The 72,089-nt window shown below is 36.6% G+C and overlaps 5 protein-coding genes across 5 annotated transcripts in view; 2 read left to right on the plus strand and 3 right to left on the minus strand.

Moving 5' to 3' along the window:
* The first annotated feature begins 13,108 nt into the window (after positions 1-13,108).
* LOC127806886 (uncharacterized) lies at positions 13,109-14,078 on the plus strand. Its single transcript, XM_052344453.1, has one exon. It carries the CDS (start codon positions 13,331-13,333, stop codon positions 13,715-13,717), a length of 387 nt encoding a protein of 128 aa, XP_052200413.1. The 5' UTR covers positions 13,109-13,330; the 3' UTR covers positions 13,718-14,078.
* A 16,447-nt stretch (positions 14,079-30,525) lies between these two features.
* On the minus strand, positions 30,526-34,201 carry LOC127805648 (uncharacterized). Its single transcript, XM_052342399.1, has 5 exons — positions 34,020-34,201; positions 33,283-33,820; positions 32,992-33,234; positions 31,979-32,589; positions 30,526-30,727 (listed from the first exon to the last, which is right to left on the minus strand). Exons 1-5 carry the CDS (start codon positions 34,199-34,201, stop codon positions 30,526-30,528), a joined length of 1,776 nt encoding a protein of 591 aa, XP_052198359.1.
* A 9,853-nt stretch (positions 34,202-44,054) lies between these two features.
* On the plus strand, positions 44,055-48,796 carry LOC127806887 (4-coumarate--CoA ligase 2-like). The gene is made up of 6 exons (XM_052344455.1): positions 44,055-44,670; positions 45,073-45,564; positions 45,967-46,165; positions 47,829-48,042; positions 48,134-48,236; positions 48,344-48,796. Exons 1-6 carry the CDS (start codon positions 44,167-44,169, stop codon positions 48,464-48,466), a joined length of 1,635 nt encoding a protein of 544 aa, XP_052200415.1. The 5' UTR covers positions 44,055-44,166; the 3' UTR covers positions 48,467-48,796.
* Positions 48,797-60,841: 12,045 nt separating this feature from the next.
* LOC127806888 (zinc finger protein 2) lies at positions 60,842-61,788 on the minus strand. Its single transcript, XM_052344456.1, has one exon. The coding sequence runs from the start codon at positions 61,467-61,469 to the stop codon at positions 60,957-60,959; it is 513 nt and encodes a 170-aa protein (XP_052200416.1). The 5' UTR covers positions 61,470-61,788; the 3' UTR covers positions 60,842-60,956.
* An 8,782-nt stretch (positions 61,789-70,570) lies between these two features.
* The window catches only part of LOC127806889 (xyloglucan endotransglucosylase protein 8), a 1,579-nt gene continuing 60 nt past the window's right edge, over positions 70,571-72,089 (minus strand). Inside the window, exons 1-2 of the mRNA XM_052344457.1 lie at positions 71,678-72,089; positions 70,571-71,347 (exon numbers count right to left, since the gene is read on the minus strand). The exon at positions 71,678-72,089 is cut by the window's right edge and continues 60 nt beyond it. Coding sequence (XP_052200417.1) covers positions 70,757-71,347; positions 71,678-71,953 — 867 coding nt within the window. The 5' untranslated portion in view covers positions 71,954-72,089 and the 3' untranslated portion in view covers positions 70,571-70,756. The remainder of the gene's footprint in view (positions 71,348-71,677) is intronic.

Genomic DNA, 72,089 nt, shown 5'->3' on the forward strand with positions numbered 1-72,089 from the left:
ATGCCGGCATTACTTATACGGCGAGACCTGCGAGGTGTTCACGGATCATAAAAGCCTCAAGTACATTTTTGACCAGCGGGACCTGAATTTGAGACAGCGTAGGTGGATGGAACTCCTTAAGAACTATGATATCCATATTTTGTATCACCCAGGAAAGGCTAACGTAGTAGCAGATGCCTTGAGTAGAAAGTCTATGGGTAGCCTTGCTCATATTTCTAGTTGGAGGAGACCGTTAGTGGAGCAGTTACATAGTTTAGAGCGGAGTGGTGCACGTTTAGAGATATCTGAATCTCGGGGATTTTTGGAGCACATCGAGCTTAGGTCTGCTTTGATGGAGGAGATTAAGGCGGTTCAAGTTAAGGACCCTAGTCTAGCCAAGATCATTAAAGATGTCGGAGAAGGTAAGGCGTTGGATTTTTCTGTTGACTCTTCTGGAGTGTTGAGATTCAGGACTCGGCTCTGTGTCCCCGAGGTGGACGAGTTGAGGAGTAGGATCCTTACGGAGGCTCATCACTCTCGATTTGCCATTCACCTAGGGACTACTAAGATGTACCAGGACCTAAAACAGTTGTTTTGGTGGTCGCGCCTTAAGGAAGATGTTGCTCGTACGTGTCTAACTTGCCAAGTCCGTCAGCAAGTGAAGGCAGAGCATAAGAGGCCAGGAGGTTTGTTGGAGAGCATCCCAATTCCAGAATGGAAATGGGAGCATATTACCATGGATATGGTTACAGGATTGCCGAGGTCTCTTGCGGGACATGATTCAGTATGGGTAGTGGTAGATCGCCTAACGAAGACAGCTCATTTTATTGCTGTACGTACGTCATTTACTGCTTCTCAGTTAGCTCAGAAGTTTATTCATGAGATTGTACGGTATCACGTAGTATCCATTTCTATTATTTCTGATCGAGAGTCCATATTTACCTCTCGGTATTGGGGCTCATTTCATGAGGCTTTGGGTACGTAGTTAGCATTGAGTACTGCGTTTCACCCCCAGACGGATGGCCAGTCAAAGAGGACTATCCAAATACTTGAGGACATGCCTAGAGCGTGTGCCCTTGATTTCAAGGGTAGTTGGGAGAAGAATTTGCCGTATGTCGAATTTGCATATAACAATAGCTATCAATCCAGCATTCAAATGGCACCTTACGAGGCGCTATATGGTCGACCATGTAGGTCACCCTTAGGTTGGTTTGAGGTTGGTGAGAGACGACTTATTGGCCCGGACCTGGTTGGTTAAAGCATGGAGATCGTCCAAGTAGTTCGTGATAGGCTTTTGACAGCTCAGAGTCGTCAGAAGTCATATGCAGATCATAGGCGTCGACCCTTAGAGTTTGCAGTTGATGATTTAGTGTACCTTAGAGTATCGCCTATGAAGGGGGTAGTGAGGTTTGGGAGGAGAGGTAAGCTCAGTCCCTGGTATGTTGGACCTTTTCGAGTCCTTAGGCAGATTGGGAAGGTAGCTTATGAGTTGGCACTACCTCCGTCGATGGTTGGAGTGCACCCCGTATTTCATGTGTCGATGCTACGCAGGGTTATTGGAGACCCTTCTCATGTTTTGCCCCCGACAGCACCCACTATGATCCAACCAAGCTTGCAATATGAAGAGCAACCTGTTAAGATCTTAGATAGACAGGTCAGAAAGCTTAGATCTAAAGAAATAGCTTCCGTTAAAGTTCAGTGGAGCCACCATAGCCAGGGTAAGGCCACTTGGGAGATGGAAGATGCTATGAAAGAGAAATATCCTTATTTGTTTTCGTGAAATTCGAGGACGAATTTTTATAAGGGGGGGAGAATGTAAAGATAAAAAAAAAAAAAAACTAAATGAATTAATTTAATTAAATTATATATATAATAATTAATTAAATAAAAAAATGAAAAATATAAAAAGAAAAGGGGGAGGCGCTCGGCAGCCCCCCCCAAACAGAATCAACTTTCTCTTTCTCTCTTTTATTTTCTCTCTTCCTCTCTCTCGGATTTTCTTCGATTCCAAGCGATCGAACCGTTCGATCTTCGATTCGACTTCATTTTTACTGTTAAAGCGCCCCCGATCTACAAAGAGGTAAGTGTTTTGGCTCGATCTTGTCGATTTTTGTTGCTGTTTTTGCAAGATGAATGTATGGGCGCGATGTGGGTTTTTTGGCCGGTTGTTTAAGGTCAGATCTACGAAGATCCGACCGTTGGATTTCTTTGATTTTTGGATATGATGGTTGGTTTGCTTGAGGGAGTTGGGTGGCGGTCTTGGATCGCCGGAAATCATCGGCCACGGTGGCCGGCGATGTTGGCAGTGTTTTGTCCCATTTTGGCCGAGAGTTTGACTTTAGATCTACGAAGATCTAGGGTCCGATCTTTCTCATTTTTGGGTATGTTGCTCTCCTTGGTGCTGCGCACCTCGGGGTAGCCTCTAATCGTTGGAAAAATGGTCGGCGGCCAGCGAACGACAATGGCCAGATTTCGCCCCTATTTTAGCCGAAAATTAATTCTCAGATCTATTAAGATCTGACCGTCCGATGGGTTTCATTTTAAGGTATGTTGTTATTCATGGCGAGGGCTTCGTATCGGTATATTGATCAGCCGTTTTTGGCCGGCCAGCGGTGGCAGTTTGCTGGGAAGGAAAAGAAAGAAAAGAAAAGAAAAGAAAAGAAAAAGAAAGAAAAAGAAAAGAAAAGAAAAATAAAGAAAAGAAAAGAAAAAAAGGAATAAAAGGAAAGAAAATAAAAATATAAGGAAAAAAGAAATGAGGGCTTTTAGGGTTGGGCATGTCGGGTTAGGTTTTGGCCTAGGATGGCGGGGCCCGATTGGGTTTTAGGATGACCCAATGTGTTGGGCATGACTGACCCAGTTGTGACAGCCCTAGGGCTAGCCCACTCGGCTTGTTCTCCCTTGTCGCTTGTCCGTGGACCTAGGATGATTTGGTTAGGTTGGTCTTACTCAGGATATCGAGGTTGGTTTAATTTGGGTTCTTTTTAGGTCTCATAGAATTGGCGATATGATTGGCGAGTCATTTTGTTGATCGGAGTCCTAAGGACGAAGCCCTATTAGATGACTCGAGACCGAGTAAGACTGACCCCGAATGCGTTCTAGGCTAGCCTATGATGACGACATGGGTTTATTTCGAATCCTGATTTCTGGTGGATTCCTTTTATTTTGAGGCTAGGATATTGCAATTTAATCCTTTTAAACCATTTATTAAATTATTAATTAATTATTAAGTTTTTAAGAAAATTTATCAGTTTAGTTATAAATATAAATATATGTATGTATTTTTGATAAAGGAGGAATTTAGATAAAAAAATATATTATCTATATTAAAAGAAAACTAGTTTATGGGTAAATATATATATATATATTATGATATTGCAGCCTATAAGTGGGTATGTAGTTCCACTATACACTTACGCGTAGCATGTAAGGCGAGGCATGATGACGTAGTCGATGGCTTAGCTCGACGAATTTCATGACCCCAGATTTGAATATTGCGCGGGCCAAGGTATAAAATAATCAATTCAGGGTGTTAAGTAATGGTTAGGGTTTTCGGTAATTTCATTTCATCGTTACTCTTATTACCTAAATGTGACCACCCCATTCTATTTATTGTAGGCTCAGATTCTCAGGATTTTGTTCGATCTTCTCCCCAGACTTGGAATTGAGTCATCGTTTCTCAGGCGAGTAGACATGATATGTTATGTTTACCATATTTTTATGCACGTATATAAATTGTTCTATGCATAACTTGTAAATGATTTCTATATGCGAATCATAGAAAATATTATCTTTTAAATGTTCCTAAATTGCATGAAATATTTTCATCCTACTAGGAGAGACATAAACAGAAAGATACCCTAACTGATTTCTTGTCTTGAAAATGTGAAATGTTGAATGATATGGTGTATTTTAGGCATCACATGAAATGATAAATGATTATAACTTATGCATAAATTAGGGTATCATTTGCATTATTATTAGAGGACTATCTAGTAGATTCCCTGGTGACTCACAGCAGGAAAAGATCATGGTACTGTGAGGCTTGGCATGCCAAGGCCATGAGAGACACAGATAGTATGTTTCAGCACTGCTATCACGTGGGCCTTTATGATGATATTGTGTGATGATGATGTATGTGCCGATATATATACTTGTGTGCATGTGTATATAGGCGTTAGGCCAGTTTCTACTAGTGTGTCCTCAGAATCAGTGCATGCATCTCATACAAAAGTATAGGGGACTTAGGTGGTTAGGGAACAACTTATGGGGGTTGTCTTTAGGCACCTATTTTTCCTACACTATGTTTTCCTTTGAAACCTCAAATTATTTAAACTTATGGTTCATATTTCCGCTGTTTATACTGTTATTACGTTATTATACTCATGATGATCATTCTAGCATTTTATTGTATACTCTTCTAGTGGGCATGACATACCTTATACTCGCGAGTCCATAAAACTCACCTCGTTTTATTAAAAATATTTTCAGGGAATTCTCCTTTTGATTATTGGTTCAGCAGATCTTCTGGTATGATATCATATCCTCTTTTTGATTCCGGATGTATTATAGGATGCTCTGTGAAGACATACACGTGTTGTAGAGTCTGATGTTTTGTCTTTTATTTTTGTTGGCACATAATTGTGTCAAGGGCCCGAGGTACGGGAACAGATATGTATTTATGACAGTAGTGTGATAGATATTTTGTACAACTGTTGTATATGGAATATTGAGATATTATGTTAGAAGGTGAATTTGTATTTTATTCATGTTCTGTATGTTGTCAGTAGTATTGTCATATTCAAATCAAGCTAGAGAAGATGCTTACTAGTCCATTGTGAGGCCGCTGAGCCTAGAAATTAGTACCAATCATGACATATCAGATTTCGAGTCGTGACATAACTCCACATGGAAGGTTAATTCAATAAATACAAGAAAAGCTCAAATGCTTCAAATTTTGTCCACTAATGCATACATTTCCCCAACTCGAATTCCAATACCGTGCTTTAGTATGGCACAAAACGAGGTACGGACATTTCGAACTCAATCCTTATGGCCACAAATTTAAATTATCATCATCATTAAATTAAAACAAAATACATTATAACATAGTTATGTATCCAATATTGTTAAGAGTTCTAAAATCATAATTTTATGTAACAAGTTCCATCCAATAAAACATCGATCCAAAATTAGAAAACCATCAAATAGCTCAATTCATCTATCTAAAGTATAACCACTTAACAAATCTTTAGTTTTATCTAATTGAGGACCTATTTACACGTTTATATTTTTTAAATTAAGTTTTCAATTATCAGGCTATCGTTCAAGTTGAAATACCAAAGAATTTGATCCCTTGAAAAACCGAAATCAACTATGTTACTAACTTTAATCATATAGCATATTTACATCCATATATTCACTATTTTTTGTCCATCTATTTCCTATTACTTATTAGTTTCAGACATATATTAGACAACACGTAATGCTTAATTGCACATAAAAAATAATAATATCATAATAAACTTGCACATGGTATGGTATGGGATCTATATCTATTTCATACTTAATCCTAATACTTCAAGTATTTTTGGACAATGATGTGGCAATACCTAAAATTACAAGGATATTCTTACACGGTATTAGTCTCGCCCATTATGTGAATTGTCCGAGAGCTTGACACGTAGCAAGCCAACAATCCAGAGAGGGGTCCGAAAAATCCGGGCCAGACCGCGAGACCTGCTCCAACTTGACCGGGGTTCTCGGGAGTCGCGCTCGCCCATCTCGAGTTTTATCTTGGGTACCTCATAACGAGTCCGCCTATATAAAGTAGAAGTCCTCACCAGGTATGACCAATCTCTCTAGCTCTTACATTCATTATTAATATTACCTACATTTACTCTACTAATTTAAGTATCGGAGTCCACCCGGGGGATCCTAGTCCCGTCACTCTATTGTCTTGCAGGTTCTATCATCGAGGTCCGACATTGCTAAGTCTGAGATACTATTCCCGAGATTCATTCGCAGAGATAACACGTGATGGTCAATCTCAAAAATCATCATCAAACAATAAATTCATCGTAACAAAAACAAGAAGAAAGGTATTTTACCACACATTGTTTGGGTACACGGCCAAATCTAGTGACAAACTTTTGTTAAAATCTAAAAGAATGAGTTTTTTGATTTTTTATTAATATTTTAATTAAATATATTTGATATATCCCAAACTCACAAAGTTAATGCGTGCATATCTTAATTGGGCCACGCTCAACTTTGACCCATCATACAAGCCACCCAAGCAACCCTCAACCTCAACATATTTCAAACCATCCTCGATTTTAGTACCTTACCTAAACTTAGCTCGGTCTAAAAAAGGGTATTTAACAAACTCAATTCCATTAAGGTTCTCTTATAGAATTAAGAGATACGACTGATCACATTTTGGGATTATTAATTTTCTATAATTTATCAATTAGTCAAAATCTCAATAAATTTAAAATAAATATTTTCTCCTAAAATTTAGAAAGGTGGTATTTGAAGATAAGTAAAATCTCTAGATAGATTTGGCTAGGATTACCATTCTTAATCTTGAGCAAAGAATTATCTGTAAATTATTATAAATGAAGAATGATATTTTCTTCCAAGTAAACATTCTTAAATATAGTTTGCAATTACGCTATGTTCTATATGTACTAGTTTACATCTAACTTAGGTATTAAAGTACCTTTCTCGAAATATTCAAATTAGTCATAATTCTTTCTTTTTCTTTTTTTTTTATCATAATTCAAGTTAGTCATAATTCAACTCAAAGTCTCAAAACTAGTTATGGTTTTAATATTTTTAAAATGGAAATGTGACGAGGAAAATGTCATCGGGCTCATAATTACCCCAATACCCCTACAAATCAGCCAATGATAACAAAAACACGTGTTCACTAGAGAACCAAACCAAAATCGCCATTTAGCTCAAATCCGGAATAGACACGTGGCAGACCCGTCTCAATAGATCGACAGGCAATCCTAACCTTTGCTCAATGAAGACTTCCCAACATCTTCGGCCTTAATCATCATTCCGAAGTTCATGGGGGCGGGGATTATCTCGAGCCTCTCGAAAATCGATCACCATATCCATTCCACTGAAGACCATGGCTCTGCAATGAACGGAATCCTTATGTTGAAAGTTCAAAAGGCAGTTTTTCAGTTCGCCAATAGAGGAAAGTTTAGCTAGAATTCCTTTGACGCATCGAGAATATCTCTAATTCAAAAGGAGATGTCTTATCTTAACAATGGGGAAATCACCTTATAAATTCAAGCAACTAGGATAGGTAAAGGGATTTTTTTTGTTTGGCTTCTACTAAATACTCTAGTTTTCATAACCTTGTGAACTGATTTGAGCATTGAAGTGATCATGAGGGAGCAAGTCCCTGTCCCTTTTTATAGGTACTTGGTTTGAGATAGAAGAGGGTGATAGACTTTATAGCATCAAAATGCTAATTTGAATATATAATTTTTATATTTTATTTTACATTTATTGGCTTTCAGAATTAGCCGACTGTGATTCTTAAATGAGGTATTGAGTGCAAATGTAAGGAGGATGAACATAATAGAACGTATGCGGGGAGTTTTTACGTGGTTCGGCCATAACAATGCCTACTCCACAACTGCTATCTGATTATTCCGACAGAGTAACAGTATGTTATTATGGTTATTCTCCCTTTTACAATGGTATTTTGACCCCTATTTATAGTGAGGGGTGTTTACAATTGTATAAGATCCAAAAGTAGAAGAATGACATCATGGAGACAAGATGTCTTTATCAATTCCATAAAATCAGGAGTGAGGCTTCGTATTACCAGGGATTTTGTTTACTTTAGGTAAAGTAGATGTGTCCCGGCCTCTGATTGTTTCACAATTTTATTGTTATCCGAGCTGAATAGTTTGACCAATGAGCTAAACAGTTAGGCCAGCGAGCTAAAAGCATTGCTTGGAGTTCGTTGGGTATATTGCTGAGAGCTCGCAGGAAACATTGCTGGGAGTTTGCTTGGTTCCACAATCTGAACTCGGGTTTCAACGATATGCGAGCTTGCTCTGACAAGCTTGGCTTGGATCTACTGGGTTTAAAGTAATTAGACGACGCATTAGGTCGAGTCCAACCTATAAGAAGTAACTTGAAAAATCCCCCATAACAACATTCAATAACTCATAATAGAGTTATATATTACGGGTATAATTTTGATCATCATTAATGCGTTATTACATTATCCCTAATTTGAGTAAACCTTGATAGGGTGTTAAAATTGTGTGTCTAAATAATTTTTTTAATCTTAAAAATACTTTTATATATAATTTATTTTTAATATTTAATCTTTTTGTACTTTATAACAGAGGCCGATCCATGAATTTGTGTTAGAGAAGGCTGAAATTTTAAAAAATTAATATAATAAAATTCTTATATAATCAAAAAATTAATAAAATACATTTTTATTAAATTTGTGCTATTTGAAACAAAAAATTCACTAGATTGAAACCATCATTCAGGGATGGATCGAAGAAATTGCACAGTTACAATTGATGTAGATTCACTAGATTGATTTTGTCCATTAACAATTAAAGTATTTTTACTAGTTTGATAATTCTCTATTTTTTTTTTGGAAAAAGATAATAATATTTTTCTTTTTTTTGCATAAGGTTGTTGTAATTTAAAACATTAAGTAGGCATCCTATGTCCAATTCCAATTGACAAAAAATAAAATAAAGAAATTTCATAACCTATTAAAACACAATTTTCATAGGATTACCAAAACTTCACAAATATTGAAATATATACAAAATTAATTAATAATTTTAAAAAATACAAGAAAAACAAAAAGTCTATTTTAAAAAAATAATAATAATAGAGAGATCACAAATATTGAAATATATATATAAAATTAATTAATAATTTAAGAATAAATAAAGAAGATAAAAAATTATCATTCATTAATTATTCATTCATACATAAAATTAAAAAAAAAAATGTATGAAAATAATGTGAATCGTAGCTCATAAGTGATATAAGGGGAGTTGGAGGAAAATGAGATTGCTGACAAGAAGGTGAGTAATGGTCAAATCGATTGGGTGGAGGAAAAAGAATATGACAATAAAAATAGTTAGGAAATTAGGGAGGAGGAAGACGTAGGAGTCACATCCAATAACGTCATAGGGATAGATAATTGAAGGGATAGATAATTGAACAATAATAGATGTAAATTATTTTTGTATATTTTGAATTACATAAGAGGTATTATGACTAAAATATTTTTCATTTTACATGTACCTCATGTGTTTTTATGCGTCTCATGATGACTTTTTTATCATTAGTACACCTTTATATAGTTTAAGACATAACTCAAGATGTACCAATAACATAATTCGAGTTTAATTTTTATATAATAATATATTAATTGGCAGTTTCATTTTCCCAATTTCAATTCCAATCATTCCTTTTATCAATATTTAATCCAGACGCAATGATGCGCTCAGCAGGAGCTCGGGGGGATGCTTTAATTGGTTGAAAAGTCAAAGTCAATTGAAAAAGCAAAATTGAAGAGAGGTTAGGGCTACGCGCAATTCAAACTTCAAACTAAGTAAGAGAGCAACTATTGAACTTATTATTTGGATTTATTTAAAATTAATAATAAAATTTAAGTAAATTTGGTCTTGAATTTATAATTTTTTACTTGTAAATAGATTATGATTTAAAGTGAAAAGTTACACATCATAAATTTTAAGATGGGCAATAAATTTTGTTTTAAACTGGATTATTATTAAAAAAGATTTACATTGAAAAATTAAATTTCTTGAGCTTTAGCCTAGAAGAGGTCACACATGAATCCACCCAATAAAAAAAACATTTAACACTCTTGAGGTTCTAAAAATAGCAATTACTTCCTTTGATATTACAAATATTGTTGCACAAAATACCTTAATATTACTTTAACCCCAATTAAAAATTCACAAACTACCTTCTCTCTCATTGCCTCATCACTCATCCCTTTGGACTAGGCGTTTCACTAATTAACATCTTCCTTCCCCCATGAGTGCTATGACAAGTAGGGGTGTACAATTGGTTATAATCGAATCGAACCGTCTGAAAATTACGAATTGAACCGAATCGACCAGCATATAATAACCGAACCGACTAACCCCACTAACCGAACTAACCAAACCCAAACTAATCGAAACCTAAATCATGATAACCGAACTGAACCGAAAACCGAACCAATCTAGAACACTAAAGAGACCGAGCATCTGTTACCGCCGGCCACCTGGCCGACTGGTGATTCCAATGATCGGAACCGATCATTGGATTCCCCTAACCATGGTGATTCATATATCAAAAATGACTTTGATCGGACGGTTGATTTTTTGTAGATCTAAAAATTAATTCCATAGTTAACAAACTCAAACAAGTTTATGGAAAAATAGAAGTTGCCAAAAACCTACTGAAGGGCGAGCACAGTGGTGGAAATCGGATGAGAGAGAGATGCACTCGTCATAGGCGTTGAAGTCGGCGTTGCTGTGTGACTGTGTCAGAGGTCCAAGTCGGCGTCAGAGGTAGAGAAGAAGCATCGCATCGGCGTTGACGACGGCATCAGAGGGGGCGATGGTGCTACCGTGCAGGAGAGTCGGAGACGATGGGGGCGAGCAAATGGAAAGACCAAGGATCAGTTCAGTCATTCCGCTTTCTGGGTCTTCTCTTCTCTCTGAGCTACGAAATACGAAGCCTCGAATAGCAAGAGCCTTCGTTTTCGTCTTCGTCTTCTTCATCGGCGACGACGACGTCTTCTCCAGAGGCTAGATCTGGGATGAAATGAAATGAAATGGCGAGGGAGAAGGAGGGGAGGAGGAAGAGAGAGAGTGACGAAGAGAAAATGAAATGGCAGTGAGACATGGGGTGCTGCGCCTGCATGGGGGGAGGGGTCACGGTTCGGTTCCCGCAGGGGGGGTCACGATTTATTCCAGGGTTCGATTCGATTTTGGACTATTTTTATCAAAATAACCTAACCGAACCAAAAAATTGATTTTTTTTTAAAATAAATAACTGAAACCGAACCATGTATTATGGCTAACCGAACCGAACCGACTGATTCGGTCGGTTCGATTCGGTTAAATTGGTTTATTCGATTTTTTGCACACCCCTAATAGCAAGAAGTGTGGTGCTCGGTGGTGGCGCGCGGGCCACCATTGATATTTTTTAATTTATGTTGAAATAAGCAAGGAATTAACATAGAGGGGAGAAGAAAAGCGTAGTTTAGTCTTTCTTCTATTTTTAACATTAAAAAAAGATCATTATTATTTTTAAACCATAAGATATGTCCCTGCAATTAAAACAAATTTCAATAATCGTTATTACACCAACAACCAGCACCAGCCCGGCCAGATCATCAACTACAAGCTGCAGGCAGCAGCAGCATCCTGCATTAATTAATAATAGACTCCCAAGGCAAGTGCCAACAGCAATTAACAACCAGCTATAAAACCTTGGGCCATATTTCATACCAAATAGTACTTATGTTTCTCCTAGATTTTTTTTTTTTTTTTTGTATAAAGAGTGTTAAGATTTATTAAGGAAAAACAGCCACTGCACAGTGCCAGAAATAGCCCAAGGGACAGAGACTTCCTTGGGCTGTAATGAAAACGAACAAGCAATCAACAGTCTTGGTTAAGGATACTTAGCAACTATGCCCATGCATGCCAATAGTAACACATTCTTATTTTCATTTTGGCATCATCAATCGACTCGTGTAATTACCCCACATAATTCTTAGCCGTAATGCCAGGAGAATTATACAAGTTTTTTGAGGCGGCCAACCAAATCGACCGACGTACGTCCTTGTCCATCAAGCAATTCAGTTGCATTTTTCACCTTTGGAATCGAAGTGACATATTGTTAGAATATCTTGAAAATATTACCATAATGTTATAATAATAGCATTTTATATATTTTTTTACAATATTTTCATTGTTGCTTATTACCTTTTTTAAGTCAGTCAATTAAAGACGCTGCTGCCTATACCCATTATATACCTCTATATATGGTCATTATAATAAGAGAGACTACAATATTTTCTTTTATCATACTTGACTAAGTAGATGTACCCAATACATTTAATCTTCTTGCTTTAGATTGACGTTTGGATATATATGTGAAAGAATTTGGTGTATCTGTCACCTTCACTTATCCACTTTACCATATATATATATATATATATATATAGCTATGTCTCCAATACGACTCCCTTAATTAGTCTCCAATACAAATTGGCTTTCACAATTTGTTTGTTTAATCTTTTTGACGACGAACTAGTGTCCCCAAAATCAAGACAATTAATATACCGAATTATTTTAAATTCATCTTTTGAAGACTTCTGTCACAAAAAGAACTCTTTAACAAAAGTTTTAACCTATTTTCACACCAAAGTTTCATTTTCTAGATAAAGGTTTGTCAAACGAAATTAAGCTTGTCCTTACACAAAAGAATCTAATTTCTATTGCTAAGGTTAGTGAAATTCCCTTTGCAAACTGAAATGAATATAAAAACAGATTCCTTTCGGTCCTTACAAAGTGATAAATATTATATATTGATTGAGGTTTTTTTTTTTTGGGGGGGGGGGGGGGGGCGGGGGCGGGGGAGCTTTTAATCTCCTTGCAGGGCATGAATTACAGCCAAAAAGAGTTGGAATCATTCATGACGGACGTGACGTCATAAAAGTAAAACAATACTGGTCAATTAATTCTCCAACGCTTTTAATTAATCAAACTTGGATGCCAAGCCATAGCCAACCAAGCCTTCTTGGATGCAGGGAATTAACCCAACAACTGGATTAACCATGTGATATTCGGCAAAGTTGAACTGTTAATGGTCAATTAGAATTAAGCTCCTGGGCCTGGCGGTTTGACATAATCAAAAAGCATTGAAAAGTTATGCATAAACGAAGCTACTGTTTTCCAAACCCTTCAGAGGCTAAAAAAGAAAGACTTTTTTAATGCTTAGCAGACAAGGAAGAGGGCATAAATCTCGACGAGCTTTCTTTTTGACTATTTCTCAGCATCTTCGCCGTGTTGATATCGTCACCAATCTTACTCGGTTGTTCTCTTCACCACGCCTTATGAATCCTCAACCTGCCGAGCAACTTCCATAATTCATCAAACCAAAAGAATTCTCTCTCTCTCTCTTAACTACTTGGAATAAAGAGATCAGGACATCTCTCTCCCCTATATATATGTGTGTGTGTGTATAAATATATATTATAACTCAGAACGACAGCAACAAAGGCATTTATTTTCGATCAACTTTGAAGCTTCCAAACATGGGCAAACACAACTGGCAATTGCTGGGCCGCCTAAGGAGCGCCGTGCAGAAGATTACCTTCCTACTGAACTTCAACGTCAATCGCTGGCGCCTCGCTTCGATCATCGGCGCTTCATCGGGCAATCGCCGGCTGAGCTTCAACGACCGCCCGGGCTTGAGGGCCGCCTGCGCCGATGATCTCGACAGTGATCGTTCCCCGGGCTCTTCCCGTGCTGGCCGTGCACTTTCAAGAACCAGCAGTTGTCCGTCGCCGGAGATTGATATTGACAAGAGAGCCGAGATGTTCATAGCCAACTTCTACAAGCAGCTTAAGATGGAAAGGCAGGTTTCGTTGCAGCTCCGGTACTGCAGGGGCAACAGCTTCGATTCCGTGACGTCTCCATGACGATCGTTTAGATTATTTGGATCTTGCTTTTGTGATGGAATCTGGGTTTTATGAAAGGATCTCCATTGCAAATCTGCAATCTTTTTTGAGGTACTGATCGATGATGCTCTTGATGATCGATGGTCAATGTGGCTGTGATTTTCTTGGCGACCAAACGAAGGAAGACTTTTGTTTTTCTGGAGTGGTTAATTTCCTCCTTGATTTGGGTATATTTGGGTGTGAGAAACCTTTGGTGAGATTTTGAAGTTTTTTTCCCTATGATTTTTGTTCCCAATTCTTGTGTTGTTATATCTATTTGTACAGACAAAATCAGCAACAAGCATGAATAAAACTTAAAAGGAGTACTTTGAATTAAATGTAATCAATACTCATATGCACATATATATATATATATATATATAGCATCGTCTGTGTTGTTCCTTGTGATTGATCTTTTGCTCTGATTGTTGGATTTGCTTTCTATATGGACCCACCCATGGCCCTCATATTGTTTATTTCATTGAGCCGAGCCCATATTTCTTGTGGTTGGTTTTGTTTTTTATTGAAGAAGAATTCATATAAATTTAGTATTTGGAATCATTTGACATAAATTGCCATCCAATTCTCGTTAATCCGATTCAACCCGCCATTAAGATCTCATTAGTTTGCTTGCTATTTTTTGCATATGCCAAAAAAATTAATGTAATTAGATGATTAGAGTTCACTTAAACCTCTCACTATAAAGTCGTAATAGCTATTATAAATATAAGATGATATTATTGAAGTATTTTAAATATATAATTAATTTGTTGCTCTCTTCATTTTCACCTCATATAAATTATAGTTTTCTAATTCTTGATATATATATAGTTGTCAAATTGTGGATAGAGATAATGGGCCCATCATTTGTTATTTAGGTTTTGAAGTTTCAAATCAATTATTTGGTATATAATTATTGAAGCATTTGAATTTGGGTTTAAATTCATAATTGATTTGAACAAAACAATAAAATTATTTTAAATGATATTATTTAAAATTCTTATATCTAAACACAATTTTATAAATTTCATTTAAAAAATTGGGCTATTAATTATCAATTAAGGTAGTGTTTGTTAAAATGAATAAAATAAGATTGTATAATGACAATATTGGAATGAACCAAAATATGGAATGATTAAGATAAGGATGATAATCATTTTAAGATTTTTATTAGATTATTTGTTAATTTTTTTAGAATCTATTGAAGGGCATATGAGTCATTTTATTTTCTTCATAGATTTCAAGATAAATCTATTTAGAAAATTTCAGATAAAAAGTGACAAAACTTTTTTTCAAGTATTACTAAATAAATTTAATAAATATAATAAAAAATACTTTTATTGAAAATATTTTATATTTTTTACTTTTTTTACCCTATATATTAATTAATAAATATAACGTAAAGTGATCAGTTCAAGTACTAAGGCTGCGTTCTCTTTACTTTTTAATTTTCAGTTTTCTGTTTTGATAATCTGTTTTTAGAAAATTGAAAACGCGTTCTCTTTGTCATTTTGAAAAATTATTTTTCAAAACAGAAAATTAGAAAACGCGTTCTTTTTGAAATTTTAAATTTTTTTTAATGATATTTTATTCAATAAATTTGATTATTAAGTAAATTATAAATATTTAATGTTAATATATTATTAAAAAAATATATACATTTTAAAGTTAATGAATTTTTTAATATTTTTTTCCATTACAATAATAAAATAGAAATAAATAAATAAATAGATGTATTTTGAGTTTAGAGTTTGTTTTGGATGAAAACACTCAAAACAACTTTTTGTTGTTTTGAGTTTTCTTTACAATTTTTTTTTTTTGTTTTCAAAAATGTATTTTTAAAAACAGTAAAGAGAACACGTTTTCATTATTTTAGAAAACTGAAAACTAAAAATAACTTGAAAACAGCAAAAAGAACGCGACCTAATTTTCTCAAAATTTATCTTCCAAGTTCTCTGCAAAATATGTCATTGATCATGAGCCCCTCACATGGGGGCTTAGGTTTTAGATCAGTAAGGAAAGATTAACAAACGGCATCCATCACATTTTTGTAAATTCATCACCTAATAAAATTATTTAGAAGTTTAAAATAAGATATCATAAATATATTCTATTTAAAAATAAGATAAATTTATTACCCTTCAAGAAATGCTAATATTACCCATAAACGAATGAGAACTAAATTTTTATAGTAAAATGTACAAATAAAAATAGAATTTATCGATCTGTTGTGTATATATATTTATAATAGTAAACATAATAATAAATAATTGGCTTAATACATAAGATATCTCTTAACTATTAAAAAATATGGTCTTTAATCTTTTAAAAAAAAATTTGACATATTTTTTTTTTAACCACCATTAAGTCCTTGGTATTAGTTTCCATTAAAATGTGAATTACACATATGTTAAAAGTATGTGAGGGGGACAAAAGATAGATAGCTAAGTAAATTTTAGAGGCTTAATACATAAGCGGTCCTTGGGTTATTAATAAATGTGCCCTAACTCCTCAACTAAAATTTTTGATATATTTCATCTTTTAACTCTTTTTTTCATTATATTAAATCCCTCAATTAACTGAAAGTGAACGACTCAATTAATAGTGATAAGTAAAATTAAATTTCTCTAACACATTAAATTAATATATCCATATCAAACTAAATCTTTACAAATCATCTTTTATAATAATTACAAAAATAAAAAAACTCAAATTTCTCAAATTTTTAACCCTTTTTCTCTCTTCGAGTTTATTTTTATTCTTTCTTCTCTAAGACGTGCACCACCGCCGCCATATTTATCCTTTTTTTTTTTTCTTTTTCTAACCACAACCACTGTCCCAACCACTTCTCTTTCCCTTGAGAACTGCCACCACAAAACTTTTTTTTTTTTTTCGTGTTCCCATTTTTCTTTCTTCCTTGTATCATCGCCACCATTTTCATATTCTTTTCCCTTTATTGTCCACCACCATCACCATCACCGTCACCAATTCACTTTTCTTTTCAAAATATATATATATATATATATATGAAAAAAAAATTCTTCATCTTATAACACAAACCCATTATCTCCTCTACCGTTATCAGCCATCGACCATCACTGTAACGCCCGTAAATAGCTATTAATTTAATTTTGGGATAATTGAATTTAAATGGAATGTCAAAATAATTGGTTGTGATTAAATAAAATTAAATTAGGTGATTTTAAGGAAATAAGAAATTAAGATAATTAATTTTGTTATTTAGGAATTTATGAAAAAAAGAAAAAAATTAAAATAAATCAAGTTGTGGGATTTTTAGAAGTTCTGAGCGTTTCTGTAATTATTATAGTGGGTGTTAGTGTAATTAATAGAAAGTTAGGGGTGCTGGCGTGAATCGCAGAAGAGGGAAAAAGTTATAATAAATATAAGTTAAAACATATATAGGTTGAATGAGGCGTGTGGCGCGAGTGGTCGCAGGCACGAGTGCGAATCCCGGGGGGGGTGCGCGCGAGGGCTGATTTTTAATCAGCCAAGCACCCCAAAACGACGTCGTTTTGGGGTGAAGGTTGTGGCCGCCCTAGCGCTGCCATGTGGTCGTGTGCTGGCCACTCCTTTCGGCCAATTTAAGGCTGAATTTTGCTCGATTTCGGGCGTGATTTTGGTGCTGCGAACAGTAAGAAATTTACAGAAAAGTAGTAGCAGCTTGCGGGAGAAATTGAGAATTTTGAGCTTCAAAAATTCAAATTAAACTTCGTTTAATCCCTGATTTAATTATCCAGGTATGTAATTAAACTAGTAATTAATATTCTCTGCGGTTGAAATTTTATTTAGAGTCCAATTTTATTAATTTTGTCAATAATTGGAATATTGCAATTTGTATAACTTTGACCGCGTTTAGTCAAATTGAGCTTAAGGCTATATTCGGAAAGACAAGTTCTTTATACCCTCATTGTCGATTCTTTCGATGTCAATTTATTTGACCTCCCTTCGTTGGATTTGCCTGTTAATAAATTATGGAATTTAAACGGTGCGTTTAATAATTTAATTTATTAACTTGGTTTCGAGGGTATTAATCGTTGGTTGCCGACGGGGGTTTGTATCACCCCCAATCTTATGGGAATGATGCCGTACTCACTCGGGGCTAGATTCTTAGCTGTCGGGTATTATTATGGATTTTTGGTTATTTATTGGCTAGAGCGGTTGGGCAGTGGGGGCAAGGGTTAGCTGTACGGTGACGGTGTGACTGTTATACGGTCTATTTTAGGCCATTAGATGGTCTCTCCTGGTCACCGACCACTGACCGATGTCAGACACTGCTGACTAGCTCTGCCGTTATGTGATTATAGCATGCCTGGTTATATTTTATTTTATTTTTGTCGCATGGTTTGGTATGTACATGGGTACGGGCAGCATGATGGGATTATCATGATTTGGTTATGCTTGATCACGGACATTTTAGATTGGTCAGGTTGCATCCAGCACGGGCATATGCATTGCGTGTGATTTACTACGTGGGCGGAGCATGGCCTGATGCCTGAATGTATGGGCGCCTTGTATCACGTTGATGCTCATTACGCCTTGCATTTTATATGCATTGCATGGTTATTGGTAGTATTTAGTTCTCGGATGGGAGTACCGTTTCGAGGGAGCCTTTGGCTCGGCTGTCGGGAGTACCGGCAGGGATACGGGTGACGGGAGTACCGACCCGGGACAGTGCGCACAGGTTTGTGGAGATTTATGTTGCCTTTCAGGGCAGCGACAGGTTGGTATGGGACTTGGGTGCCAAGTGTTTTATGTGGGTCCCAAGGACCGATATATGTTTTATTATGCAGCACTGTTGCGTTGTTGCGTCACATGGCTTGTGTGTACATGTGAGTTTATTTTTAGATGATCTCTTCTTCTGTTTCATTTACAGCCTTCCTTTTCATATAAACTTGCTGAGTCTTGCGACTCACCTTGCTTTCCATCATTCCAGGTAAGGGTAAAGCTAAAGTCGAGGGTGAGGACCGCGTCACCTAATAGCCATCCGTGTTGGTAGGGTGTACAGTTTGCTGCCCCCGTCTTCTCTGATGTTTTGTTAGGAGTCCTGACTCTTATTTTAGACTGTGCCGGGTTGTCCCTCGTTTTTCCTACTTATTGGCACAGGGTTTGTATATATTTTTTATATACTCCGTGACCGCTGTTCCAGCGGGGTACTTGTCGACGTGCATGTATATTGTTTTGCTTATGTTGTTGTATTTTTATATGTATGCATGTCAGGATATTTTGTCTTATGTCTATTTCTCTCTCCTCTACGTAAGTGCTTTCGTTCGGATAGACCGAATGGTTGGGATATCCGGACATGGGTGCTTACAATCACTAAAATAAAAACCACCCAATCGCTTCAGCCACCAATTCACTTAGACCTCTCCACCACCAATTACTTCTACAAAACCAAAAACCACCAATCAAAAACTCCACCTACCACTCCATCACACCAAAACCCATTTACTAGAAAATCAAAGACTAAATAAATTTTGGATACAAAACAATTGCAATTAAAAAGAAAATTGAAAAAAAAAATAAAAAAATTATAGAAATTGAGAATTACATATTTTGCTTAATTTTCTTGAGAACCAAATAAAAAGATAACAAAGACCGAACCTTATTCATCAACAACTACTTCAGCAAGTACAAGAACTATGATCTAAAAAAAAAAAAAAAATAGAATTGGTCCTCATAAAAGAACATGAGAAATCCAAAATAAAGAACAAAAATTGAATTAGGAGCTTGACTTGTGCAAGAATCTTGACTCATCCACCGCACATAATCCCATCACCATTGCTTAGAGAGAGAAAGAGAGATAGGGACTGATTGTGGTGGTGGTTATAGTGGTTTTGGTTGTTTATGATAGTACAACTAGTTGTGGCGGTGCTGATGGTTGCTTAAGATGGACCAGTTGGTTGTACTGGAAGATATAGAGGTTTTGGTTATTTGAAATGGAGCAACAAGTTGTGGACCAGTGATGGTGATTGTGGTGATTTTAGTGATTAAATATTAGCGAGCGCAACAGAGATCGGGAGGGTTAAAAGTGAGACAAGAGAGAGAAGAAGTTACTGACTTCTTGGTGGGACTTAGAGTTTCAATTGTGACCGTAACAATAATTATGGATAATCAACATCAACAAATAATTTGTGGAGATAAGCAAGGTAGAATCTAGTAACAAGCTAGGAGGGGTGGGGATGGCAAATGGATAAACAATGGTAGGTAGAGTCACACATTTGAGAGTTAAGTTTTTTTTTTTTTTTAATTTTCAATTCATATCGCTCAAAATTTCCTTAATACATAAGGGGTTCTTGAACTATTAAGAAATGTGACTTTCATCCCCTCAACAAAAATTTAGTATATTTTTTTCTTCAACTTCTTAGTGTTAGTCTCTATTAAAATGTAAATTACACGTGTATTAAAAATATGTGAAATGGGCTTAAGGTGATTGAAAAAAAAATGATTTAAGGAGAGAGTATATCAAAATTAATTTTAGTTGAATGACTAAAGACCACATTTTTAATAATCTAAGAACCCATTATGTATTAAACTTAAATAATTAAAACTGTAATACTAATACCATGTATTGTAAAGATATCTCGGATAGATTGAACATTTTCTCCTCGCCAGCACCATTTGGGCTTACAATCAATGTGTCCGCAACGGAGGATAACTTTAATTAGGAGATATTTATGAATCTACAACTGAACCGGAGGATAATAGTTATCAACGGTCAGGATTAGGTGGGCCAAGCCCACACTAGATATTTTTATAAGCCCAAACCCAGTTTGGCAACTCTTTGTCTCTATCTGGGTGCTGGACTTGGCATATTACAAGGAGATTGCGTAACCTTTTTTTCTTTGTTTTTCATCCAAAAAGAGTTTTGTCGCATCATTATAAAATAAGAAAATTCAAGAAAAAATGTATTCACTAACTCTAATCATTCCTTAAACCTAAGTAAAATCTCAACTATCTCCAAAGAGGTGCAAAAGTTAATCAATTCATAACCTAACCAAAATTCTATTCATCTTTGAATTACATAAACCAATTAATCTCGAATTTATCTTTAAATCATGGAACTAAAATAATCTCTAAAAAATTGAAATTTTTATTGAATTTTCTTATTTTTCTCCTTTAGTAAATACAATTTTTGATTGAATTTTCAAACATATGATTTTTTTAAATATTTTTATTTTTTCAATAAATACACTTCTTGATTGAAATTTTAAAAATTATATCTGTACTTGTAATTTCAAAAGTTAAAAATTACTTTTTTGCTTTTTGACAACCACTATGGCAAAAAAATTGCTGTAAACTGCTTCACAGTAATAAATTGAGTTTTAAGTAATCATAATATTTAAAAGTCAATTTTTTCATTTTTTAAGTACTCTTCTATTGTTTCCATTATCTTTTATTTCGAATTTTCAAGATATTTGAAAGGAAAAACAAACAATCAAATGATGCTGTTTTTTATTTTTGTTTTTAAATAATAAAATTGAAACAAAAAGTTGACCAAACATGATCTAAGATTTTTTTTATGGAAGAAAGAATAAAAATAATATAATATAATTTTAATACAATTACATTTTTTCACTCTTTTTTATTTTTATTTTTCCCTCTCAAATTATCAATTGGCACCACTTTCCTCCACTTAAGGATAGGTTTAGTGTTTTTATTGTTAATTAATTTGTAATTGTTAAATATCAATTAGGGCATTGAGGTCATTTTTTTCCCCATATGTAAAATCTAGTTTTTGGCCGAAAAATTATGTCAAAGGGGGTTCTTGTTCAAAAATAAAACTACAAGGGGTTAAATGTTTCAAATTATAAACTTTGAAAGAGTTTAATTAGTGAGTTTTAGCTATTGATTTATGACATCTTTCAATAAAAAAAGGTTAAACATTTTAGTATTAAAAATTATTAAAATAGTGATAGAACTAAATAATATTGTGTCGCGTCTCGTTAAAAAAAGTATAACCTAAAATTATATTAATCACATATTTGGTATTTCAAATTGTGAATGGGGGTATTACCATGAACTAATCATTAAAAGACAAATTTGCCCCTTAATCCAAATAGATTATAATTATAAAAATATGTATTTTTCTATAAACAAAAATATTTTAGAACTACATAAAATATATTTTAATTAAAAATATATGTGTATATATTCAAATAATATATCAAAATTTAAAGAATTAAAAAAATAAATCTGAGAAGTGAGAGAATGATTAGATTTATTTATATAATCAGAGGCGAAAATGCTCGTACAATCTAAATGTTTAATCTTATTAAGTTGTCATTATATAAGAACACCTTCCTAGCTAGAAAGGTTAATTTGCTTAGGGATTGATTGGCATAGCAAAAACTGCAACGGTAAGGATTAAAAGTTTTTCGATCTTAGTAAAAAGAAAAAAAAGGTTATAACATTGATGGTCCAACAGAGACAACTTTGCACCTCAATTCTTGTTGGAGAGGCAATCAAAGTTATATTGATGTGACCTAATTAAGTTGAAGTTTTTTAAGGTCAAATGAATGGCCCAATGCTAACTAAATAAGGGCAGCTCCAATCAAATCGGTCTGAATCGACCCTATTTGGTCTAATTTTAATGTAAAGTTTAAAAAAATGTATGTATCAGACGACATGTTATTGCCTCAACAGTAGCATAATACAATACTGACATGTTGTATAATGCAGCATTAATATGTGTGTATGTATGTTAATGTGTATATTATTGATGTGTCAGTATATTGGTAACATAATATGTATGTATTTATGTTATAATGTATAGCATTAAATTTTTATATATTAATATAATATTAAAGTTGCTGCAAACTTATTGGGTTGGTTGAAGAAGAAACAGGACATGCGACATTGGGGATACAAACGAAAGTGAAAGGTTTGAGTTTTCTCAACGCCTATGATTAAAACTTTGATTAATTTATTAGTTTGAGAACTATTTTTATTTGGGTACTTTGAATTTAATTGTCACATAAATTGGGAATATGTTTTTGAGATATTTACTATGGTTGCTCAAAATATCAGTCTATTTTTTGAGTAACAAGAACTTGAAAGTATAATAAAAGATGGTGTATATATAGACTCTTGAAAAAAATTCAGTTGAAATTCAGAAACAAGCAAATGGAGAAGTCAAGAAGAAAGATCTAAAGGTTATGTATTACATTTGTCAATCAGTTAATTATAATGTTATGTTTGAAAAAATTGCAGGGGACAACACCATAAAGGAAGCATTGAATATCCTTGAAAAATCATTAATTCAAGGGTGTTGAGCTAAGTACAATAATCAATGCTTCAGACTCTCAGAAGAAAGTTTTGAGTTTCTACAAACGGGCCCATAGAAACTATAATAGAATACATCTCCTAAACCACTCTTTGGCAAATCAAATGAGGAGTAATAATGGAGAAAAAGTCAAAGGCTCCACTTTGGTGGCCAAAATCTTGAAAATATTAACTTCTAGGTTTGATTCCTCAATCACTACTACGATTGAGGAATCTAAAGATAGTTTTGTTTTGTCACTCAATAAAATATTAGGATCATTAGAGGCACATAAACAATGCCTCAATGAAAGATTAGAAGAGAAGTCTTTGAAATTTGATGAAGAGGATAATAAATCAAGCAAATCAAATTATGGTCATGGTAGGGGACAACGATGGCATGGCAGGAACAATTATATGAATGAGAGAAATCATGATGATCAAATTGGGTCAGGTAACAAAATATCCCAAGAAAAATAGTGGTTGGGGCAAAGAAAGGTAGGGGAAGATGAACATTAAATGTTTTGAATGCAATAAATGTATATGGTCACTATGTCAATGGGTGCAAATTCAAAAAGCAATCAGAGGAAGCTAGCTTTGCATAGGAAAGAGATAAGACAAATCACACAGTCACACTCTTTTCATGGTATTCTCAAATGAAGCAGATCAAGAACTCATACATGGTATCTGAGGAAACTCTGAATTCTTGAATCAGATCATGTGTAGCAGAAAATAATTCTTTGTTGAATTAGATGAGACAGTGCAAAAATCAATCAAATTTGCAAATGATAGCACAATACTAGTAACTAGTAATGGGTAAATGTAAAATTCTAATTGAGTTGAAGAATGGAGATTATCAATATATTTCAGATGTCTTCCATGTGCTTGTTATGAAAAACAATCTATTGAGTAGGGGTTAATTACTTTAAAAAGGTACACTATGGAGCTCAAAGATAATCAACTTGTTTTTGATTATAGAAGTAACACCATTCTTAAATCTCTATTATTAACTAAGAATCGTATATTCTGAATTGATATTAAGAATTATATTTACAAATGTTTTCAAACAATCTTGAAAGATGTCTTGATTGTGGCATACTCGATTAGGTCGAAGTTTAAACTTGCTTGTTGGGAAAAATATGGTGAAAGGTTTGCATGTGAGAGATCATCCTAAGCAATTTTGTGAAGGTTGTTCTTGAAAAACAACACAAATTCTTTTTTAGATAATACTAGTTGGTGTGCATCAAAGCCTTTGAAACTTATGCATTCAGATGTTTGTGACCTCATGAATATTCCATCAGTAGGTGGAAGTTAGTACTTTCTGACTTTTATTAATGATTTCAGTAAAAAGATACGAATTTTCTTTCTAAAGTAGAAATTAGAAGTGTTTTCTGTTTTCAAGAAATATAAAGTTTTTGTGGAGAAATAAAGTGGCCATTTAATTAAGATCTTGAGATCAGATGGCGATGGTGAGTATAATTCCACTAAATTTGTTGACTTTTGTGATGAACAGAGGATTAAGCATGAAGTCACTCTCCATTATATGCCATAACTTAATAGAGTTGCTAAAAGAAGAAACAAGACAATCATGGGCATGACTAGAAGCATGCTGAAAGCAAAAGGTGTGGCAAACAACTTTTGGGCTAAAGGTGTTTCATGCTCAATCTACATGTTGAACAAATCCCCTACTAAGAGCATGAAATATGTCACTCTTAAAAAGGCTTGGAGTAGATTCAAGCCAAGTGTCACGCATCTTAAAAGTGTTTGACTCAATTGCATATGCCCATGTACGAGGAGAGACTAGAATGAAACTTGATGACAGAGGTGAGAAAACTATATTTTTTGGAAAAAAAAATGGGGGATTCAAATGTTATGCACCTAGGTTTAACCTAGGGTTTTTAGAGGAATTTAGAAAGAATTGAGGGAGAAAAGATAAAGAGAATTCAAGAAGAGAATTGATGAGAGAGAAGACTAAATTTCATATTATCATTCCACAATGACATTCTCAAACTAATTTAGTCTATTTATAAGTTATTCCATCTTTCAGTTAATAGTTAATTGAAAGGTACAACATGAATTAGTAGCCTAAGGTACAATATAGTAAATGTATTATACTACTATTACATTTACTACTATACTCTTAGGGTCATGGTAATCCTCCATTCTTGAGAGATTTTTTTGTCCCCTATAAATTGTAACGATTGGCAATTATTCGTTATTTAATCCATGTTTGCTTTTTTTCTTCCTCTAGTTCTTCCCTATATAATAGTTATTTTCTGTACTGGTGGCCTGTACTAAACTTTTTGTTGTCCAGACAATTACCTAAGATAAGGATGAATTGGGTTTTTAAAAATTAATTAATAATTTTTAACTCTTTTAAAAACTCTTAAATTTGTAAATTTAATATGTGGTGATTGTAGTAAGATTAATAATAATAAAATCACACAACCACAAGGAACAAGAGAAATTTATAGAGGTTCGGCTTTAAAGAGCCTAATCCTTTCTCTCAAGATTTAGGTTAAGGTTCTACTAGGGAGAATCAACACTAGCTTTTAATTGGAATTAGAACCAACATGCAATCTCTTGCCTAAAGAAGAACCACTAGCATATTACTAGCAAATATAATCCCCTCACATAATAAGTGAGTAAAAATAACAAACTTACAACTAGAGCTAATTACAAACAAGTCACCAACGGTTGAGAATTTTACCAGCCAACACACTTTCAACACTTCGAACATTCTCACTCTTATTTGAATGTTCTATCAAGTTTGTTCTCTACCTTGAGCTTTCATACTTACTCTATATATATATATCTTCCAAACACATTAGCCATTAAAGAAAAGATTAATATATGAAGTTTGAAATTCAAAAAATATTTAGATTTTATCAAACAATAAGAAAACATGTCTTACCTTTAATTCAAAATAAATTTACCTTTTGTATGAGAAATCAAGATTTAAAAATTTAAATATAAGCTTTTGAGACATAAATGATTAAAATAAGAAAACATGTTTAAAAATAATTTTCTTTTAATTTAAAACAAATTTACTTTTTGCATGAGTAAGAGAAAACATGTTTAAAAATAATTCTCCTTTAATTCAAAATAAATTTATTTTTTGTATCCACTTTTAATTCAAAATAAATTTACATTTTGCATGAATAAAAAATACATTTATATCATAAAAATATTTTTGTTATCATCAAAATTATATTTACTTACCCTTGAACTTAACACTTTTCTCCACAACAATAGCACAACCCTAACTCTCTCCTTTGCTCCATCGAAAGAGATTTGACTGAACTGAATTAGGGTTAGGATAAACCGTAGGATTCAGATTCCCTTGGTGCAGTCCTACAATTATAGTATAAGAATTACCTTCCAACTGTAGACTATTTGAAGGATGAATTTCAATCAGGAGCTGGTGCTTTCTAAAATTGCTTCCAATGCTAATTCTTTCATCTTGGCTCTCTCAATAGCTTGCTTGATTGTAGTAGGTTGCATCATTTTCATTGTTGGCCTCAACTCATCATTGAGGCCACTGATAAGCTAGATACGAAATATGCCTTATTTAAAGTCGGATGATAAATAACCATCAACAACTTCAATTCTTCAAATTTGACCAAATAGTCCATGACAGAGCTTTTTTACTTCAACGTACTGAATTCTTTGATCAATTTGTTATTAACCTCTTGCCAAATCTATCATAGAAATCACCCTTAAATTCTTGCCAACAACTTACTCCATCCTTGGAACTAGGCATTAGCCATATCATTGAGATATGCTGCTGCTGCCAAATTCACCTTCTAATTCTCAACCACTCGGTAGCAATGGAAAAACCTCTTGCAATATTTGATCCGCCACCTAGGTTTTTCTCCTTCAAAGACTGGAATCTTTAACCTTGGCACAGGAGTGTGGTAGTGACTTGGATTTGAACCTCTTCCTTAAATTTTAGGCTCCAAGTCATTTTGTTCTTAATTTCTTGTAAAACAGGAGCACAAGGAAGAATTCCAACCTATGTTAGAACTGAAGCTTTAGTTGATCTTGGAGGAAAATCCTCCGGTAATCTGGACTAAAGCATTGTAGAAATCATCCTCATGATTCCATCCATCCTTTGATTTATGTTAGTTGTAATTCCACCTAGCATGTTGACATTAGTGGGTTGCTCTGGAAAACTTCTTTCCAAGGTTTGCACAACTTATCTGGTTGCTGCATTCTTTTCTCTATAAAGACTCATCTCTTTCTAAGTCTATTTTAAACATAGCTCTAGAACATCAATTACTTCATCATTGTTCCTTCCACCATTTCCTCAATTCACTTACTTAAAAAAAAAAAGTTTGTTTTATTCATTTCCTAGGATCAACTATGAGCAACAATCACCCGTGATCGCCTAGATCTAATTTTGCCTCCTAATTGCATTGATATGATTTACATTCAAATTCTAATCGAAATTAACTACTAGACAATAGATTTGAATCAACCATTTCTGTATTAGCTATTAAAATTCACCTAGCTCACTGGAAATCGCTTAACTCTATTTCAATTAATAGTTGAGAAACAACGTATAGGTATTGCTTGAATCTATTTCTAGCACTCGTCTTCCTAACTTGCCTCAATTGTAATTCGACAGTTGAGGACTGATGATGGTTTTTGGGACCGACCACCACGTGCCACCTCTGCGAATGGACCTTGGGAATCGGACCTCAGACTTGGCGATGTTGGACCTCGGTGATAGGACCAGCAAGACAACGTAGTGGCGGGGTTAGGGTCTCCCGGGGTGGACTCTGACGCTCAAATCAGTAGAATAAATGCAAGTAGTAATAACTGTGAGAGCTGTAGAGGTTGGTCATACTTGGTGAGAACTTTTATCTTTTATATGTAGACCCGTTATGGTGTACCCGAGATAAACCCGTGATGAGCGGGGGCACGACTCTCGAGGATCTCGATCAAGTTGGAACGGGTCTTGCGGCCCGGCCTGGATTTTTCGGCCTTCGCTCCGGATTGTAGACTTGTCCCGTGTTAGTTTCTCAAGCGATCCACATGGCGAGTAAGACTATTGGCACGTAGGGGTATTTTGGTAATTTTAGGTGGTGCCACATCACTTGCCCCCACTCCTTGAGCCGAGCTGAGAATCTTACTGGGTTGAGAAGTAGCTTAATTTCTGATGTTATTTGATCGTAAATTCTCTCTAAGACGCATAAGGGTATTTTAAACATAAGATTAATGCTTAACAACCTCATTTATTATCTTGAAATTACAAGGGGTCTTTGGTTGGAGGGAAACATTCGTTGTTTTGAATTTTTAAGGGGTGTTTGGTTGGAGGTCTTGGGCCCCTCTATATAAGCCCTAAGGCCCCACCCCACACTCATCACTTCCAGATAAGCTCCTAAACCTTTGAGGTTAGCCTTTCCCTCCATCATTTGCTTTGATTTTTTTTTTTTTTTTTTTACTTTTACTGCTTGTGTTTTTCTCCTTTATTTTTTTTTTTTTTAAAAAATCCATCTTCTCCCTCGGCCAGGCCGAGGTCGGCCTGCGCAGGCGGCCTCGACCATGACCGAGGCTGCTGCCTGGCCTGGCCGAGCAGCCTCGGCCATGGCTGAGATCGGCCTAGCCGGACCTCGGCCATGGCCGAGGTCCGCCCCGCCAAGATCTGGCGGGGCTGAGCTTTCTCGGCCAAGGCCGAGCCAAGGCTCGACCTCTGGCCAAGCTCGGCCATGGTCGAGCACTTGGCTGGCCAGGCCGCGGTCGGCTAAGGCCGACCTCCCTTTTGGGAGCCCTCTCGCTTTCTATTTTTTTTAATTATATAATATGTATATATATATATATGGGTGAGCATTGGGTCGGCCATGGCCGACCCTTGGGTTTTCTCCCCTCCCATTATTATTATTATTATTATTATATTTTGTTAATAATAACAAAATATGCTTCAAAATAAGGCTTAAGTTGACTGACCCGTTTCTTTGGCCTTTCTTTGTTGTAGGCGTAGTTCGAGATTTCTCGAGCTAAACCGTGCTTGCTGAGCTCCCTTAGACTCGAGCCCAGTTGTGGTTTTCCTTCCTTGATCTCTGCCTTCATTCCCCCGGTCAGTGATCTCTTCTTGGCTATTTTTATTCATAATTTTAGCATGTCTTCCTTCTCTTATTCCTCTGAGTCTGAAGCCTCCAGAACTAGTTCTAGTAGCGAGGAATCGAATATCGAGTTATCCAGTCCCTCTCATGGCCCCTTTCGTAGGCCTGAAAAACTTAGGAGACCCGAAAGGGTTTCACCTCATCCCTTTTCGGAGTCCCATGTGAGTAGTGATTCCAACCTAGAAAACTTACCGGAGGATTTGACCATGGACCACTCTACCATAATCGAGAGAGAGCTGTTTCCTCTCCTTAGAAAATATTACCTTATTCATGATGAGTATTAGTACAGTGAACCCCGAGGTCTAAGGGCTCACCAGGCCCCCTATGGTTGTATCACCATGTACGAGCAAGTCCTCATTGCCAGCCTTAGGTTTCCCCTTGCTACCCCCGTAGTTGAGGTGTTCTCTGTCGTGGGGTTATGTCCCTCTCAGCTGACTCCCAATGGCTGGAGGTGCCTAGTTACCTTCGTTCTCTGTTGTCGAGCTCGATACATTGAGCCTATTGCCCAACTCTTCTTTAAGATGTTCAAGGTAATCCCCATTAGTAAAATCGAACCTCGGTTCGCCTTCTCTCCCCTCAACCAGCATTAGTTCATAGTTGATAACCCCACCTCGGTAAAACGATGGAAGAGTAGATTTTTCTTTGCTGGCTTGAAAGACGGGGGGGTCAGCTTCAGGGTGCCAGTCAAGTGGGCTTTCCAGCCCTCAAAAGTCTGTAGTCGCGGGATCACACAGGGCGTGCTTCATAATATTCAAATCTTGAGGGAGTTGAACCCCATCAGCACTCGGGCCTTGATATGTGACCGTACCTTGTACTTGGGGGGTTTATCCACTTACACTTGCTCCAAGCCCGATGTCACTTTGGGTAGTCATTTTCCCCTATTTTCATACTTTTTGACTTGTTATTTTTCTTGCCACTGATATCTTGTTTGTGCCTTTGCAGCTGAGATGGTGAGTACCACTTTCATCTGGGGGAAGAACAAAAGGAGACCTGTAGAGGATGAGGGCGCCCCTGCTCCCTCGAAGGGAAAGGCCGCCTTGGATCCCCCTTCGGCTGAGGAAAGAAAGCCTAGCCGCACTAGGAGGAAGAGGACTTCCCAACCTCCGAGACAGCCCATGCCAGCCCCTGAGTCCCCCCCACTATCCAGACTATGTTCCTGACTGGGGTGTGAAGGAAAACGATCTTAGTCGACATAGTTAGGTAGCGAGACGCATGATTCACCACTTCGCCACCCCCGTCGACCGTCAAATGTTGGCTGGACAGTCATCGGAGGCAGTGGAAGCCGCCTTGTGCAAGTATTTGGCCTAGGTAATCCCCTCTATTTTATCAACATCTTTCCGCCCTAGCTATGTTGCCCTTACTTGTCTTGTTCATTACAGGTGGTCACGCTCGTTTCAAACTTTTCTGGACGTTTTTCCCAAACTTCCAGAAAGACCTTGGAGTAGGATACACAGTTGCATGAGAGGGACGAATTACTGGAGAGCCAGAGGAAGAACCTGGATAAGTTGTCCTCCGAGCGGCAATCATTGGACCAACGTATTCAGGAACTTGAGGCAGAGCTATCCCGAGCGGGCTCAAAGTTATCCTAGACAAACTCAGTCATTAACCAGTACGAGCGCAAGTATGCCGAGCCCATCAAACTTCCTGAGGTAGAGGAGTTCATCCAGTAGAACTTGCAAGAAGCTTGGACTAAGGGATTTCAAGCCCATGCGACTGAGGTGCTCTGAGCTCATCCGGACTTGGACATGTCCAATGTTTGGTTCGTTGAAGAAATTGTGGCCGAGATGGAGGACTCGGAGATGGTCGACGATGATGATGCTCCGCCTAATGATTGAGTTTTTTTTTTTCTAGCTAGGGTTTTTTGTACTTCCTTTATCACCATGTATTGGACCCTCATACTTTTATACAATGCCATTCTATTTTGACTCCTCATTTTTTGATTATGGACATATGGGCTAAGACTAGTTGAACCCTGATCCATTGCATAGTTGAAGAGGGCTAATCCGACCCTTGGTTCTCCCTAAGTCGACAAGTAGGAGGGTGTTGTGCTATAGCTTTTTTGTGGCCATTAGTCCACCTTTGGGGACGGCCTAGGGCTCGTGACCCTTGGATTTTAGCCATTCCCTCGCAGAGGAGGGTGTCGGGTTAGAGTTTGTCCGTGGCTCTTAGTCCACGTTTGGGGACGGACTAGGGCTCGTGACCCTTGGATTTTAGCCACTCCCTCGTGGATGAGGGTGTCAGGCTAGAGTTTGTCCGTGGCCCTTAGTCCACCTTTGGGAACGGCCTAGGGCTCGTGACCCTTAGATTTTAGTCACTCCCTCGCGGGAGAGGGTGTTGGGTTAGAGTTTTTCCGTGGCCATTAGTCCACCTTTGGGGACGGCCTAGGGTTCGTGACCCTTGGATTTTTCTCATTCCCTCACGAAGGGTTGGGTTAGAGTTTTTCTGTGGCTATTAGTCCACCTTTGGGGACGGCCTAGGGCTCGTGACCCTTGGATTTTTCTTTGGCGAAATGTTGTTTTTTGTGAAATTGCTCTTAGATGGAGAGAATTCGAAGTATTGCCATTAGTCATAAAAAGAAGTACAAAGAGGTTCGGGGAATTCCCTTGCTCATTGATAAAACTTCCTTAAGTTTTGCACATTCCAAGTATGTTTTAAGGGCTTGCCTTCCATGTCTTCTAGTCGATATGCCCCCGGACTTAAGGATTCCATCACCCGATACGGTCCTTCCCAGTTCGGAGTTAGTTTATTCGCGTCCCGAGGATGACTCACGTTAAACCGTCGTAGTACAAGATCTCCTGGCATGAAACTCCTAACGTGGACTCGTCGATTGTAGTACCTAGCAATGCGTTGGTTATACGCGGCTTGTCGAATTTGCGCCAGGTCTCGAAACTCATCCATTAGATCCAAGTTGCACCTTAGCCCTTGTTTATTAACCTCTGGATGGAAATGCTCCACTCGGTAGCTCGTCACCCCAATCTCGATAAGGATAAGAGCCTCCGAGCCATAGCACAATGTGAAAGGACATTCTCCTGTAACCATTCGCGGCATGGTTCGGTAGGACCATAGTATATTTGGGAGCTCATCTACCCACCGGTCGTCCGCCTTGTCAACCCGAGCTCTGAGTCCTTGTAGGATGGTCCTGTTCGTCAGCTCCACCTGCCCATTAGCTTGAGAATGGGCCACTGAGGTAAAATGTTGCTTAATCCCCAACTCGCGGCACCATTCTTGCACCAATCGGTCCTCGAATTGAGTGCCATTATCCGTTATTATCACCCTTGAAATATCGAACCGGCAGATGATGGATTTCCAGAGGAATTGCTTTACCCTCCGGCCTATAATAGTTGCCAAAGGCTCAGCCTCCACCCACTTAGTAAAGTAGTCGATGGCCGCTATCAGGTACTTGTTCTGTCCATCCGCTAACGGGAAGGGCCCGACGATATCCACTCCCTACCTGGAAAATGGATAAGGCGAAGCCAGGTGGGTGAGTTCAGCTGCCAGGGTATGAACTAGGTTGGAAGTTCTTTGGCATCTCTCATAGGTCCGGACCAACTACACAGCGTCGCTTATCATTGTTGGCCAATAATACCCCTACCGAAGTGCCTTCTGGGAAAGAGACCGAGCTCCGATGTGACTGCCGCAAATCTCCTCGTAGATTTCCCTTAAGATGTAGTCGGCCTCGACGGGCCCAACGCATTTCAGCAGCGGCTGAGTGAAGGATTTCTTGTAAAGGTCTGATTCGATCAGAAGAAACTTAGCAGCCTAACGCTTGAGTTTTCGACTCTCTTGTTCCTCCTCTGGTAGCCATCCATTTGTTAGATGTGCTACAATCGGATCCATCCAATTTTCTACCCCTTCTACGCAAAGCTGCTCTACTTCTGTCTCTATACTCATCTGGGGTAATGACTCCATGTAGACAGCTCGGGAATTCCTGGGGACGGAAGAAGCAGCTATCCTCAAGAGAGCATCTTCCAATGCATTCTGCGCACGTGGGACATAATTGATTTTTACCGCTTGAAACCATGCTATAAGATCCTTGGCTATTGCCAAGTATTGGGCCATGGCGTCTTCTCGGGCTTCAAACTCCCCTGTGACCTATTGCACAATTAAGTTCGAGTCAGAATATACCTCCAAATCCCTGACTTCCATCTGTTCCGCTAGTTTGAGCCCGGCAATGAGCGTCTCGTACTCAGCCTCATTGTTAGAGGCATTGAACTCGAAGTGGAGGGCATATGGCCAAGCTTGGCCATCGGGGCTCTGGAGCAGTAATCCAGCACCACTATCTTCGACACTGGAGCTGCCATCCACAGAGAGAGTCCAAGTCTGGGAAACCCCTTCGTCTGCTTCCATTGGTAGGGTGCCCTCCACGATAAAGTCAGCAAGAGCCTGTGCCTTGATGGCTAGTCGAGGTCGATAGTCGATGTCGAAAGCACTTAGCTCTACCGCCCACTTGAGCATCCTCCCTGACAAGTCCGACTTTCCCAACACATGCCTCAATGGCTGACTTGATAGGACGATAATATGGTGTGCCTCGAAGTAAGGCCTCAACTTTCGAGCGGAGATGACTAGGGCATAGGCCAACTTTTCTATTGGAGTGTAACGAATCTCGGCTCCAGACAATCTCTTGCTCACATAATAGACCGACTTTTGAACTTTGTCCTCATCCCGTACCAAAACCGAACTGACAACCTCATCCGAGGTAGTCAGATAAATGTATAGCGACTTTCTCGGCTGTGGCTTAGCTAGGACTAGGGGGGGAGACCAGACACTGTTTCAGTTGCTCAAACGCCTCTTGGCATTCCTCTGTCCATGCAAAATTCTAGACCCGAGTCAAGGCCTTAAAAAATGGCAATTGCCTCTCCGTAGATCTTACCAAGAACCTCCCTAATGCCGCTATCCTCCCGGTTAGTCTCTGCACCTCCTTGATACTACGAGGAGGAGGCATCTCGAGAATGACTTTTATCTTCGAGGGGTTAGCCTCAATCCCCCGGTAATGCACCATGAACCCCAAGAATTTACCAGCTGTCACCCCAAATGCACACTTAGCAGGGTTGAGCTTCATCTGATACCAGCGCAAGGTCTAGAGGCACTCCTCCAAGTCGTTTGGATGCTGCTCAGCCAAGAGACTCTTAGCCAACATATCATCAACGTAAGCCTCCATGTTTCAACCGAGCTGAGCCTTGAACAGCTTGTTGACTAACCTCTGATATGTAGCTCCGACGTTCTTCAACCCAAAGGGCATGACTCGATAACAATAGGTGGCCTTATCTGTGATGAAGGCAGTCTTTTCTTGATCCTCAGGGTGTAATGGGATTTGGTGGTACCCCTGGAATGCATCCAAGAAACTCATCAGCTGACATCCTGCTATTCCATCAATCAACGTGTCAATCCTGGGTAGAGGGTAATTGTCATTCGGGCAGACCTTATTAAGATCTTTAAAATCAATACAAAGCCTCCATTTTTTCGACCCCTTAGAAACAAGGACCACGTTGGCTAACCACTCTGGATAGTCGACCTCCCGAATATGATTGGCCTCCATAAGCTTTTCCACCTCAGCCTCTATAGTTTTAGCCCGCTCTGGGGTAAACTTCCTCTTCCTTTGCCTTACCGGCACGCAATCAGGGTAGAGTCCCAAGCGATGGGTTATGACAACCGGGTCTATCCCCGGCATATCCAGTATAGACCAAGCAAACACGTCTTGATACCTGCGCAAGAGTGAAAGGATCTCGGACCGCAAAGGCTCCTGTAACTTGGAACTGATCCACACTGTCTGATCGGGCTCTTCCCCTAGCAAGACTTCCTCGAGCTCGTCCACCGGCTCCGAGGTCTTGGGCTTCTCCGGACCTTCCAAGATGAAACTGGTAACCACCATAGGAGGAGCTGCAGAACTCTGTCCCTCCCTCCTTACCGATCTCTGACCTGCTCCTATACTTAAGGCTTTTCCCTGTTTCGTCTCCATCTAGCCCTAACTGTCTTGAGGGATAGTATCCTAGTTCAGCCTTGAGTTTGACTCTGACCCCTTGGCTATAGTGGCACTCAAGGAGGCTACATAGCATTCCCTAGCCTGCCGTTGGTCTCCTCTTACCTTGCCAATCCCTCTCAGAGTAGGGAATTTCAACACCATGTGATATGTGCTTGGTACCGCCCTCAAAGCACTAAGCCCGGACCTACCAAGGATCATATTGTATGCCAAGGGCACATCAGCAACCAAAAAATCCAATGTCACCTGGGATTTATGAGAGCCACTACCGACCGTCAGGGGTAGCCAGATCAACCCCTCGGAATGAATCACCATTCCATCAAAACCCACCAAGGGGACATGAACTGGCCTCAGCTGATCGAGAGTGAACCCCATCCCTAGGAATGCCCTATTGTAAAGAATCTCCGAAAAGCTACCTGGGTCCACCAGGATTCGCCTCATCTCCTACTCTCCTACTTGAGCAGTGATCACCAACGGATCTGAATAGTTGGGGTAGCTCGGAAGATCCTCTTCAGAGAACGTGATGACTACCTTCTCCTTTACCACACTCTTGGGAGCAGTTGAGTGTGGCCCTGGAACTGTTCCCACCGCCAATGTGTACAAGATAAACTTCTGTCCTCCCTCATCGGCAGGCTGCTTTCCTTCTTTCTGGGGCGGTGTTCGACTTCACTCTCGAAAGCGATCACGAGTAGAGGACCTCCTTCTTTGCTCTGGTTGGGATTCTACCCTGCTCGAGTTCACACCTCCTCGACTAACTAAATCCCAGAGGTAACCCCCGTTGATAAGCTATTGTATCTTTTCTTTCAATTGGATGTAGTCCTCTGTCTCATGGTCGTGGTCGCGGTGGAAGCGACAATACTTCTTTTTGCTTCTAGTGTTAGGTGGAGACTTCAGCGGGGGAGGATGTCGCAAATAATTCTTATCCTCTAGTGCCAAAAGAATCTCTGCTTGACTAGCATTGAGGGGAGTGTAACTCATCGGGCTTTCCCGTGCACCCCCAAAACTTGGGCGATCAGGAGCTTGGGAGGGGCGATAGTCCATCTTCTGTTCCACCATCGGCTTTTTCTTCTTATTTTCTCTTTCTTTCTTGTCAGGTTGTTTAGCTCGCTTCACCTTCATCACCTCTTCCGCATTGATGTACTTATTAGCCCATGTAAGGGCTTCTGTGAAAGTACGAGGTGGAGTCTTGGCTAAGGACTGAGCGAATGGTGCCGCCCTCAAGCCATTCTGGAGAGCCACCATTGCGATCCTCTGATTGAACTTGTCAATGCTCAATGCCTCCTCATTAAATCTAGCCACGAAATCCCTTAGGGATTCACCTTGGTTTTGCTTGATGTTCACCAGAGCCATGGAGGACTTCTGGTGGCGCTTCAAGGGAGCGTAATAGGCTAGGAAATAGGTCTTTAGCTCTTCTCAGCTGTTGATGGAACGACGAGGAAGACAGGAGTACCAAGTCTGGGCATGACCTCCCAAAGTAGCTGAAAATGCCTAGCACCACATCGCGTCGGACCCCGATTGCACCAGCATGTGAGAGGAGAAAAGTTCTACATGATCATAGGGGTCTGTGCTTCCGTAATAGAGCTTGATGGATGGGATACGAAACCTTTCTGGTGGGACCTCCGACATGATACCCTTGCTCAAGGGTTGGTTAGAGCCAAGGTGGGGCAGCTCTTTCTTTCCTTTTTTGAGTTCCTGAACTTACCTCTCTAGGAAACGCAATCGTCTCTCTTGCGAAGTCCTTCCTTCTCGTGAGGGGGAAGAAGTAGATCCTGCCGCCTCAGAGGGGTGGATTTCTTGGCTCGACTGGTGGGATTGACGAGGCTCCCAAGTAGGAGGAGGCGACTGGTGCTCCGCCTTCTGAGAGGGCACATGCGGACGATGTTGTTCATTCTGGTGTAAATAACTAGTCAACAACTCTGTTAACTGTTGGACTTGATTCTCCAGCCTGGTGAGTTGATCCTTCAGCATTGGATTGGCCGGAGGTGGTGGATTCTCCCCTTGCGGTGCGGCCTCTAGATTAGCCCCAGCCTGGCTTCGAGTCACATCCTTTCGGGGAGCCATGTAGGTAGTTATGGCCAGGAGCGAAAGTCGTGTGATACCTGTGGAAAGATCGAGGTCCGAGGTGAGGAGTTGAAGTCCGAAGCGCGAGGTAGGGAAAGAAGAGACTATCGAGTCTGGACGTCGACCCCACGGTGGGTGCCAAATGATGATGGTTTTTGGGACCGACCACCACGTGCCACCTCTGCGAATGGATCTCAGGAATCGGACCTCGGACTTGGCGATGTTGGACCTCGGTGATAGGACCTACAAGACAACGGAGTGGCGGGACTAAGGTCTCCCGGGGTGGACTTCGATGCTCAAATCAGTAGAATAAATGCAAGTAGTAATAACTGTGAGAGTTGTAGAGCTTGGTCATACCTGGTGAGAACTTTTGTCTTTTATATGCAGACCCGTTATGGTGTTCCCGAGATAAACCCGTGATGAGCGGGGGCACGACTCCCGAGGATCTCGGTCAAGTTGGAACGGGTCTTGCGGCCTGACCCGGATTTTTTGGCCTCCGCTCCGGATTGTAGACTTGCTACGTGTCAGTCTCTCAAGCGATCCACGTGGCGAGTAAGACTATTGGGGCGTAGGGGTATTTTGGTAATTTTAGGTGGTGCCATATCAAGGACCATTGGCTCTGATCTACCTTCCAAAATCATCTTGATTTTGTCATTGAAATCGCTTATAGGAATCGTCTAGATCTATAGCCAGTAATAGTAGTCTCCTTAGATTGATAGAAAATTCAACTGAAACTGAATTTGGCTGGATTCTTAGTGCAAGGATTGTTGGAATCACAACCAAAAATCAACCAGCTTTAATACCAAATGTCTTATACCTAGGTTTAACCTAGGGTTTTAAGAGGAATTTAAAAGAAACCAAGGGAGAAAAGACAGAGAGAATTCAGGAAGAGAATTGATGAGAAAGAAAGATTGAATTTCAAATTACCATTCCACAATAACATTCTCTAACTAAGCTAGCATATTTATAGGTTGTTCTACCTTTTAGTTAATAGTTAATTGAAAGGTATAACATAAATCAACAGCCTAAGGTACAGTACAATAAAGGCATTATATTACAACTACTATACATTTACTACTATACCCTTGGGGTTATGACAACAAAATATATAATGCCATCACAAACAAGGTGATAATCAAGAGAGATGCACACTTTGATGAAAGAGATACATGGAACTAGATTGTGGAAAATTAGCTAAATCCAACCCAGATAATGGTCCTTGATGCATCCTCAAAAAATTTAGTACTTGATGATGTGGTTGAACTAGTAATCACTTAATACCAACCAAGTACAAGACTGAGGTAATCTTAGATGATACTGTTGATACTAATGGAGACTATGTACATTATGTCATATTTGCAGATTGTGATTCTATAAGATTTGGGGATGCAATTGAGGATGAAAGATGCATTAGAGTCATGGAAGAAGAGATAAACATGCACAATTGAGAAAAACAACATTAAGGTGTTATATGATATTCCATTAGGAAAAAAGGTTATTGGTATAAAATGGTCTTCAAGGCAAAAACCAAACGGTTAAGTTATTAGATACAAGGTTAGATTAGTGGCTAAAGGATATAAACAAAAGATATAAACAAAAGCTTAGAATTGACTGGAAAGAGGTATTTTCTCCAATTGTCAGGATTGAAATAGTAAAATTAGTGATTGCTCTTGCCATACAACATCACTAGAAGATTTATCAAATGGATCTAAAAACTATTTTTACGAGGATCTAAAGGAAAAGGTATATATCAAGCAACCAAATTGGTTTCGTAGAGAAAGGAAGAAAAATAAAGTCTATTCATTAAAGAAAGTCTTTGTATGGACTCAAACAAGCTCTTTTAGCCTCAAGAACAAGTGTATAGACATTTTCTTTCAATCTAATGGCTTCCAAAAGTGTCAAAGTGAGCATGCCTTATATGGGAAAAATGATGTAGGTAATGTGCTAGCTAATTATAGTTTGTTTAGATGTTGACGATCTAATTTTTTTTCGAAAATATGTAATCCCTAGCTCATTGAAAATTTCAAGCAAGCTGTGAAACAATAATTTGAGATGATTGATTTGGGGTTGAAGTTGTATTTTCTTAGCATGAAAGTTATTCAAAGTTTAAGAGGAATTTTCATGTGTCAATAGCAACATGCCACTGAAATTTTGAAAAAGTTCAAGATGTTTCCTTGTAATATAGTTCAAACACTTGTAGAAGTCAGAACAAGATTTGTCAAAAATGGCAATGATTCATTTGTTGATCCAACTCACTTTAAGAACATTGTTGGAAGTCTGGGATATTTATCTTACACCAAACTTGGTATTTCCTATGGATTTGGATGAATTAATAGATTCATGAAAACACCAAGACAATTTCATTATAACATGGCTAAGAGAATTTTGCACCACATCGAGGAACTTTGGACTATGGTTTATGTTATACACCAATAACAAATTGTGAGTTTGTTGGATGTTTAGACAATGATTGGGGTAGAGATCATGATAACGGGAAGGGTACTATAGGATATACATTCAAATTAGGTTCCATATATATATAGTGATAAGTTGGACCTTAAAAAAGTAATCAATAGTTGCACTTTCAATCTCTAAATAGTACGTAAATTGCAACTACTCTTACATGTTAAGTAGTTTGAATGCGAAATTTGTTAAGTGAAATTCATTTTATAGTATATATTCCCACAAAGATATTTGTTAATAATGTTTCTGAAATTAATTTGGCCAAAGATCTAGTGACTTATGGACGCAACAAACATATCACTTTCTTAGACATCAAGTACAAACGGATAAGATTGAACTAAGATCAAGTTGGGGGCATTCCCATCAAGTCTTTGAAATTTGAAACTTTTGAGAAGTTGAAAAAGATAGTGAGCGTGACAAGTATGATAGAATTTGACTTTGGGGGGGAGGGAGATGTTGATCATGTTAATCCAAATTAAAAATAAGGTTATCTTCTATTATTATCTCAATTGATTAATCTATTTAAGTACCTCAATTAATTAGCTATCTCTATCATTAATAGTTTTTATTTTTCTTTTAGTTTTTATCTTTATTTGAATTTATCTCATTGTAATTAGCCTATAAATAGGGTCTAGGTCATCCAAGTTTAATATTAGAGTTTTTTTTTTTTGTATTCTTCCTTCCTATATTGTTCCAATAGAAATTGAAATTTATAAACCCCTATATATTCTTCACAACTTAATTACATATATTCAACTACAAGTTCAGTGTCTTGATAAGATGTATAATGATAGTAGAAAACTCAACTTAGCATTTGCGTAGCATTTTGTAATAGATTCGTGTCCTATAAACACATTTTAGTAAATAAATTTTTAAATTTTTAGTTTGACAAAAAAAGTGGGACAACCAATATAACAATCTTCTTAAATGTGACCATAAAGGCTTTTTTCTGTCAAAAAAAATGTCTGATTTGGGTAATAACCACTATTGTAAAGGCAGCGTTGTCACCACACATATATAGTTCATGTATATTGCTTGTTAATGGTCGTGTAAATTTGTAATTAACCTTTAAGTTCATGCATATTGCTTGTTAAGCTTGCGTTGCGTAACTTGGTTTAAATTATTAAACTAAAAAAAATTAATTTAGGTTATGTTTAATTAAATTTATTCTATCATGTTAATAATTATTTGCTGTTTCATAATTTGAAACAGCAAATTTATTATTTAGTTTCGTAACACTTTTGAAGCATTTATTTAGATATCTGAGTTGCCTCATGTTATATTTTAGCTAGTAAAATGGAGAAATTATTAAAAGAAAAAACAAAAAAGGTGGATGTCTCCTCCTCTTCGTATATAATTGATAAACTAGCCAAAATTAACTAACTGAGAGAGGCAACTTAATATAATTTTATGAAAGTAATGATATGTAAATTAAAACTATATAAATATAAGTATCAGATTAGAGAACAATAATACACTCATTAAGAAACAAAAAAATATCTAAGAAGAATTGATTTATAATTTTAAAAAGGTTAATACCACATTTTTTATTTATACTTTTTATATAAATAGTTTACTGTAAGAATATATATCATTTCCCTAACCATATTAAAAGAAATATTATTGTTATGAAATTGGGGTGTCACCTTATCGACTTGCCACAACAAGCTGACCACAACTTATTTCACTAGTGTTTGTTAATTAAGATATAGATTGAAAAAAATAAAAAATAAAAAATATTATAGATAAAAGAATTTTTTTATTATATTTATTAAATTTATTTGACGACCTTTGAAAAAAGGTCGTGCGACTTCTTATCTAGATTTTTTTAAATAAATTTATCTTAATTCTTATAGATAAAAAAAAAATGACGCATATATTATTTAGTGCATTCCAAAAAAATTAACAAATAATTTGATAAAAAACTTGAAATACTTTTTAAGCTTATCTTGACCATTAAAAATTTAACAAATAATTTGATAAGATATTTCATATCTTAGTTCAAAAAACATTGAAACCTTATCTTAATACAAATTTATTTTATTCATTTTAACAACGCTACCATAATATATATACTTAAGCAGCTTATTACACAATTATTTATTCAATTAATTAAGCAATAGAAGATTTGGTATTAAAATTTTGTTCTTTCCAAAATACTCTTTGTTTATATATTTTGATTAGAAAAACATAATTTTTAATTAACTTAAACTTACCACCTCGCTGCAAAATAAGTTAAAATTTACCATTATAATAAAACTCATATTTATTTAAAAATTTATTAAAAAAATAAAATAAAATTAAACTGTAATTATCAAATACCATCCCTAGCTTCAAATTAAAGATGAACACACTCATTTAAATTGTGAATGTGTTTTTTATTTTTTACTTGCAATATACCCATGTAATTTTTATCTATTTTTTTATTTGGTGGTTGGTGAAGAGAATGCTGAACATAAATCTAAATTGTAAAATATATATATATTTTTTAAAATTATAAAAGATGTTTATATAAGTAATTAAAAATACAAAACTGGGAATACAATTTATCCTAAGAACACTACAATGGGTCAGTAGAAAGTGAATTATTGAGAAGTAGAGAGTAATTAATGTTGATATGTTGGTTGGAAATTGGAATAGGAACAACACGTGACAGAATCGATGTTTTGTTTGTTTTTGCAAAAAGGGGGTGTATGTATATATATGTGCATGGATTTGGTTGAAATCTTCGTCGGTGGTAGGTGGGTTGGTGGGGGGAATGGAATGCAGGCTCTAGCTAATCGTCGCAAAGTCCTCCAAAATTCCAAATTATGATGGCTTTTGATGTGTTTATTGTTTTGGTCCCGCGCGCGTCTTTGTTCAATATGTTTGGCCAACCGATCCATGTACCACCCAACCCAACCCAACCCAACCCAAGTGCAAGAGGTAGGTGCCGCCAATGCCAATGCATTTTGGTTACGGCTCAGAATTCATCTTTTATTATTTGATTTTTTTTTTTTGGGGGGGGGGGTCGGAAACTACCTCTTTTTACCATTTCAAGTTTGTTAGTTATTTATCGTAAAATTAACATGAATTTTAAGGATGAATTTGAATGAATGAATGATACTTTCACTAAAGGTAACAAAACATACTTTCATGCCATGCCATTAAACATGTAGATATAACATAATAAAGTTTTTGGTTAGAAAATAGAGTCAAAGGTAAACTCTACCAAAACCCCATAGCGTTTCTATTTAGTGTTTATGGAGATCACATATATATATGACTCAACTTTTAACATTTAAAAATAACACAGTCTTAATAAATTTGTTAATAATGTTAAATACGAAATTACGCGGGTGCAATTGTGGGGACGAACGATTGATGAGGAAGGCGGTGCATGTGGTAGGTAAATGGCGTCGTTTAGCGAAACCTGGTGGTGGTGGTGGTGGTGTGTGTTAGGTGAGCTGCCAACGTGGCACATTTCAATGGCTTCCATTCAAACGTGACCTGCCCCCCCTGCCTACATTTTTGCCTTTTGCCCTTCCCACCCATCCCATTTGATTTCCATCCAACCACATCTCCGTCTCACCAACCTCCCAAAATTATTCTCTATTCTCTTTTTCTCAATTTTACCTCCAAAAAATTACAATCATGTAAACACAAGCCCAATATATATATATACAAAATCATTCCATGTATTAAAGCTTAGTGTACAAATTATATTAATTTAATGATATTATTTATGTGTTAGCATGTACTATTTTGGAGTGACATGCAATCACACATCAAATATATAATTAACCTTAAAAATGCAATTAATTAAATCACACAATCACGATTATATGTCTCTAAACTAAAATGGATAGAGGTAATTGAGAAACAAGTTAATATCCAATTAATCTATAGGATTGTTTTGATCCATTCCTTTTAAGAAGAAAACTTCCACCTTTTGATCAGCTTTATATATACATTCTAAAAGGAAATAATTGACCAAGACTGTACATTTTTATTTTTTATTTTTGAATGGAATGTTGAAGGACGGACTTAATTGCTTTTATTAAGGAATCATTTATTCGAATAAGAAAAATATATCATCCGACTAATTAAGACCAGTAGAGTTTCTAAATTCTAACATAACCCATATATATACATGCTAATGTGTATATTTATATGAGTATTAATTAATGTATTTCTCTATATATTATTATCTCTCTCTCTCTCTCTCTCTCTCTATATATATATATATATTTTTTTACATTTTTATCTGAACATCCATATCTAAATAGGTGATCTGATCTCACATCAACCCTGGAAATCTGCATGCTGGGTAATCAAGCAGGACGTACAGGCACTTCCATTAATTTTGCCCCTGTGATATGGGAAAAATTACAATCAACCCCATTTAATTTCACCAACCTAATTTATAGGGCTATATTAGTTGAACCAGAACTCAAACCAACCAGGGAAGAAGCTCCCTATCCCATCTGAATTTCCAAATTCTCTCATCTTCCCCCATTTCCTTCTCTCTCTCTTGAGTCCCAATGGAGACCCAGAGTCAGAAGCAGCAAGATTTCATTTTCCGATCAAAACTTCCCGATATTTACATCCCCAACCACCTGCCATTGCACAGCTACTGCTTCGAGAACCTGTCCCAGTTCAGCTCCCGTCCCTGCGTCATCAACGGCACCACCGGCGACATCTACAGCTACGCCGACGTCGAGCTCACGTCCCGGAAAGTGGCCGCTGGGCTCAGCAAGCTCGGCGTCGGGCAGGGCGAGGTCATCATGCTCCTACTCCAGAACTGCCCCGAGTTCGTGTTCGCCTTCCTCGGCGCCTCGTTCCGCGGCGCGCTCAGCACCACCGCCAACCCTTTCTACACGCCGGCGGAGATCGAGAAGCAGGCGAAGGCTTCCAAGGCGAAGCTCATCATCACGCAAGCTTGTTACGCCGAGAAAGTGATGGACTTCGCCAGAGAAAATGGCGTCAAAGTCATGTGCACCGACAACCCAACAGACGGCTGCCTGCATTTCTCCGAATTGACTCAGGTTTTGGTTCTTTTCATCACAAAAAACACTGAAAATTTTTTTAGGTAAATGAAAAAAATTGGGAAAGTTTCCTAATTCACTTTTGTTAATGGGTCACCAATTTTGGATAAATACATAATAATGGGTCAATAATGGGTCACCTAATTATAACTAAAAAACTTAGGTGGTTGTAATACAGGGAGAGATGATAGTACAAAAATTATGTTAATCAGATTATACATTGATTATGTATTATGTTATTGGGACATATATAATTATTAAAATTGATTCGCCCTAAATTTTATATCTGGTAATTGGTATGATGCATGCTTAACAAGTAAATGATATTAAAGTTCGACTAGCTAGATAGCTTAACAAGTGTTATAAAAGTTATACTAACAAAAATTCATCGAAGCTAACCAGGCGAACGAAGAAGAGGCGCCGGCGGTGAAGATAAGTCCGGACGACGTGGTGGCGCTGCCGTACTCCTCCGGCACGACGGGGCTGCCGAAAGGCGTGATGCTGACCCACAAAGGGCTGGTGACCAGCGTGGCGCAGCAGGTCGACGGCGAGAACCCCAACCTGTATTTCCACAGCGAAGACGTCATCATGTGCGTGCTGCCATTGTTCCACATCTACTCGCTAAACTCGGTGCTGCTCTGCGCGCTGCGAGTCGGCGCAGCGATCCTGTTGATGCAGAAGTTCGAGATCAGGGCGCTGATGGAGCTGGTGCAGAGGTACAGGGTCACGATCGCGCCGTTCGTGCCTCCGATCGTGCTGGCGATCGCCAAGAGCCCGACGGTGGACGACTACGATCTGTCATCTATTCGGACGGTGATGTCGGGCGCGGCGCCGATGGGGAAGGAGCTTGAGGATGCAGTGAGAGCCAAGCTTCCAAATGCCAAACTTGGCCAGGTATGCAACGTTGTTTGTCGCTATTCTAACATTGTCGAATCTGATGATTGCCTGATTTCGTCTCATTGTGTACAAATTTTATTGTACAAATGCAAATAAATAGAAATTGTATTGTCATTGCATAAAATAAAATCAAAAATATTTTAAATAAAAGTAACTGAAAAGATAGAATTGACGTGAAGTTAATCTGATACAGTGAGATCATCATAAGTGATTCATGTATATATATATGTATATGTTATTTTACATACAAATGATATTTCTGTTTAAAATTTATATAATAATGAGCTACATAATTTTCTATTCTATTAATTAAGATTTATATAAAAGTTTTATTTGTATAACAGTAGTTTCCTATTCAAAAAAAAAATAAAAAATAATAATTAATAATGAAATGTGTAGGGTTATGGGATGACGGAGGCCGGACCAGTGCTTTCAATGTGCTTAGCCTTTGCGAAAGAGCCATTCGAGATAAAGTCAGGGTCATGTGGCACTGTGGTTAGAAATGCTGAGATGAAGATCGTTGACCCCGACACTAGTGCCTCCCTTCCCCGAAACCAAGCTGGGGAAATTTGTATCCGAGGTCACCAGATCATGAAAGGTACCTACCTGCTCACTGCTGCATGTGCTACCTCTTGTTACTCCACTTATATATACCCCACAAATGATGTAAAATAGGAAAGGAGCTTAATTTGAATAATGGTTTCTTAAACAACAAGTTAGAAAAAATATTGGGGAAGGGGTTTGCCAATTGCCATGAACAATCATCTTGTCTTTTATGCTAACCATTCCCACATTTTACGTGTATATATATTGAAGAATAGCTCTCACAAGAAAATTACAAGGCTTCAACTTCAATAATTAATGTTTCTTAAGGCAAACTCCACCCCTATATATATCTATACCCACACACACACATATGTTGCCCGAGACATAAAGTTCAGTGGATAATGATTCCATGATTTGATTCTTAAAATAAATTACGGTTGGTTTTCTGAGTAAGACATCTTCGTAAATATATATAGAAAATAATATGGAAGCTGAGCTCAGCTCTTGTATATATAAATCACTACAACATTTTTATTATTGATTGAATATTAAAGTAAGGAGTTGTTTAATAGATATACCTTTTCTTCACCAAGTCTGTTTTTATCGTAATCTCTATCCATTATTTGATATCCTTCCTCTACAAACACTACCAGGCAAGTGCTAAAGCTATCTATCTATCCATCTATCTGTTCATCCTTGTCAACATAGGTTTAATTTGACTTAAGAGTAGTGGACAATATATCATGTTGGATTTACTATTCGGAGGAACGTAGGTTTAGTTTACAGTGGAATAGTCAATAATTTCATAACTTAAGATGATAGTTCAATGTGATATACTCTCAGAGCCATATAAAACTTAAAAACACACGATATCTCACTAAAAGTATATTAATTAATAATGTTAGGTTGCAACAAAATCTAGTGAGATTTGGGGCATTTTTGGAGAGTTATCTTTGGTTGAGTTTTGGCATCTAAGATTCGCGAGTCTGCTTTGCCTTTTTATGTTTTGGGCTACGCTTGTATTTTGTAGTTAGCTATTCATCTTCAATAGAAGGGGAATGGGTGCTTTTGATTAAAAACAAACAAAAAAACAAAATAAGAGAGTAAAGCATAGACTATCTTAAATGTCAAAAATAGATCATAAAATAACTCAAATCAAATCATATATGATCTATTACATAAAATTTACCCAATAATATACTAATGTGAGATTGTAACACAAATTTTTTTATATTTGTTTCACTCTAAACACTTTCTTTAGTCCTTGATTATAATACTATTTATTTACTTTTTGGGATGCCCTCTTGTGCGAGCTCTTATTGCTTGATTTCACGATTTGGGTAAGGAGATAAATTTGAGTCTGATCTATAATGACTGCGCTGAGAATGATTTTGAACTTGAGAATTCACTGCCCACTATTCCCTACTTATCACTGGGTCAACCTCATGAGATATTTATTCTTCAATTCTATAAATATGGTTAATAAAGTGTGATCTTTTAAAATATTTATTTAAATAAAATTTGAATTCATTAGCATAATTTGAAGCTAATTTTATTACCTCCTAAACCCATTTTAATTTAAATTTCACTTTTAAAAATAAATAAATAAAAAGCTACATCAACTCCATCAAATATATATATATTTTCTTATGCATTATATAAGTTACATTTCTAATACAATGTCATGGATTCTCTTCTCACTGAACTTAAAACAGGTTACCTGAATGATCCGGAGGCCACCGAGAGAACAATTGACAAGGACGGATGGTTACACACCGGCGATATTGGCTGCATCGACGACGACGACGAGCTCTTCATCGTCGACCGCTTGAAAGAGCTCATCAAGTACAAAGGCTTCCAAGTCGCCCCCGCCGAGCTCGAAGCCATGTTGATCGCTCATCCCAACATCTCCGACGGCGCTGTCGTCCCGTAAGTAGAGACAACCTCTTTAAAATCACCACGCGACCAACTAAAAATCTTTTCTCAGTTTTGAGGTTATCGGATCGACAATGCGTTTCAGGATGAAAGACGAGGCTGCCGGAGAAGTTCCCGTCGCATTTGTGGTGAGATCCAACGGCTCCAAGATCACAGAAGACGAGATCAAGCAGTACATTTCGAAACAGGTAGAATTTCGAATTTGATTACAGAATGAACAATTATCCGATCAATTTATTCGATTGATCGCTTAAATCGACGCTTTGGTGAACGAATTGCATCGATATCTGTCCAGGTCGTGTTTTACAAGAGAATCAATAGGGTTTTCTTCACGGACGCAATCCCCAAAGCTCCGTCCGGGAAAATCCTCAGAAAAGATTTGAGAGCGAAGCTCGCAGCTGGTTTAATTCCCAATTAGCCCTCACGTTACATGCCTAAATTACGCTTCATAAATTGGTTGACTGAGGGCATAATGGACAGATCGTTTCCCCTAGAATTACCCTTCACGAAGTGGATCCCAATTGATGGTTCTTTGGGACAAAGGAAGTGGTCCTTAATTGTGAGGAACACAAAGTTCTTAGTTAATAATTAGCTTCTGAAATATTGCCAATGTATATGAACTGTGCACAATTCAGTGTTAATTCTAAGACTTAAATTTACTTGGGCTGGGGAAATTGAGCCCAAGTGATAAAACTTGTACTTCTTATATTTTTTTTTCTCAAAATAAATTTTTTGGATTATTTAGAAATCATTTTGGCATTAAGTTCAAATGGTTTTTTGTTAACATGTCACAGAATGTGCGTTAAATCTTTCAGTGAACATGCTGATCTTGAGCTACACAGATGAATGGGTGACCTCATCCACCAACAATTATATTAAGATTGGATCGTGTTGTATTTTTAAAAAAATATGATTAAGTGATCTGAGTCGAAAAGTCACGTATAACTCTTAGTAAGAGTCTCACAAATTAAACATCCAATTATATATTCATCTAATGTTAAATGTCTATGAAACAATTTTAGATTACATATGATGTGAATTCAAAGACTTTGCAACATATGTTTAGATATCATGGTTTTAAGTAGGGATGACAATTGTAACCGAAACTGTGGGGAACCGAACCGAAATCGAATCGATCAACGTGGTTAAAAATCGTTTGACTGGATAATGGTTTGGTTCGGGGAAAAATTGAATACTGTTTCAATGGGTATGATTTGGTTATGGTTTTCACTAAAATCAAACCAAAATCCGAACCGAACCGAATATATATATATATATAATATAATATGTATAATATGTATATATAATATATATTATATACAACCCCGCCCACCTGAGCCTAGCCCACCCCAGCCCAATTGCCTTACTTGCAAACCCTTTTTCCCTTCTCTTTTCCTTCATCACTCAACCTCGCTCTCACTCTCTCTCACCCTCGCCTTTCGCTCGTTCACCCGCCCTCTCCCTTGTTCTCTGCATCTCTCTTGCTCTCGCTCGCCCTCGATGGATCTCTCTTGCTCTCGCTAGGGCTCGGCCCCTGCTCTCGCTTGCCCTCGATCTCTCTCACCCTTTCTACCTCCTTTCTCTTGCTCCTCTGCGCGAGCTCGCCAGTAGCCCTCGCTTTCTACATCTCTCTTTCTCTCACTCGCCATTGCTAGATCTCTCTTGCTCTCACTAGGGCTCGGCCCCTCTTACTCTCGCTCGCCCTTGATCTCTCTCACCCTCGTTGCCTCTCGCTCTTTGCCTCATCTCTCTTCATATTAATTTATTTTTTATATTTATAATTTTGTTAGATGGAGTTAACTCATTCATTTCATATGGATATGCATCAATTTACGAAGAATATATTAATGTTGTTGATGAAGGTATTAACTTTCGTAGCTAATTTTTTTTAGCTTAAATTACAATTTAATTATGTACATATTAATTTATTGATCTTAACAATTGTCGGTTTGGAAATGTGATTTTATATCCAATAAGTTTTGTAACTTTATGCAAGAATAAGGTAACTTTATTAGAATTTATCTTTGTTTGTTGTGAAATTATCAAAAAAATTTATGAATGCTATTTGTCTTTATTTGTTGATATGGATTAAACTAAAAAAATCATGGTTAAACCGAAACCGAACTGAAACCGAATGGTTTGGTTATGGTTTTAAATTTTTAAAACAAAATGGGTAATGGTTCGGTTTTGGTTTTAGTAATTTAAGTTTGGTTTAGTTATGGTTTTGACAAAAATCGAAACCAAACCGAACCATTGCTAACTCTAGTTTTAAGATGCTTCCTAAGAACTTAAAAGGCAAATCGAAATTTTCAATCAACGATGAATTTACTTAACGATGCCACCTTATAGAATTTGAATATTTCCAACTTATTGGACTAATAAATAAATAAATAAATAAATGAAACTCTTCTATTTGGCGATACTTCGAAATGCTAGAAAGTTATTCTCTTCATAAATTTTTCAATATAGTGATAAAGCCAGAGGAACAATAGCGAGCCATCTTATGGTAACAACGGCTCACCCAAAAAGAAAAAGTTCAAATAGAAAGAGACGGGCCATGCTAGTTTAGTCTGGGCTAGATTTTCAGGCCTGACTGACCCTGGCCCAATTGATTCAGCCCAACGCATTATGGTCCTGGAAAAGAAATCCTCGGAGAACACAGATAATTTTAAAAGTGTAGTACTTTGGAAATTCTTTCACCTCATCAAGATGTCATAACAAATTCTGGGGAATTTTAAACAAGTAGAATAGTCATATTAATTTTGTAGATATGTCTTGAACAATAAAACGCTTAACACATAAAGGAGGTTTTTGGACTATTAAGAAATGTGATATTTAGCCTATCAATTAAAATTTTAGCATATTTTCACATTCAACTATTTTTTTTTTTATCACCTTAAATCCTCCTCACATACTTGTAACATGCGTATAATTCATGTTTCATTAATGGATACTAATGTTAAGTACTTAAAGAAAAAACAAAAAAAAGTTGAAGGACGGAAATATTCCAAAATTTTATTTGAGTTTCAAAAAGACAATATTTGTTAATAGTCTAAAGACCCCTTATGTATTAAGCTAATTTTAAGTGATATGGGTTGAAAATTGAAAAAAAAAAAAAAAAAAAACTCTCAAACTATGACTTTATCCACCATCACCTTCCTACCTACCACCACTCCTCCAAGCCTATCATCAGAGTCTACCTCATTTGCCTCCATGAACTCTTTGCTAGGATTGACTATCCTAAGTGTCATCATAGCTATAATTGAAATTTTAAATCCTACCAAGAAGAAAAGAAAAAGAAAAATGAGGTGTTGTGGTGGGTAGATAGAGAGAAAGGAGTAGCTATGATGGTGGCGATGGCTGTAAAAAAGGAAAAAAAAAAGATGAAGATGGTAATAGCAGTGGACGATTGATAGAAGAAAGAATAAAAGAATAAAGGGAGGGGAAGAAAAAGAGTAAGAGAAATTTGGGTTTTTTTTATGGTTATTATAAATAATAATGTGTAAAGATTAAGTCTGATATATATAAATTAATCTGACATGTTATAGAAATTTAGTTTTAGTTGTCACCGTTAATTGAGTTGTTAACTCTTAGTTAATTCAAGGACATAACGTGATAAAAAATAATTAAATAATTAAAAGAGAGAATATGTTAAAATTTTAGTTGAGGCACTAAATGTCACATTTCTTAATAGGCCAAGGATTACCTTATATATTAAACCCCCAAAATTTGTTTACCTGTCTATCCTCCATCCCCTTTACTTACATGACTGTAACACATGTGTAATTAACACTTTAATGGAGACTAATTAACGCCAAAGACTTAAGATGATTAAAAAAATAATTTAAATAAATATTGGTATAACCCCATTTTTTTTGAATTCCATAAATGGAATCGAGTGCATGGGCCGATGATGATAAATCAGTGTCGTAGAAATGTCTAGTCAGGAGTCTTAATTAAAGGTCACATTATCAAGCAAAGCACACTCATGTTACCCAATGCCAGTTGGTGGATGCACTTGGTTTGATGCTTAATCAAATTAATCTTTCTCGGAAACTGATGGAGACCCTTCCAGTCCCAGAGTCTTAATCCCAGTCTCCAATCATGACACGCGATTTGGATTAATTCTGAATCGCCATCACTCACTCTTTAATACGGCAAACATGAAAGGTTAGCGACGTCAAAGAGTTGTCTAATTCAAACAATATTAGTACTTCGGGATGGGTTTACTCAAAAGACTCTCCCATTACCTTCACATGGCAAGGAAGCAATTGCAGCTGCGCAACCTATTGATTGAGACAATTAAGTTTTGTACATAGTGTTACTAGGGTTTATAGCTTTGATACCATTTCTTCTCCTATTTGAATTGATTGTGCTTAATCAATCAAGAGACATTAGATTATTCGTGCTTCCATTTCAATGCTTATTAACTCACAACAATGGAATAATTTACCAAATATAGTTTTTGTACCAACAACCTAATTACAAACCCTCAAAGTAACTTTTGTACCCAAAAAAATTATAAATCTCTAGTAACTATAGCTAGCTTTAGACATGCAACAAAAATTCTTTATATTGATATATTACAACTCTAAATAACTAATCAGTCACTCTCTGACTAAGTTGTGGCATGCTCTATATTGGACCCACAATCTCAATATTTGGATGTCAATATTTATGTAGTATATTATCAACTATATATATTAACAATGTCTATTTGTAGACGAAAATTCAAATAGGTTTAGGGTTCTTACCTCTGTCCCTATTTTTATTTAAAATAAATTAAAATTTTATTTAGAAGGAGATGGAACACAGCTTGTGATGTGCTTTACTGATATGAAGCATTATTGGGTTGCAAGAACACTAATAACTAGTTGAAACGAGAGATCTATTGCAGTCACGCAGCTAGCATTCATTACGTGTAGAATTAGGCCCTTTGATGTGTCCTCAAACCATCTTAAGGCCCCTCAACTTTATGCCAAGGCATCAAATCAGTAGATAATTCAGGGAAAGGTGGAGATGATGCATTAGTTGTTAGACATTATCTTCTCTCCGATGTGCTGTGATTTGCCTAATCTGGCTTTTGATCGTGATTTTGCTCTTCAACGTGGATATAATTAAAAATATCTTTGAAAATGTTTCATAATTTAAGTTAATCTACAACAAACAATAATATCATGACTTCGTCTAAATATATTATATCAATTGTGTGTACGTAACTCGTTTTATTTTATCAAATAATCTAATGCCACTAGTTAACTTATATATATATATATATACATATATGTATATGTCTCTAATATTTACTTTAAACTGTTCTTAATTAGACTTCGTTTTCGTTTCTTTTCCTCATTAGTCCCTAAAGCATGCATGATTAAGTAAAGTAAGAATGGACTCTAGCTCAATATAGATGGAAAAGAAGAAAAGAGTCTAGCTAGCTAGCTTGTAGGCCAGTTTTGAAGTCATTTCTTCATAATAGTTAATGGGTAGTTAATTAATGGAACAAAGCTGCAGGGACAACGACAGTGCTTTTTCTTTTTTGGGGGGTAATTTTATTGCTTTAAAATGTTTTGGCAAGAATTAAAAGATAATAGAAAATTCACTTGTTGTTGAGAAGAAGAAATAGAACTTGAATTTAAAATCTTAGACTAGGCGACAGCATCACTTATGACAATTTGTTGGTTACGGGAACATTATTTCCAAATTTATTGAAACTAAAAGATCATATATATTTCATTTATTTATTTTTAACTTTACTATGAAGATTTAAGTATATATGACAGTTTGATTTGGGCTGCGCCACGTGCTGGGAAAATTGGTTGCTTTGAAACCATCACAAGTAGAGAATGAGGTAACCACTGAGAATATTTTGATCTTTTAGGGCAGTATTGCTAAGATCCAGATGCTAAGTTCATCGTGCCACTGTCATACAGACATCGTTGTATGTCACAGGATATTTGGAACATTTGGTTAACAGAATATTTATGCTTATAAATTATAAAAAAAAAAAAAAAGGAAAAATGAAGCCGACCTTTTCCTTATCGAACTTTTACTTAGCACAACAAGTGGGATAACTTTGATAATAAATTTCTTCGTTATTATTACCCGCTGATAAATATACTTAACCAAAAAAAGAAAAATGATGGGTGCTTATAAGTTCTAGTATTTTAGTCTTCTACTTGGTCAACTATGACAATATTTTTAAGATAATTTATAATTTATTAAGAAAGCAGCTACGAGTACTAGCTTTTTGAAAAAATAAAACTTTATAAAAGAACATTCAAACTCCCTTTAATTAACCAACAAAAATTAAGGGCCAAACCCCCTCTATGTCAAATCCATCAGTTCTCGTAGGAGGCATGTCCTTGCAATGAGTCTTGTCCATCGACATAATAATATTATTAATCTCGAACACCACCTAGACTAGGTAGCTTTAGTTTGGACTTAACAATATTCCAAATTAATCCAACAAAAGTTTCATATTTCTTTCTCGAGCAGAGAAGACTTTTATGTTGCTTCCATTGTCTTTCTGGTCTATTTTCCCCTGATCCTCCTCAAAAAAATTAATTATACATATGCTGAGATTGAGATCCAACTTAAACAACGGATACATAGAAGGACAAATAGTTCAAATAGCTAGCCAGGACCACAAAGACACTGGTTATATATTTCAAGGTAAAAACAAAATATATTCGAGAATTCAATAGAAGAGAAAGATACAAATTATATATATATATATATGTGTGTGTGTGTGTGTGTGTGTGTGTTGTTACATCCGATATACAGACATGCCCATTCCCATCTCTATTCGTAGTTGGTCTATGCACCATACTAGCATTTAATTAGGGAAGTTGATTACACTTAGGAACGCCTAAGTGGTTTGTTGAGGGAGGCCTAATTAGTTAGGCATGAATGACTATATATGAAAAAAAAAAAAAAAAGGAAAAAACTCATCTGGCCTTAATTTACTTTAGCTTTTGGAGGTGATTGTAATTAGGATATCCTCATCCGCATTGGGGAGGTAAAAAAGGAGTATATTATTGAGATTTATCAATAGTTTTTTATTTATTTTTTTATTATTGTTACTACCCAAGGAATTTAAGGCCAAAAGATTGTAACATATATATAAATAAAGAGAGGGAGGACTACCCTCATGCAAATCAAAAGATAGTAAATAAAAACTATCAAAGGGCTCTAAAGGGAAAGAAGGGGGGGTGGGGGGGGGGGGGGGGGGGGGGGGGTGTTAAATAAGAGCGGAAAACTAATCGTGGATAAGGGGGTTACCAAATTGCAGGTTAATGATCCCAATGCAATGTATGGTAATGATCCTCAAAGGTCAACGCAATCTAATGAAAGGTAAATAAATGACCTAAGATGACTATCACAACAAAGTAATCCACTTGACATAGATACATATATACTTCCCTATGAACCATTTGGCAAGGAGCCAAAGAGGGTTACATGACCAAGTATGAAAACAAAAGAACCCATAGTGGAAAGAAAATTTGTTAGGAAACAATCTGTAAAGGAAAAAAAAGAAAAGAAAGAAAAGCCCTAAAACTAGCTGAGAGAGCTCAAGAAAATCAAGATCACAAATTTGACTTCACCATCGATTCCCCACCAGAGCCACATACATAAAGAGGGTTTAAAATTACTCATCCAGCTTTTGGTGAGGAGAAGAGGGGCTAAGATCTTATAGACTATTCTTAGGGTCCCACGACCAAAGCAACAACAACATCTCCATGAGCATAACTAGAACCACAAAGTTTTAGTGACTAAATTGAGAAAAGTCGAGATTTGAATCAACCCAAAATAGTGATGTGGAGGCTGTATTAGAAGAGTATTTGGGGCTGTTTGCGTTGCCAGAAGTCCAATCGAGCTTAGTTTGCATGCCCAAACTTTAAATGGCCCTAACTTTCAATCTAAGAGGACTTACAGGCTCGAAATCACCAGTTCTGAGCCCATTTTTTCATTCTTGGTGTTATTTTCTTTAGTATTTTATGTTCGGTTCACTGTTTCCCCTGCAAGGGGTTTCTACTTAGTATTTAAAGACTTGTATGTAGGCTTTTGGTCATGGGGATTCTGGAAAAATAATTCAAATTCTTGAGCAATTTTTTTTTTTTTCCTCTCATATCATGATTTTGAGTTTTTTAACTTAAGTTAGTCGATGAACTAACTTTTATAACAATCCCCATTGCATCAGTTTGATACCAGAGTAGGAGTTTCCCTAAATATATGGCTAATGAAATGGGAGTCAATCATCTTGAGGCCAAAGACCAAGGGATGCAAATGTTGGGGAGCCTTATAACAAAGGTTCAAGGGGAGGATTATTGGCGTTAAGTGATGACTTGAGGTGATCTGGGAATGACTCGATCGATCGATACTTTCTGAGTAGGCATCAATAGGATAAAAGATATGCAAGTAAAGGTGGCCAAGAGTTTGCTCGGGATCCAATTGTCACCAAATGAGGCCCTATAAATCATAGGCTTATGATGATTTGGATAAAGAAGATGGTAGATCTGTATGTTGGATATCATGGGAACCCTAAGTTCGTTAGTGGTTATAAGAGAGGTAGCTACGATGGTATAATGGGTGGAACAACCAAGAGCACGAGCCAGAAAATTCCAGTTAAAGGTATACATCCCCACTTTTAGTGGTAATCCTAATATTGAGGATTTTCTAGATTACTTATTGAAAGTGGACCGATTCTTTAATTATATGCATGGGAATCTTAACAAGAAACGAGTTAAAATTGGTAGCTTATCGTGGTTGAAGGGTGGAGCAAGCTTGGCGAGATGAGTGTAGGATAAACAAGTTAAAAAAAAGAAGGAAGATTTCCTATTTAAACTTGGTTTCATATGAGACAGAAGTTGAGGGTGAGATTTTTTCCCCTTGATTATGAACAACACCTATTTCTATAGTAGCGATGGTGCATCCAAGGGTAGAAAATCATACACATGAATACATTCAAAAATTTATAAGGCTTGTAGAATGTAATGATTTGAGCGATATCGAATGACAGTAGATAATGAGGTATTTAGATGGGTTGCGATCAATAATTCAAACAAAATTTGGGTGCAGATGGTGATGATGGTCTCAAACGAAGGAAACCTAGCATTGAATGCAAAGACTCTATTGCAAGATGATAGAAAAGCTCACTTAAGAAGGGGGTGAATTAAGCTATTTCATCATTTGCAAAATAAAACTTGAGTAAATTTAATTAAATGTAAGAATTGTGCAGTAAATAAAAATAGAAACCAGAAACACGCGATGTAAAGTGGTTTAGCCTCAATTGCCTAGCCCATTACCTTGATCCACGACCAAGGATTTTCTACGTACTACTCACTGGTGTATTCTATATGGCGTTGCATTGTCTCGAGGAAAAAAAAAAAAAAAACCAATATCGTATTGTATGAAAAGCTTAGTGATGCTAAAAAACTTTGGTCTACATATGACAATGAGTTTTATGCCATATTTCGATCTTTGAAACATTGAGAACATTATATTAGAGAGTTTATTTTGTATTCTAATAATAAGACATTGAAATATTTGCATACCTCAAAGCGAATTAGTAGCGATGTACATGCCTGATGTCCACTTTTTTGTAGAAATTTTCCTTTCAAACTGAAGCATAACACAAGGTATAGAATAAAGTGGCAAATACCTTGACTCAACGAGCAACCTTGTTAACAATTATGAGAGGCGAGATCGTGAGTTTTGAGCAGTTTAAGGAGCTATATACAATTCACGAAGACTTTGCTAAGGTGTGGTCAAAATTGAGTTGTATACAATTCTCTTAGAAAATAGTTGATTTGGGGTTTGCATGGTGAAGTCTTGTTGCCTATATAGATCGAGATAGAACTTTAGCTACTGTTTTGGAATGTTATCACTAGCCCAAGATATGTAAGAATGATGAGAAATTTGTGCAAAGGTGTTATACTCGCCATACCTCCAAAAGACACTTGCAAAACACTAGTTTGTATATGCCTTTACCTATTTTAGAAAATATCTGAAAAGATATATGGATTTTGTACTTGAGTTGCCTTGGACACAAAGAGGGTATGGATTCTATTTTTATAATAGTTGATCAATTTTCCAAGATAGCGCATCTTATACCAACCAAAAAAATCATTGTTGCTTCTAGCATAGCTAAGTTATTTTTTTGGGAGGTGGTTAGATTACATGGAGTTCCAAAATCAATCTTTTTTTGTCATGGCACTAGATTTCTTAGTCACTTTTTTGGTTGTTTTGTGGACGCTGTTTGATACATCTTTGAAATTCAGTAGCAGCACTACACACCCCCAAACAAATGGACAAAACCGAATTAATGAACAGGACTCTAGGAAATATGATTCATAGTATTTGTGGAGATAAATTGAAGTAGTGGGATTTTGCTTTAGTCGAAGCAAAATTCACATATAATATAATAGTGTACTACACACAGCGCAACAGGGAAGTCTTTTTTCTCCATTGTTTACTTATTGTGCCCGTGGCATGCATGCTGTTGATCCAGTGCAACTCCCAAAGGCCTCTAGACACATTGCCGCAACAGTGGAACATGTGCAGATAATGTAGAACAAAGTTATGTAGAAATTAAAAGAAGTCACTGCTAAGTATAAGAAGGTTATTGACAAACATCGAAAGGCCAGGCCTTTTTAGAGGAAGACATGGTGGTGATGTCGGAGTTTAGGGTTTAGGGTTTAGAAAAATATTTGACAAACATTGCTAAGTTAGGGTTTAGGGTTTAGTACAAAAGGAGTGATTTCAAATGGGTACATATTAACAAGTTTAAATCAAATAAGTATGATCCCTACTAGATTCTTAAGAAGATCAACAATATCGCTTATGTGATTGACCTATCAGAATTAATGAGAATTTCTCATACTTTTAACATTGCTGATATTTTCTCCTAGCATGATTCTGATGCATGGTTGTATCTTGAGAGTTGTATGACAACTCAAGGTTAAGTTTTTCACAAGTGGGAGAGATACTGATGTGGAGGCTGTATAAGAACAGTATTTAGGGTCGTCTAGGCTGCTAAAAGTCTAACCAAGCTTATTTTGCACGCCCTAACTCTCAATTTGGATAGATTTACAGGCTCAAAATGCATCAAATCATCAGTCTCAGACCCATTTTTCTATTCTGTGTTATTTTCTTTAGTATTTTATTTCCGTTTTACTATTTTTGCCTACTTAGAAACTTGTAGGCTTCTGATTGTGGGATTCTAGAAAATCAATTTCAATATCCCATATCTTGATTCTGTGTTTTTTTTTTTTTTTTTTTTTTTCAAGTTAGTCAATCATTAACTTATATGACGATCCCCACTACATCAAATATGAGTGAATGATGGACCAAGAAGATGATGCAAGAAGAGAAAACCAACGAGTAGGGGGAACGTGGGCGAATTTAAGCAAATCTATGCAGAAATAGAAAGACCAAATCAGGATAGCTAGGGTTCAGGATAGGGTGGGGTTGAGCAACAATTTAAATTTCTAAATACAATAATAGTCAATAATTCAATATAGTATTAAAGTAGACTTAAGTGAAAGAGAGTATTAAAAATAAAATAATAATATAAAAGATAAAAAAAAATATGCAGGGAAGTCTCCCATGAGAGAAAAGTCTCTCTCCATATAGAGATAGCTAGCTAGTAAGGATTGATCTCTTGAGATTGACCAACAATTAATTTATCAAATGCGATGCACTTGGTAAAATGCAATGCAAGAAAGAAAATTATGTGTTTATATGGGGGGGGGGGGGGGGGTTGGAGGCAATTGCACTCTCAAAACACACGTAGTTCCGCACTTGGTGATGTTGAAATCAAATTAAAAATTTACTTATTTATTTATTTTATGAATATGCTTACAAGTAAATATCAGATTTAATGTTTTAAAAAATATATGTTAATAAGATTTGAACTTATAATAATTAATTTATGAAAATCATATTACCATTATATCAAGTTTTAATTTATATAAAAACATTATCTAAAAAATAAATAAAAACTATATTATAACTATGAAATATATTCAATAAATTTTTATTTAATTTTTTTATCATACACTCACGAGTCCCTTCTTTAGTAGTTATATAAGCTATCTTAAACTGATATCACGGCGAGATATACTCGAACCTAAAGTACAAATGATATTATGAGAACATAAAGAACCAAAGTGGCAAGAGTACAATGAATATCCCAGGCACCGCCACGAACAAATTAATATACATCACACACACACATATATATATTGAGAGAGACAGAGACAGAGACAGAAGAAAATCCGAAGGACTTAAACCAAAGAAATAATATATCTAAGCTTATGATGAGCTAGTTGCTATACAGAAGTATCTACTCTACTGTATGCAACAAATTTACATTCACAATTAAACCCTAGTAGGAAAATGCTTTATTAACCATGTTGGCCATCACCTGATGAGTCGACCACTGTTAATTCTGCATCATATATATTTATCTTTTCAGCCTTAATTTCGATCCACATCCTCACATCAACCCAAATTTGCGTTCACTATATAACAGAATTTGAAATGCTCAAATTGTTGCAGATTTCGTCATCTACTTCGCATACCAATTTGTTGGAATAAGAGCTAGCTAGCGCAAGAGATAACACTTGGATATGGTAACTTGAGTGTCTAATATATATATATGTGTGTGTGTGTGTGTGTGTGGTGATCAATCTCTGTGTGAGTGTGTGTGTGTGTGTGTATATATGTCAGCAATGACCAATTTGTAATAATTTTGAATAATGAGAAGGATGCAAGAATGAAACCGATCTTGCTCCAAATTCTTCTGTCACTCATTTAGCAGTTAAATATACTTTTGCACATGAAGTCGAAACCAGTGGCTAAAAATGAAATCAACATCTCATCAAATGGTAATGGTTGCTGTTCTAGAGCCGGAGAGACAAGTCAAGGTGGCTGAACTCATCCTGAACGCTTTCAGGCTTGAATCCCTTACTGCTCCAAGGCCCATCATCTTCTCTAGAACCATAATTCACCATTTCTCTCCTTCCATAACCACCCATATCGCCTGAAAACCTTCCGGCATGCCCCTGCTGCTCAAATCCGGCTGCCGGCGACTGAAAACCCCGAGCATGGCCCGTCGAGCCGGAGCCTGAGCCGGGCCGGCTGGTCCAGCTTCCATGCGGCCGGACAGCCGAGCTGAATTCTCTGCTCTTCTTGGCTAGAGTTCTCTCGAGCTTGTGGGCGTTCTGGTGGCCTCCGAGGGCTTGTGAACTGTAGAACTTTCTCTGGCAATAGTTGCAGGAGAAGACACGGGGCTCGGCTGGGCTGAGCGGAGAGGAGGAAGAAGAAGAGGAGGAGCGGTCGAGAAGAAGGTCCAAACTTGGCTCATGATTGTTTGATAGGCTTAGATTGAGAGAAGTGTTGGGTTGGAAACTCATGGCTTGGAGATAGGAAATGGAATAAAGATTAAGAGGTGATGTAATGTAAGAGAGGGGGGGGTGGGGGGAGGAGTTAAGAAATAGATAATTGTAGAGGTAGCTATGTGGACAGGAGTTTAAATAGAACTCGAGAGAGAGAGAGAGTAATGAAAGAAAGAAGTGTTGGAAATTAAGGAAAGGAGAAGAGAGAAGAAGAAAATAGAGATGGGAAGTGAAAAGAAGGGAAGAGGGGAAGAGTCTTGTCTTGGCAATGAATGGGATTTGAAGGATTTACTGTTGCGGCAACCACAATTGGCAATGGAAGGAAGGGATTAGGAAAAAGAGAGAGAGAGTGAGAGAGCGAGAGAGACAAAAACCTGCAAAGATCAGTGGGGTATCTAAGGGTTTTGTCGCCTCCATTAATGGCAGCATTGGAGCCCCTTGTCGGTCCATCAGTACTTTTCTCCGTGACATTTCCTAAACTCACCCCTCCCAAATTTTAATATCCTTCCAGTAAAAATTCTTCTTCTTCTTCTTCTTTTTCTTCTTTTTTTAATCCAGCAGTGTAACCATATATATAAAGGACCATGGTCCGAACGACTAAGGCGTTTCCTATTCCTCTATTCTGTTTTACTATGCTGGCTATACTGTGATTTGTTTTAGAAATTATAAATAATTGTGAGTTACATTAAATGTTATATACTTTTTGTAAAAAAAAAAAAAATAGGAGTCTTGCCTTTTGTTTATAATCAATGCTGAACTTTTATATTTGCACCTCATTTTATATTATCAAATATATAATTATATTGAATCATACCATTTTGCACGTCATAACACACATAGATAGCAAACTAATACATTAACAAATTGTTTATAATTGAGACATTATCATAATCATGTAAGAATTATAATTTTTTAGGTGCTCGTAAATTGGTTTGGTTTGTATTTTATATAAACTCAAATTTCAATTAATTATAATTTTATTTAATCATCTTAATTATAAAACAAAACTAAACTGAACAAACCTCATTGAATTGGGTTTAGATTTTGATTTTATAGTCATTAAAATTATACCACAATTTTATAAGCTAAAACATATAGTACACAAAATAGTAAAATTTATTCATTTAGTTTAATATAAATCCTGGAAAAAAAAAAACAACCACCTAAACAAAACAAATAGATTTGACCAAATAAAAATTAAAAAAGAAAGATGCATAGATCCAATGATTTAACTGGACTTCACTTGATATTAATTGAGTCTAAAAATAAAAAATTAGTATCAGATCAAGTTACAAAAAAATGAAATTCCAACCAAATCAAACCAACTAATTCACTCACATTAGTTTGGTTTAATTTCGTTCTGATTCAATTCTTAAGTTTGCTCGAATTTTTAGAAGTCTTAATTTTGTTTTGTTAGAAATTTCTTTTAATATGTAACAAATGGGTTATCTTATTTGATATTAAAATTTTTATAAGATTTAGTTATTTGGCTAGGTGTCCTGCCCGTGATTATTTATAGATATTTACATACTTGCACACTTTCTTTTTTTCTTCGTGGTTGAGTTGCTTTGTGAAACAATCTATAATTTACCCGTCTATTCAAGGGTCCAATCACACTTTGTTACGTTCATACGCTCCCGGCCGGCTTTATCACCTAAGACATGTAGGATTGATCTCTAGCTAGCACTGGTCTCTCCATTTAAGAGCACAAGATGGTGATCGGGATAAACTATCTTCACTGGACTAAACATCTAATTGATAGAATAATAATACAACCTTTTTCATTTGTCCTACATTTATATATTTATATATATATATGCTCGTGGTGCATTGAACCACCGGTTCACAAATGATTTCCCATGTTCATCTCTGCAACCGTACAACTGGGTATGTCCCCAGTTAAGTCTGTCTGACGACCATTGATTGATTAATTTCCGAATGTCTCTTCTTCCTAGCTAGTTGATTAATTTAATTTTGTGTTCCAATGTTGCCGTCTCCAGATGTTCAGCTTCAAAACGAGACATCTTTTCCAGCCAAATGATTCTTGTACCCTTCACTTGGCTTCAAGCACATCTAATCTAGTCTAATCTAATCTAATCTAATCCAATCTCTCAATCTGGCCAAGATGATCTCTTTCTTTTTTTCTTCAGTCCCCCATATATATATATATATATATGCCTATGTTCAAAGTTCCACTACGGACTTGTCAGCAGGAAGCAGCCTACGAGATCTTATAGAGATTCATATACTGACATTCATGTACAAAAGTTAGGCAAATCAACATCATAAATGCCCATTATATGCGATTCATCGTACAGAATGCAATCAGTCCTTTTGAACATAATAATGCCATAATATCCCTATCTCCATGGCCTCCATGTACAGCTCCAATTAACATATTTTCCCATCAAAATTTTGACCTACCCATAACCTAATTTAATCTCCACTTATTATCTTCATACAAAAAATAAAGAATTAATTGGGTAAAATAGTACTCAGTGGACCCTAGTTTTTAGCCAATGAAAATCTAAAACTATATCAATTTCATTACCCACATGGATTATTGGCGAAATGGGTAGGCAAAGTTGTTTTGTATCCTCAAACACGCAAAACCATTGATTATACGAAAAGACAAAGCGATTATCGACACATTATAACATAGGAAGTCAAATAATTAAATTGAATGTTTAATTAAGAAGGAGCCCTCTGTATACATGAACCCGTCTGTCTCAAATTTTTGACATTTGTTTAAAGGGCAGAGGCTAAGAACAAAACTGAGCAGGGCACATGGGGATGTGTTGCGAGAAGAACTGTAGAAAAGCAGGCAGTAAAAGAGGCGAAAACAATTGATAATGCGAGAATGGGCTTTTCCGCCAATAACATCATGCAACCTAAGATGGCAATAATAATAATAATAATAATAATAATATGACAATAATAATAATAGTAATATAATATCATTATAATAATTGCGAGATCATAATCTTGCAGGTCGGCTATAATTGCGGTGAGTCTTGTCTCTTGTAACCAGACACAACACATAGGGGTAATGTTAATTCTTAAATTTTAAGAAATATATTTTATTATTAGATAAGGTATATAATTTTTAATTTTAAAATAATTTTATTAGTTAAATATAAACCTATCAAAAAATAAATTTATATTAAAATTAAAAACAATATATCTTATATAAAAATAAGACATATTTATTAAAACTTGATTATAAACATTATCCATTACATTTATATATATATATATATACACACACTTGTGTGCTGTGATTCCATGTATGGGACATTAATTCCTTTGTAAAACATCATACCGTCACCTTCTGGTCTTTATATGTCTCTTTATACTTTCTGTCAACCTACTGCCCAATAAGCTTAAATATATATTTTGTATTTGGATCAGAAAAGTCATATCATGTTTAAGAGTATTAAAATAAGGATAACGTTAATAGTTGTCTTTAATCCAAATGATTATGCATGGTGTAATAATTAAATGTATATTATTTTTAAATAATATATATTTATTATACTTTATTTTCAACATTTAACTAATTTATTTAGTTAGTTAAATGTTTTAAAATATGATGTACTTGCACCAAACTAATCGAATTATTTAAATGTTAAAAATAAAATAAAAAAATACACATTATTGTCTGAAACAAAATACACTTATTTGCACCTTAACCATTAAGATCGCCCTTAAAGTAAACTAATTTTTCATATCCTGAATTTTGTGCTAATTAGTTATGCATACAGCGTGTTGCCATTTGTAACATGAAGGAGAAGAGTATAAAAAAAAAATAATAAAACTAAAAAAGAAGAAAATTTAGAAGGGGAGTCATTAATCTTTTCACTACATGAAAATTTGAGACATAAAGCTAAGTGTTCATATGAACAAAAGTTAGTAAAGTCTAGTTACTTGGTTTTTCAAGAAGTTACAAATTATCGATGCTCTGTTACTTCACAATTTCTGATGATTTAACGGATAATATGAACCATCATATTAGAGAGAGAGAGACATGGGAAAATATAATGAAAGGGTGGTTCTAGGAAAGAGAGCAGTGATGAAGGAGAAGTGTGTGGTTTTGAGTAGCTTATTAGATAGATGACAGAGAGAGAGGAGAGACATGTATGGGGATGGATGAATAACAACATTCATTAACATTTGGTAAGAACAAAACGAGAGGTGGAAATGGTAGTGGACATGTTTGTGTAGTGTCGGATTATAAAAGCATTGAATAATGGGGCCATCATCAAGCCATCAGCCATGGCATTAATTAAAAGACCTCTCTAATCAGACAGACTGCTTGCTTGCTTGCTTTGAGCTCAATTTCCTCTCTATATCTTCTCTGCCTACACGTGGGATAATGACTTTCGCTGTGCTCCATATATATATATATATAATTTCTTCTCCCTTCACCTTTTTCATGTGGCCACCCTCTTATATTTCGTTTTCATCGTGTCAACAAATAAGTCCCAAGTGGGTAATGTCTTGTTGTGTGCCATTGACGCCATTGATGTTGAACTCCAGCTTTTGTTCTTGTTGCGTGCTCTTTGATTTGTGCTGTTTCTTCGAGACTTGAAATTGAGCTCACTTTTTGCCCCACTTGTTGTTTGTGTTATAGTCTTGGTGCCTTGAGAAATATCAAAGGGCTTAACTAATCGTTTTTAATTTATTCTGGAACCAAAAGAAACAACAATCAATACAACAAATTCCAGGTTCAAAAATTTGATCTCAGGGTGCCCCATTTCAAAGAACAAGAGATATAATTAAACATGTTCCAAAAATTCCGGAATTATGGGTAGAAACAAAGAAAACATGTACTTTAGAACATGCCCTTAACATTTTGTTTGGCCCCGAGATATGTAATGCAATTCTGAGGAACTGATTCCCTCTCGCATTTGCAACGTCTCTTTTGGTAGAAGGGCCAAACACTTTATTTGGCAAACAGTCCCTGCCCTAGGCGCCTTTTGAATGCACAAACAGGACAAGCAGAGAGAGTTATCAAAATGGTGTCTCGTGTCTAACCTTATTCGGCTGTAACGACCGAAATTAAGCTTCAAAATAAACACATATTTTTATCTCAATAGGAAATTCTTCTACTCTACTCCACTAATTCTTCCTTCATTGTTTGATCTACATTTAATTGAAGGGATAATGCTAGACATGCATTCATTTTGTTGGGGGTACAGAGTAGGGTAGTCCAAGAAAGAAGGCTAAATTGTTCCATTTGCCGAAAGGTGGGGGTTCCGGGAATGACCAATTTGTCCTGATTTCATGATAAAGGTGAGAAAGCCATATATAGACAATATTGTCACCATAACAACCAAGGGGGGCCGGGGGGACCAAAGTATAGAGCATCAAAACATAAATGTGACCTCCAATAGAGAGATAGATCCGACTTAAAGAGTACCATTCTAATATATTCTGTGTGGATCACGTTTCTGTATAATCTCTTAAATTAATAAGCTCGGGCACTGTTTCACTCCAGTTTTTTTTTTTAATTAATTTTTTTTTTGTTTGTTTTATTTACAGGTTTTTATGAAAATAACAATGGACGGGTATTAAGAAAAACAAAATTTTCTGTTTATAAGGCATTCATGTAACCATGTTAACAAAACCTTAGAATACAAAAATTTTAGCTCCAAATAGCAACACCCCCAACCCACCCCACCCCAACCCAAAAAAACAAAGGCTTATCAATGTTCATATTACAAACCCATTTATAGTAACTGACAGTCTGCACTGCTTCCTCTGGAATTTTTGAAATTTTCTGCGGAAAGTCCAGGAGGAAGTGAAGTGGAGCTTTGGGTTACGAAAATGTGCAGTAGCACAGGGGCATTTGGCCTCTAGTGGGTGGGAGAAGTGGCTACTAAGTTGCCTAAAGGACGTGGGGGGAGATGGCTGGGGCTTTGAGGCCCCGGCCATTTTAAGGTATCTAATCTAAGGTTGTTCGTATTTATATCTTTTTAAATTTTATTACATTTTTTTTGGGTGTTATGTTGTAATTTTTATGTTAAAACTTTTTGAAGTTCATTTTTACACTTTTGACTCTATAAAGTTATATCCTTTATAGCGCGCACTTCAAATAGGAAACTGTAGCAATCCTGGAGTTTGAGATGAGTTCAAAGTTGATGATGTTCCTTCCTGGTACACCTACACTCCTACAGCACATGAATAAAGGATGAATGGATGGATGGATAGATGGACCGTACCGTATTGTGAGTCACTTCTCACTCTCTTGGAACTGTGGGTGAATCACTATTCACTTTGCGTAGGCCAGGACAAAGTCCATTTTCCATTAACGAACAAACGCAAATACAAAGGAATTTGGGAAAAAGGTTAGGTGGCAGACACAGCCGCAACACAAGTTGACCCTAAAATTGACACGTCGGCTATTGCTTGCTGACGTGTCACCACTCAACCCCACTTTTCAAGTGAGCCTGTCCCAAGATCAGTAGAATTTGTACTCTGGGTTTTTTTTTTTTGGTCTAATGCATTGAATATTGTAAATCTCTAAATATCATGTATTTTTGGTTCAATAAGGAGATCTGAGTGTATACTAAAAATATACAAATTTTATTATGCACAAATAATATTTTCATTAATTAATATTAATTTTTGTAACGCGTGAGAATATATATAAATAAAAAGATTTTATTTGTAGATATATACAAATTTGAGAAGGTCGTTGGCAGATTATTTTTCCTTAAGAACCCAGAAATTATTATTAATTCTTAACAAAAAAAAATTTAGGTGAGAAGATAATGGTTTGATATATAATGTTATATATTGTGCGTGGGTGTGTGTGTGTCCCGTCCCATGAACACTTCTGGGAGTTTGCTTCCGTCCTTTTCGAGTTAAAAGCGAGGGCTTCCACGTGCGGATTAATCCCCCCCTCCATATTTAACGACACTTTAGAAAATTTTTATAAGAATATGATGGAAAATATTATTTATTTGAAGTTCTCTTAGCTCCAGAAACTCTTAAACACTAACTAGATTACAAGAAAGGGAACAGACTACTCACAGAAATTAAAAAAAGAAAAAAGAAAAAAACCTAAATCATTCTAGGAAAAAAAAAAATCAACACCCTCCCCACCTGTACTTAGTGCACCCAGGGGGTACTAAAAGCATACATACTGGGTTGGTTGTTGTTGCGAGGGTGTTTGGTTGTACAGAAAGTGTCAACATGTGAGGACGTAATGAATGCATGTATATATGTGTTGTGTATTATCCTTATCTTTTCAGACTTTGTGTGTGTGGACTCAACAGTGGTCTGCCTCTCTTTCTTTCTTTCTTTTTTTTTTTTTTTTTAGGTGTCATGCTAAAGAAGAGACTACACTTTGTATTTTGTTTTGTCACTTCATCAGCTCATGCTGAATATGCACAAAGCTTACTACAGCCCATGTGATGTGCCCAGCACTTTGCATTAATCGATCTACATGGGACTACCAGAACTTGGGGCTCAGTGCCCCAATTTTATATATAATGCACCCACATAGTGAAAAAGTGCTTATCAATAATTCTCTAGTGCCATGCTTATGATTAACCCATATCCGAGTAGATTTGGGATTTGGGAAGAAGATTTTCTCTTCTCCCCCAACTCAATGAGTTCTAAAATTTTCTCCAATCCCCGCAGCTGTCTACTTCTTGTCGTCTCACCTAATTAGTACGGATTAACTATGTCTCATCACTTTTAAACTGCTACTATTAGTATTATTATTGCTCCATTATATGGAACTGCCGATCTCGCTTCATCATGTAATTAATCTTTTTTTAAGTCTGCCAAGTTATTTGTGAAAATATTGTATAGAATTTGTAACTTATACTGTTTTTATTATTGAAAGAAACTGAATTTTCAAAAGTTGGTAACTTGAGATCTTAAGTTATTTGAATATAACAATAGAATTTATATCTCGAAGAATTATTTTTATGCCGTCAAAGTGTTACAAAAAAGAAGATAGTTAGAGGGCACAAGACATTCTCAACGCAAACCTTCTAATGCTTAAATTAGATTTTCATATTTAAAAGAGTTGACAGATAAATTTATTAGATATGAGTGAATTAGTTTTAAAAAATAAAAGTTCATTTATTTATAATTGAGTTAGGAGATTTGTGATAACTATTCTTAATATTTTGAGATTAATTAAAATTTAGATTAATTGTAGATAAATCTTATATTTTTCCCAATTTACAAAGAGATTTTTGAAGTGATAAGTTTGCACATTTCCTATGAGAGTACCTTCTAGGAGGGGTATTCGAGAGACTTGTAGGTCTCTCAGACTTTCATTTCATTAAGAGTTTGTTGGAAGAATCTCCCAAAGACCATCATGCTAGAAGGGTCTTTTGAGCCCCTAATACCCCTCTCTCTCTCTCTCTCTCTCTCTCTCTCTCTCTCTCTCTTTGACCCTTGTGCTTTTTATTATTATTATTATTATTATTATTATTATTATCAAGCTTTTAAGCTTAACTTTTGTAGGCTTTGTGATTGGGTCAATAGGTATTCATTGGGTGGATTCTTTTATCCCAACCCCTTTTTAATTTGGATTTACATCAGTGATCTCCCCTTGGGCCTATTTGACTAGAACTTAGTTCAGGTATACAACATAAATAAAAAAGAGTTTTCAGCTATCATTTTATCTAGCAAAAAGAAAAAGAATAAAAAATAGTTTTGGGCTGGTTTTGAGCAAAAGAAAAATTTCCACATTCTCGTAATTTCTAAATGAGAAAATATTTCTTGCGGCCATTTTCAATTGTAAACTACCGCCCATATGTAGGAATTTGATGCAGCCCATCTTGATTTATGGGCTTCAATTCGGCCCATAAGAACGTGGGCTGGGCAACCAGACTCCAGTCTCAGCTCAATAACATCAAATTTGTTTGAAGTTAAAGAATGACGTGACAAAAATCTTCAGAAATGATTATGAGACGACATTTTTATAAACGGAAATTGTTGTTTTAAATAGGCCCTTTGGAGGAAATATCTGTGCTTACTAGTGACGGGCTTGAACTTGGGTTGGCCCGACCCTCGTACGTCAGCCCAATCTGCAGGCCCATAAAAAAAAAAGACAGAAAAAGAAAGTAAATTCCACCTACACACCTGTGGTTGCGATAATATTTAAGGTCACATGTGGTTCTGATCATTTTTGCAAAAATATCATATATATATATATATATATAAACATATATTATGTACATTAGCTACGCTTAATTCTCCTCTCTGCCACAAAATACACATTTATATATATATGGAGCATGATCTCAAGGTGCGTGACAGGAAGCTACAACATTTGGTTATATATGGACATATAATTTGCACTCTGGAGGGAAGCCACGGGGAAACCGTTTTCCGTCGGCGCAGTAGTCGTAGATCATCTGATTCCGCCGCACCCATCTCAGCCTTCCCCGGCTCTTAGCGTCCAGCTCCACCGACAGCCACGCGTTACCTCCGACCGCCAGCCCGCAAGAGCTTGCTCCGGCAGCCCACACACAAGCATGATCGGCTCTGAAGTTCCGGTACGAAGTGGTGAATGGCGCCTGTGTCCAGTCCGTCTTGACGAGGCCGCCTCTGGTGGCCCACTCGTCGGCGTTCCAGATGCTGGAGAAGAGCCTCATCGGCTGGCGAAGGTAGGGTACGCCGACGGACTCCATGTTCTTGAACTCTCTCACAGGGGTTTGGTCGACGTAGAAGACGATGGTTTTGGAATTCCAGAGGATGGAGTAAGTGTGGAAATCGGCGGCCGGGTCGAACCAGAGCCGAAACTGTTGCTCCCGTTCGCCCTTGCCGTGGCTGTAGACGTTTGTGTGGAGAGTGTACGGCTCGCCGGTCAAGTTTCCCAAGAACTCGAAGTCTATCTCGTCTCGTACTGAGCCTTCCGATGAAAGCTGCGAACAGCACAAGCACAAGCATGTCACGTGAAACTAATTAATTGCTCCTCTTCCGTAAACCTTTTAAATTCATATTTTGATTTGAGATAAAATAAAATATAATGTAATTATAATTTTAAAAATCTAAATAAATATAAGACACTTGAATTTGATCCCTTGCCCACAAATAAACCCTTTACGGTCCATCAATAATACTGTAGTTTAATTATTTAATTATTGTTTTCCTAGCCTCTTGATGAATCCCTGTGTAATGCGCAGCATCAAATCCTACTAATTTATATCGAAAACGTACGAGAAAAACAAATTGTATTGAGGAAGGGCATGTACATAGTAGGTTGTGACCGTGCCGGCGGAGTTTCCGGGGACGAGCTTGAGCTGCATATCAATCTTGCCGAACAGATAGAGGTTCTTGGACCGGAAGCCCGAGCCGGAGGCCTTGTCCAGTGAGAGAGTGACAAGCTCGCCATTGTTGAGAATCCTGGCTCGGCCACCGCCCCAGGCGATGTTAAAATCCTGGTTAAAGTTGGAGGAAGAACAGGAAAGCATCCATGAAGCCAGCAGTAGCAGTTGTACTGCAAAAATGGAATATGGAGAAGCCGCCATTAATCTTAAACAGCAACAAGTCTCAAGCTTGGGCTTGTAAACTGAGAATTTTAGGCAATTTGGAGTGACAATTAATTTGGAGGATTCTGGTGCATGCCAGATGCCATGTGAAAGAGGAAGTGGAGTTCAGGCAGAT

The sequence above is a fragment of the Diospyros lotus genome, chromosome 7 (assembly GCF_014633365.1).
Source record: "Diospyros lotus cultivar Yz01 chromosome 7, ASM1463336v1, whole genome shotgun sequence".
Lineage (NCBI taxonomy): Eukaryota > Viridiplantae > Streptophyta > Magnoliopsida > Ericales > Ebenaceae > Diospyros > Diospyros lotus.

Coding starts and splice junctions, on each gene's coding strand:
- LOC127806887 (XM_052344455.1), top strand. CDS start 44,167: ATGGAGACCCAGAGTCAGAAGCAGCAAGATTTCATTTTCCGATCAAAA. Junction 46,166..47,828: donor AGGTCACCAGATCATGAAAG/GTACCTACCTGC, acceptor AACTTAAAACAG/GTTACCTGAATGATCCGGAG. Junction 48,043..48,133: donor TCCGACGGCGCTGTCGTCCC/GTAAGTAGAGAC, acceptor AATGCGTTTCAG/GATGAAAGACGAGGCTGCCG.
- LOC127806888 (XM_052344456.1), bottom strand. CDS start 61,469: ATGAGTTTCCAACCCAACACTTCTCTCAATCTAAGCCTATCAAACAAT.
- LOC127806886 (XM_052344453.1), top strand. CDS start 13,331: ATGGGCAAACACAACTGGCAATTGCTGGGCCGCCTAAGGAGCGCCGTG.
- LOC127805648 (XM_052342399.1), bottom strand. CDS start 34,201: ATGAAGCTCAACCCTGCTAAGTGTGCATTTGGGGTGACAGCTGGTAAA. Junction 33,821..34,019: donor AGGATAGCGGCATTAGGGAG/GTTCTTGGTAAG, acceptor TGAGGTTGTCAG/TTCGGTTTTGGTACGGGATG. Junction 32,590..32,991: donor AGCAGCTTTGCGTAGAAGGG/GTAGAAAATTGG, acceptor TTTTCCAGGTAG/GGAGTGGATATCGTCGGGCC.